The 60,948-nt window shown below is 41.2% G+C and overlaps 4 protein-coding genes and 1 long non-coding RNA gene across 6 annotated transcripts; all 5 read left to right on the plus strand.

Annotated features, from left to right (window-relative positions):
• Positions 1-8,270: 8,270 nt before the first annotated feature.
• Positions 8,271-15,304, plus strand: LOC118109691 (cytochrome P450 2B4-like). The gene is made up of 11 exons (XM_035157007.2): positions 8,271-8,509; positions 9,966-10,128; positions 10,835-10,987; positions 11,696-11,856; positions 12,422-12,490; positions 12,653-12,757; positions 13,340-13,478; positions 13,773-13,858; positions 13,965-14,066; positions 14,273-14,414; positions 14,900-15,304. The coding sequence occupies exons 1-11, from the start codon at positions 8,348-8,350 to the stop codon at positions 15,085-15,087; spliced, it is 1,470 nt and encodes a 489-aa protein (XP_035012898.2). The 5' UTR covers positions 8,271-8,347; the 3' UTR covers positions 15,088-15,304.
• Positions 15,305-16,441: 1,137 nt separating this feature from the next.
• On the plus strand, positions 16,442-24,095 carry LOC118110074 (cytochrome P450 2F2-like). Its single transcript, XM_047339997.1, has 11 exons — positions 16,442-16,870; positions 18,223-18,385; positions 18,649-18,801; positions 19,412-19,572; positions 20,083-20,151; positions 20,319-20,423; positions 20,812-20,950; positions 21,618-21,703; positions 21,972-22,073; positions 22,153-22,294; positions 22,635-24,095. The coding sequence occupies exons 1-11, from the start codon at positions 16,709-16,711 to the stop codon at positions 22,820-22,822; spliced, it is 1,470 nt and encodes a 489-aa protein (XP_047195953.1). The 5' UTR covers positions 16,442-16,708; the 3' UTR covers positions 22,823-24,095.
• Positions 24,096-26,713: 2,618 nt separating this feature from the next.
• On the plus strand, positions 26,714-32,460 carry LOC118110073 (cytochrome P450 2F2-like). 2 transcript variants are annotated; one of them, XM_047339996.1, is made up of 12 exons: positions 26,714-26,867; positions 27,010-27,149; positions 27,717-27,879; positions 28,493-28,657; positions 28,892-29,052; positions 29,923-29,991; positions 30,404-30,508; positions 30,604-30,742; positions 30,957-31,042; positions 31,141-31,242; positions 31,383-31,524; positions 31,612-32,460. In XM_047339996.1, exons 3-12 carry the CDS (start codon positions 27,795-27,797, stop codon positions 31,839-31,841), a joined length of 1,284 nt encoding a protein of 427 aa, XP_047195952.1. In that variant the 5' UTR covers positions 26,714-26,867; positions 27,010-27,149; positions 27,717-27,794; the 3' UTR covers positions 31,842-32,460. The 2 variants fall into 2 exon arrangements, with proteins under 2 accessions (XP_047195952.1, XP_035013546.1); XM_035157655.2 differs by having other exon boundaries at positions 26,714-27,149.
• A 576-nt stretch (positions 32,461-33,036) lies between these two features.
• hsf4 (heat shock transcription factor 4) lies at positions 33,037-47,706 on the plus strand. Its single transcript, XM_047339987.1, has 12 exons — positions 33,037-33,162; positions 35,794-35,902; positions 36,531-36,658; positions 37,328-37,452; positions 39,233-39,308; positions 39,871-39,938; positions 40,467-40,566; positions 40,833-40,951; positions 41,500-41,730; positions 41,872-41,989; positions 42,283-42,348; positions 47,647-47,706. The coding sequence occupies exons 1-12, from the start codon at positions 33,037-33,039 to the stop codon at positions 47,704-47,706; spliced, it is 1,326 nt and encodes a 441-aa protein (XP_047195943.1).
• A 10,725-nt stretch (positions 47,707-58,431) lies between these two features.
• LOC118109962 lies at positions 58,432-60,404 on the plus strand. The gene is made up of 3 exons (XR_004696877.2): positions 58,432-58,653; positions 58,901-59,080; positions 59,908-60,404. It is a non-coding gene; the product is annotated as an uncharacterized LOC118109962 (long non-coding RNA).
• The last annotated feature ends 544 nt before the right edge of the window (positions 60,405-60,948 follow it).

Below are 60,948 nucleotides of genomic sequence, written 5' to 3' on the forward strand. Positions count from 1 at the left end.
CTGCTGGACGGGTTACCATGGAATGTGTGGAATGGATGCTGTACGGGTCAGGGAATGACCCATTCCATTTTTAGAATAATTCTTGAATCTAAAACTGATGTTTATGAGTGTGCGCTATTTCGTGCAGATCCAAATAAAAATCTAGTACATTTAAATGTGGTTGCATAAGGGGACTGCTGGGTCTTGACTGAGGTGTGTGTGCCATTCTAGTTCCATAGGAAATCTGTGAAAATGTGAAAGAAACACCCGACCTCACAATGTGAAAGAAATTTAGTTTAGAGGAAGTTTTCTGGTAAGTTTCCGTCCTGTATTTTTTGTGTAATCTTGCGTACAAACATAACATAACCTCCGTGGTGGAGGTAATAATGGGAATAAACGTATCTTATTAACAATATAAGGGGGTTAGGTGCGCATATGTCTATTTTAAGTGTCAGTGTGTATTTGCTTATAGTGAAGCCTCATGTATGTACAAGCAGGTGACAGAAACACAGAGAATCTGTTGTTGTGACTTCAGAGCATTGTGTTACTTATCTCAGTGTCCACAGACAGCTTGTGATGGCTGCTGTATTGTTTAGCTCCGGGGGAGTAACAGGAAGATAATGAGCTGGACAGAATGATAGAAGTCAGAAAACAAAAGCGCACTCACACACACACACACACGTCTCTCTATAGTAGTGAGGACACTCATTGATATAATGCATGCCCTAGCCCCTTACCCTAACCTTAACCATCACAACTAAATGCCTAACCCTGACCTAAACCTAATACTAACCCTAAAACCAAGTCCTAACCCTCAAACAGCCCATTGAATTTGTGAGGACGTCAAAATGTCCTCACAATGATGGTATTGAACCAAAATGGGCCCTCATAACTATTAATAGACATGCGTGCACACACACACACACACACACACACACACACACACACACACACACACACACATTTAACAGGCTCAAGTGTCCCTATATGCTATGATGATGACTACAGACTATGCACACACACATGCACAGTTCCACTAAAACAGTCATAAAGTGACGCACCTCACACATGTACACATTCATGCTCCCGTTAGTAGCTGACTCAGCTGTAGGTACACATCAAGCTGCAGCTGTGAACAGGACGTCTCTTCTTAACGTGCTCTCTGAGGTTGTTCGGTCGTCCACGTGACACACACACGTTTAAATTGAAGCAACATTCAAATGCATTAGTTTGCTTTTACACAACAGAAAATCCTTCCACACAGAAATGTATATTTATAGACATATTTACATTTATTAGTCAAGGATCCTGGTTTAAATCCCTGTTCGGCCAAACTTTGCGGACTTTGCATGTCCCCCCTGTGTCTGTGGGATTTGGGAAACTCGAGCTTTCTCCCTCGGTCCAAAGACATATTGTCGACATTGAGCAAAAGCAGAGCAAACACAAAATAAAAAAGGTCATCAGCTGGACTGGGAAACTGAGTTCATCAGCGCGATGCTGAGCTGTGGAATGCCGGGATGGTCATGTTTCGGGAAAACGAAGCCTTTGACTGACCTCAGTCTCCCACATCACACCAACGTGTTGACCCCGTGACACTGATGGGAAGAGACCAGCAGTCTTTCACCTTCTTTCTCCACAATTCCCCAACACACACAACCACACACATGACCACAAACACACACAAACACACACACATGGAGATTAAAGTACACAATATGACACAATGATGAACTTTTTGCCAGAACTATTTTATTTTAGTGATATGTTTCCATTCAGCAAGCAATTGCGTGACAATTAGGTGTCTGTGAATGTGCTGCTTGTTTACATCAGCCTTGCCCATTAGGGTCATAGACTGTAAATAAACAGTGTGTCTGTATTCTTTATAAACAGTCTATGGTTGAGTTAAAGGCAGCGTCACCATTCTGTTCTTCTCATCTACTAGAAATAGGAAGTGAAAAGAAAAGAGAGTGAAATAGTAAAGTTATTGAACGACTTTCCCTGATTTTGTACAGTTTCACATTGAGGAACAAACACATAAAGGAAATCAATGTATGTGTCTGTATGAGAGAGAGAGAGAGAGAGAGAGAGAGAGAGAGAGAGAGAGAGAGAGAGAGACGAATTTAATCGTCGATGATTCGTTGGTTACGTCATAGCGTGCAGCTGAACTAAACGTCGATTTACCGGAGGTGCTGACGGAAGTAGCTGAGGAGTGAGCCATCTCGCTCCCTGAAAGTCTGCGCATGTGCAATAGCGACAAAACATGGACCAATGGCGGTGTCCGTTGCAACAGCATCGCGTAGCAGAAAGTCAAAAGTACGGGAGAACGTCACCTTTAACATAGCCCGAAAAAAAAACTACCTGCATTATTTGCAAGGCGGACCTAGCTTTCCATGGAAGCAGGACACGAGCATTTGAAGAGGAGGCACGTTGGACATCGCCTCGGTAAAGTAGCCTGTTATCCAGCTTGCTATATAAACGTATATACCTGTGCGCAGGATTCTAGAATCCATTACAAAAATATGGTTTTAAATTTTAACGAGTTTAAAAGCGTAGTGTTATCCTATTGCCTGACAAATAGGATCTTTTTTAATCACAAGTATGCAGTCCGAAGATGACTGTAGTTTCGTTTGTTGATGTTTTTATTGCTGCTACTTTCCCTGTCCTTTTGTTAACAGAAAAAATGGATACTTGATTTTTAATTTATTTTTAGTATCAGCACTTGGCCTGTTCTTGGTTCACAGGAAAAAGGGAAACTTGAATTTAAATTATTTTTTTTATATTAGCACTTTGCCTGTCCTTGGTTTTAAATGGACAAAAACTTGATTTTTCTTTGTTTTTGTATCAATAGTACCCTAATATGCAGCAAAGTTTATTAAAAGACATTTTTGAATGAAGTATCGATCTTTATTGTCTTTATTTTCAGTCATCACATGCCGCGAACAACCTCAAGCTAAATTTAAAAGCTGTTGGCTAAATAAGAGCAATTGAGAATTTGTGTCATTCATAATCCGATTAGTCGATTAATCGTTTCAATAATCGATAGATTAATCGACTATCAGAATAGTCGTTAGTTGCAGCCCTAGTTGTCATTGAACTGTGCTAATTGTACTGATTGTGTTTGCAGCTGATTGAAGCGGGACAGATGACATGGATCCATCCTTCCACAGCCAGGAGCTCACCGACCTGTGTGCCACACTTCAAAGAAGACTGGAAGCTACACTGGATCTCACAGCTACACACAACAGACGTCTGCACACTGGAGCAGACCGCCTCAGATGACCCAGAGGCGGCAAAGAGACTTGTCAAGCTTCACCTGATTAGTTTTTCACTGGCTAGGCCAGTTGTGTTTGAACAATATTTGTGCTGTATGTAAATAAAGCTTTGACTCAACATATACCTTGTTAATGTTTGTTTCCCTCTACAATATGTTAAATATATAACATCAAGCATCACATGAATGAATGTATAGTCTTCAGTAACTGCAGTGCTTCTGGTAAAGGCTTACTAATAATGAATAATATATATTAATATAGAAATTATTTGTAATAACTATATATTAATTATTATTATTATTATTATTAATATTGTGTGGGAGGGGTTTACCCACGTGTGTATTATAATGACCCAGGGTGACCAATAGCAACAGATCTACCAGCCAATCACAAGTGACTTTTCGTTTCAAAGGTCTGTGGTTTCATCCAATGGTGAAGTGAGATAAGTTCTCACCAGCGATTGCGCTGCGATTCATATGCTAATTAGATAACACCTTCGGAAAATTCGGCTTTTCGTCCAGTGTAGGGGGAGTCAGAGATCAGAGGTCTTTGCTCTCACAGCGAGTCCAGCAGCTCTCAGTGCAACACCTGCCACCATGTTCGTTTCTATTATCCTCCTGTGCGTTTGCGTTGGGTTCATCATCCTTCAACTGAAATCCCAGAGGCCCAAGAACTTCCCCCCGGGACCCCCCGCCCTGCCCGTACTGGGGAACCTCTTACATCTGAGCCTGGAGAATCCTCTGAAGGACTTTGAGAGGGTAAGTAAAACACTGAAATCAGTGACGCTGCTCTTTAATATCCCTTAACTTGTTATATTTATTGCATAGTATTACTACTTAAGTATGGAGGACGATACATGACTTAAGTATAAATGAATAAATGCATGAATAAATAAGGAAATAAATACAGAAATGAAAACAGAAATAACTACAGAAATGTATAAATAAATGTCTTAAATATATTTCCACATTTATTTATTTCTGTATTTCTGTGTCCGTATGCTAATGAGAAAGGCGGTCCTAACCTCAGTCTCATGCAGGATTGGTCACAGGAGTGTGACGATCCAGTTCAGTTCCTGATAACTAGTGATGACTGTTTATTCGTTAGAGTGAGTGTAAAGAGGAGGAGGAAACAGAAACTCCAGCTCGGTACAAACCGCCTGCAGCTTCTGCTCTGATGATGAAGCAGCGGCGCTGATCATTGAGCAGATGTGAACAGAGAAACAGCCTCAAACTCTGGAGTGAATCAAACAAACAATAAGTTTGTTTAGCCCCGAGGCCTGTGTGTGTGTGTGTGTGTATGTGTGTGTGTATGTGTGTGTGTGTGTCCTCAGTTGACCAATTCTGCCTCCTACCTCATTTACATATGGACACAGAAATACATAAATAAATAAATGTGGAAATAAAAAAATGTGGAAATAAATAAATAAATGTGAAAATAAATACAGAAGTAAATGAATCATTGTCCTAAATTTATTTCCACATTTATTTCCACATTTATTTATTTATGTATTTCTGTGTCTGTGTTTTGCCATGTTTCACACTGAACTACCTTTTGTCATTATCAGTGAAATTGAAGTTGTGTGATATATATACATGTATTTTAAACACTGACACATGTCGTCTTGTTCTGTGGCAGCTGAGGAAGAAGTATGGAGACGTCTACAGCCTCTTCCTCGGCCCCAAACCCATGGTCATCCTCAACGGGCAGAATGCGATAAAGGAGGCTCTGGTGACCAAGGGGATTGATTTTGCTGGACGACCAGATGACCTGTTCGTCAATGACTACACCCAGAGGAGAGGTAGGAAACACATGATGGTCTATGATTGAGAACGTCTGCTCCAATGAAGCTCTTCTAAAAGAAGATTCTGTCAATATCGGCTACTGTCACTTTTTATGCATGTAAAGCAAATATACATCTTGATGCCATTACTTACTTGATTCTTGTTGTTCTGGGTTTGTACCCTCAAGGTTGAATGGATAAAAGCGTCAGCTAAATGAAATGTAATGTAATTGTTACCATTATCACTGTGAATCGGAGTATACACAAGGGAAATTGTTTTACACATTGTGCTACAACATGTTGGGAAATGTTTAAAAGACAGAAACAAACACCTGAGTAAAAGTCGTGATGACCTTTTGCATTGTGAGTCTTTGAAAACTTCCCGAAATCCTTCCCATATTTAAAACACACAGCTGAAACTGGTGAAAAGAGAACAAACAAATGTGTGTTGACGTCCTATGTTTACTATCTTAGGAGATAGCAGTTGTTTGAATAGTGTAGTATTCAGTTTGCCAAAGAAAGGTGAAGGTATAGATAGTCTCATCGAATCCACACGTTAAATTCAAGCAAAAGTCTCTTCCAGAATGGGCTGCTCCACTTTTCAGCGACAATGTTCATGATTTGATTATTTGTTTGATAATTGTGCAAGATTGTAATCCTGTGCAATTATTTATCTGTTTGCTGGAGCCAGTTCTGAGCCTCTTGTTTCAAAATGAAGGGACTTTTTTTTCCTGTAGGGCCAAACCGCTGCAACACCATGTCCTCCTGGTGTTTTTTATGCTCAGCAAAATGTCATGGGCATACGCTTTCAGTTTAAAATCATAACGCACAAGATTTCCACCATAGATATCATTGCACTGATGAGTGTTTGTGCTCGTATTTGTATATAGTGGGACTTTAGTTGTATGACTATTACATATCTCTTTCTTGTGAATTAACTGCCTGATGCTTTATAGCAAAGTCATGAGCCGACCTGTGCTCTTCTCTGTGCTTCTGTCGTAGGCGTGATCCTGTCAATATCATAAACAGGTAATTTAAGTAGCTAAATGTTTTTTTTGGGGGGGGGGGGCAGTTGAGACAGAAAGCTAAATGCTGAACAGTTGATGTAGCTAGCTTAAAACTGTTATTTTATGGTGGGGCAAAAGAGTTGGCTAAACATGACGGATAAAGTTTATTTGTTAACTAAGGGTTTTCTTGGGGGGGGGGGGTTAGGGCAGTTGAAACAGTTGGCTATTGGTGGGGAAAAGAACTGTTAATCGGAGTATACACAAGGGAAACTGCTAAATATCACAGATAAACAGTTGAGATAGTTGGGGTTGGCTAAAAGTAAGTCCAAAGCAGCTCAGCTACCCAAAAATTTGATCAAACTTCTTTTTATTTATTTCTAACGTCTCAGGTCCTCGGATGTGTCTGGGAAAGGCTCTGGCTCGTATGGAGCTCTTCCTCATCTTGGTGACTCTGCTGAGGAAGTTCAAGTTTGTCTGGCCTCAGGACGCAGGAGAGCCAGACTTGACTCCGGTCTACGGGGTCACCCTGTCTCCCAAACCTTACTGCATGAATGTCCAGCTCAGGGCGACACAGTAAGAAGCTCTGCACACGGTGCAAACAGTCAATATTATTTGAGCTACCTCACGGTAGCTTTTAAATCATATCCTTGTAGCTTATCATTTTACAAAAAGAATATATCGTACATATACTTTACAAATGTATAATTACTAATTTTATGATTGTATCAAATGCATCTTTATATGTAAGTGATCGATGGGATTGATGGGCTGGAGAATAAACCGCAATATTGAGACAAAATGTTTCCTTGTTATGTCTCTTATTCATGTTGATGGATGCATTTGACACCAAATGGAAGAAAGATAAATAAAATTTGCTTTAGGGAAAAAAGTTTCAACTGAAGATTGGTTATCATCACAAAAAGACAAAATCAAACTAAACACACAACAACAAACTAGAACTAGAGCTGTGCCTGGAACCAGTTGTTCTGGCCGTCGAAACACAAAGAACTGGTTCGAGATCAGCCGCTGGCTCCGAACTGGCCCTGGATCTGCCTCGGTGTAACATGTGAGTCACAGAATGAACTCATGTGTCAGCTCCTCATTCCAAACACTAGATGGCAGACATGAATTATTTAAAAATATAAACACTCACCAGATTCATGTTCAGATTTTTTTTACATCACAAGCCTATAAATAACTTTTAAAAAAAAGATTTAATTCAACGGTTATTTTTATTAAATTAAATTAAATTAAATAAATTATTTACTCCAGAAGTTGAATATAAAGTATATTTTTGTTAAGAGATGTGTCTCTATGTGGTTTTGTACTTGTAATCACCACATTGTTAATTTCTTAAACCCATAACATTTAAACAAATCAGTCAATAACCCTATAGTCAATATTATTTATTTATTTTGAGATAGAGACTTATGGGTAACTTGTTCCATCATATCAACACTTGTGGTTCTGCAGTAGTTCAGATCAGGTATAGAAATGAAAGACAACAAATGGCTTCTTTACTCGTGAAGCTCATGATCTGGGCTCCGTTTCCTGTTTTACTTTGAAATTATTGCCCTCCGGTGTCTATTCTCTACTTCCTGTCTTTGTGTCCATCCCTATCGTTGGTTAATAATTCTCCAGTGTTTTTTACAGCCTGTTTCAAGTCACCTGAACATAACATCAGTTAATGTGAGCTTCTTGTCTGTGTCCTTTTTTACATTTTGTATTTCTGCTTGCTCCCCTGTTTGCTTGCACAGCTGTTTCTGATTCTTGGACCCCTGCGTGCCTCAGGACCGTGTGAGCCTTGTCGTTTAATAAAATAAGAATAAAAACGCTTGTGCATGATCAGGCTCGCACGCCGATCCCATTCTGGTTTCTTATTCAAGTCGTGTTCTATGAGAATTTCTCCATGGCTACACAAACAGACCCACAAACACTGTGTTGTTTCCGCTCGGCCACCTGATGCTCTGAGGTAAACTCTCTGGGATCAGTGCTTTATCAACACTGGAGTTATGTAACAGCTGGTGATAAAAGCACTAACCTTTGACTTTACCCTTACTTTGATTTCTTGCTTACTTAGCAGCTAATACAAAGAAGGGAGATTACTCATCTGACTAATAAATTGGCTCAGTGATTTATTGGTTTGGTTCCACTCGGCAGCCGCTCACAGCTCCCGTCACAACTTGGGCCTCTCGGTGTTGTTTACATTCGACTCTGCGAGGAAACAGAGGAGGGGGAGTCAGAGTTCAGAGACGATCTTTGCTCTCACAACGAGTCCTGCAGCTCTCAGTGCAACCCGTGCCACCATGTTGGTTTCTATAATCCTCATGTGGCTTTGCGTTTGGTTCATCATCCTTCAACTGAAATCCCGGAGGCCCAAGAACTTCCCCCCGGGACCCCCCGCCCTGCCCGTACTGGGGAACCTCTTACATCTGAGCCTGGAGAATCCTCTGAAGGACTTTGAGAGGGTAAGAAAAACACTGAAATCAGTGACGCTGCTCTTTAATATCCCTTAACTTCTTATATTTATTGCATATTGTGACTACTTAAGCTACTGCTTTTCATGCTGTGTTTATATAAATGCATAATAAAAAAAATAATAATAATATGCACATTTTTCCTCAAAACCGAGTTAGAAGGTGCAATAATAAAATAAATGATAACAAATCAAAGAAAAGACAGATTATGCTCAATCATACAACTAAATTGATAAAAGAACAAGAGAAAAACAGATAAAAGAACATAACGAAAACAATAAACCTCCCTGTCTGTACAGAGTTGGCACATAACCAGGAGTATAGGGGTTATATGGGGTCTGCAAGGGTCTGAAACAGTGTTTGGTTTGAGTTGTAGTATTTAACAGTACTAGACAGGGCCTTTCCTAACATTTTCCCTGATTTCCCAGGTAATGATTAATGGATATTGATTAAAAGAATCCAACATATTCAGAGAACTGATATCTATGAGTGTGGTGTGGAGATTTGGTGAAAAAAGTGTTTTCTGTAGTTCGATGTAGTTTTTACTTCCTGTCTTGGACCTGTTTCTGTGATTGTCGGCCCTGATGTGTTTCACTGTGTTCAGTCCTCCCTTCCTTCAGTCTCTGTGCTACATTCACTTTATCGTTCTGTTCACTCTGACTTGGTTTAATTCAGTCCTGTTGCCTGTTGTTTTTCTGTGTTATTGGCTTTTCTCAGTTTTTGTCTTCTGCCTGCTGGGAATTTAGGTTTCTCCCATTCACCTGTCGGCATTTAAGCCATATTTTTGTCCTTTGAATACTTAGGCAGTTTCCTTCATGACATACAGGTCAAGACTCGTGAAGGCCAAATGTTTCAGACATTCATTTTATGTATGTGCAATAAAAAGTCTCTTTTGGAACCATCTGTCGTCCTGTTCATTATTACTTTGCTAGATCTATCCGTTGTAATATTTGTATACAATTTGTTAACATTGTCATTGTGTGCTCTTTATAAATGATAGTGATCATGCACAATGTAATCATGTTAATTCCCCCTATGATTGACATTGATCATGCTGTATCCTGTACAACTGAATGAATCTTGGCCTGATGGCCTAAACTAAGGCAGTATTGCCTTCATGTCATCAGAGGATCCTGAGTTTAGGTTTAGAAACAACCTCAACCAGATGGGAAGGAAGGAGCCAAACGTATAAAGAGAAAGAACAGCTTCCCATCGGGATGCACCATGCTCTGAGCATTAAAGTGTGACATTACTATAAGAGATTTGTGTCTCGTTCCTCGTTGTCAGAGTGGGATTGCAGAATTGCCACCACAGTTTGATCTGGCTTGTCTGTGTTTTGCCATGTTCCACACTGAACTACCTTTTGTCATTATCAGTGAAATTGAAGTTGTGTGATATATATACATGTATTTTAAACACTGACACATGTCGTTTTGTTCTGTGGCAGCTGAGGAAGAAGTATGGAGACGTCTACAGCCTCTTCCTCGGCCCCAAACCCATGGTCATCCTCAACGGGCAGAATGCGATAAAGGAGGCTCTGGTGACCAAGGGGATTGATTTTGCTGGACGACCAGATGACCTGTTCGTCAATGACATCACCCAGAGGAGAGGTAGGAAACACATGATGGTCTATGATAGAGAATGTCTTCTCCAATGAAGCTCTTCTAAAAGAAGATTCTGTCAATATCGGCTACTGTCACTTTTTATGCATGAAAAGCAAATATTTGTTGTTCTGGGTTTGTACCCTCAAGGTTGAATGCACTGATTGTAAGTCGCTTTGGATAAAAGCGTCAGCTAAATGAAATGTAATGTAATTGTTACCATTATCACTGTGAATCGGAGTATACACAAGGGAAACTGTTAAACACATTGTGCTACAATATGTTGGGAAATGTTTAAAAGACAGAAACAAACACCTGAGTAAAAGTCGTGATGACCTTTTGCCGCGTGTCTTCTCAAACTCCCCAAATCCCATATTTAAAACACACAGCTGAAAATGGTGAAAAGAGAACAAACGAATGTGTGTTGACGTCCTATTTTTACTATCTTAGGAGATAGCAGTTGTTTGAATAGTGTAGTATTCAGTTTGTTATCGGCATACGTTTTCAGTTTAAAATCATAACGCAAAAGATTTCCACCATAGATATCATTGCACTGACGACTGTTTGTGCTCGTATTTGTATATAGTGGGACTTTAGTTGTATGACTATTACATATCTCTTTCTCGTGAATCCACTACTTGATGTCTCGGGTTTGAAAACACATTATAGCAAAGTCATGAGCCGACCTGTGCTCTTCTCTGTGCTTCTGTCGTAGGCGTGATCCTGGCGAACTTTGGCCCCAGCTGGAGGGATCACCGTCGCTTTGCTCTGACGACGATGAGGAATTTTGGCCTGGGGAAGAATTCAATGGTGGACAGGATCCATGGAGAGCTACAATACACTGTGGAGGCACTGGAAAAAAACATTGGTGTGTTGTCTGTAATTCTGAGTTAAAGCAACACAATGCACCTTTTATACCGAGAATAACAAGTTTGAAGGTTTATTGACTTTGAATAAAGAGAATGTTTGCTGTTACCGCTCCTCACCCTGAAGCTCTGTTCTCTCTCTATGTAACTTTGGTGAGTGGGTTCGATCTCCTGTGTGGAACTGAGTGACAGTTGCAGATTCAACTGTCAGAATCAGGTCCAGCGAGTTCAAGAGTGAAGCTGAACTGTAGATCAGTTAAAAAGACATAGAAGTCATTAAAAACCAGAGTTTATCTCCTATATTCAGCAGGAAACTTTGAAAATATCAAGAATTCTAAACCGAGTTTGGTGGATTTGTTACAGCAGCAGCTCTTCTGGTTCAGGAAGCCAGGGATCGTGGGTCATTTCCAAAGTTCAGTTGTGTTTCAGCCAGAGCGTCACTCAACACATTGATAGACTTTGCTTTTTCTCTACATGAAAACAACTTAGATCACTCGGACATGCACCCAACAGAATTAATCCCCACGTGTGGCTGCAGGGGGCGCTGTAGCTCAGTAAAAGTCCTGAGTCCTCCAGAAATATTTAAATATTATAAGTTAGATTTTGATCACACACTTTCATTTATGACTGTGCTCTTGTTTTCACCTTCCTTTTATGTCCTCACCACAATCTGCTCAATGTCTGTGTTTCTTTGTCGTCATGTCTCACAGGCAAGAGCGTGAGTCCAGGAATTCTCTTTTATAACATGGCCTCCAACATCATATGCCAGGTTCTGTTTGGAAAACGCTTCGAGTACGACGACGAGTTCATCAAAGTGATCGTTCGTTGCTTTAGAGAAAACGCCAAGATAACAAACGGACCCTGGGCGATGGTGAGTCTGAGTGCTCTCTCTCTCTCTCTCTGTGCCTAAAGATTCCCAGTCACTCAGGTCCACTAGTCCGAGGTGAAGAAGCTGTTTGGACCATAGACTGTAGATAATGATGGACAACATGACAGCCAATGGTCCCCTGGTGGCTGCAGCAGGTCATTAACCGATGGCAGCATTTATATGTGGTGTTTTTTGGCTTGATTCCTGGATAGTGAGAGGGTTTGTTTGAGGGTTTGAGGGCGAGTCCACTTTGTTCACCATTGATCTTCGAAGCCCCACTGAGTTACTGCCTTTTCTTTAACCACCTGTAGGTCTGCATCACTTCTGCAACTTGCAGCGGCTGTTGATATTTTGGTGTCTAAAGCCAAACAGCCTTCCCCAAGTCACAGGCACGAGATGGTGTTTTCTAACTAAAATAATTTTAAACTTGCAAAGAGTTATCTACAGCTGTACTTCTCCTCCCATTATAGAGAAATATCCAAGATTTAAAATCATCTGTTTCGAGTGTGGAAGCAGAATCTACACATTTGGATTCAGATTTTAACAAATGTTTGTTCTTTTTTTACAGTTGTACGACTCTTTTCCACTGATTCGTAACTTGCCGTTGCCGTTCATCAAGGCCTTCGAAAATACTAAGGTGTGTTGATTGGGCCTTGAAAATGATTATAACGCTGATGTGACCATTTAAAAAAGGGATATACACATCTATTATTCTTTTTTTCCCCTACATACACATCCATATACCGTCAGAAATCCTAATGCTGGAGTGAACATCCAACTTACATCTTATATTTATCAGGTTACTATGGAATTTGGACATTCTTTGGTGGATGAGCACAAGAAAACCAGAGTTCCTGGAGATCCACGAGACTTAGTTGACTGCTATCTGGACGAACTGGACAAGGTGTGTGTGTTCAAACTAACATGTTATATTTGATTTAAACAAATGGTTTTATATTGAATATGAAAATTTTTTGATAAGCCCTGGAACTTAAAGCAACAGTGTAACTTTTGTTAGAGCTACAGCGCCCTCTGCAGCCACATGTGGGTATTAATTCTGTTGGCTTTGTGTTTGAGCGATTAAGTTGTTTTCTTGCAGAAAATAAACAAAGCCTATTGATCCACCAAACAGGAAATATATTGCAATTTTGCTATTTGCTGCTATATTAAAGGGATAGTTCACCCAAAAATGAAAATGTACTCATTATCAACTCACCCCTATGCCGACGGAGGCGTGGGTGAAGGGTTTGAGTCCACAAAACACAAAACACCACCTCCATCGGCATAGTGGTGAGCAGATAATGGGTGCATTTTCATTTTTGGGTGAACTATCCCTTTTAAGGTAAGAAAGTTGTATAGTGTCGCTTAAACTGTTATGACACAATAACACGCGTGGCAGTGAGCTGATTCTTATCAGATTGTGTGTGTGCTCGTGTATATACATGTACTGTTGGTTTATCTTTAAAGAATCACTCTTCTTTTTTAGAGAGCCGGAGAGGATTCTCCATTTTCAGACGAGGAACTCGTTTCGGTTACTCTTGATCTTCACTTTGCTGGAACTGACACGACCTCCAACACCCTGCTCACTGGTCTCCTCTACCTCATGGCCTATCCACACATACAAGGTTTGTCCACATGTGTCAATGTGAGGATTTACTTCTGTCATCGGCTCTGTGGTTTTACCATTGTCTTTCCAGAGACATCCACTGCTGGTTTATCTGAGGTTCCCGGCAACAGTCAAAAGAAAATGGGGGATTCATTCTGTGACTTCCTGCATTTTAATCTATGTTGATGCACTACGTCCTTCAAATGTTATGTTTTAAGATATATATTCTTTTGTATATAACTTTTTACTTACTTTACGTACTTTTTTACTTGATGAAATGTTATATTTTTAACATGAAGAATTTGTCTCTCAGAGCGTTGCCAACAGGAGATAGACGAGGTGCTGGGAGGGAAGCATCCGGTCACGTTTGAGGACAGACATAACATGCCATACATGCAGGTATATGTTCAGACACATTTCTCTAGTAATGATTCATCAATAACGTCACTTCTATTTGACATATGGGTGTGGGTCAGAGGCTCTCAAAATCTTTGTTTCCATCCAGGCTATGATCCATGAAGTGCAGAGGATAGCCAACACCGTTCCACTCAGCGTCTTCCACTCAACGACCAAAGACACCGAGCTCATGGGATACTCCATTCCCAGGGTAAGTGGCCAATGGTTACGTTTTGTGGAAGGAAACCCAACTGTGATTACGTGGACTAACCAGGGCAGGGTTCACCAAAAATTGTGAATGACTTTTCTGCAAGTTTGCAAAGTTGCATGTAACTGTTGGAACCAAAAATAAAACATCGTAGAAAGTTACTATTACATTAAAGTAAATCTTACAAATATTGTCGTTAATTTCCTCAGGGTACGTTGATCATCCCTAACCTGGGCTCAGCCCTGACAGAGGAGGGACAATGGAAATTCCCTCATGAATTCAACCCAGACAACTTCCTCAACGACCAGGGAGAGTTTGTCAAACCCGAGGCCTTCCTGCCTTTCTCTGCAGGTAAACCACAAACAAGCTGCTGTGTGTTTGCCATTCTGTCACATCAATACACACTTGAAACAGCTAAAAATGTACGTTGAAACAGTTAGCTGCACGTTGAACAGTTGATTTAGTCGGATAAGAAGTGTGAACATCCTGGTTAACAATTTTATTTTGTCAGCTAAAAGTAGCCAAATGTCATAAACGGGAAATATGATTAGTCAAAAGTGTTGAGAGCAGTTGAGACAGTTAGCTAAACGTTGAGCGGATTTAGTTTGCTAAAAGGTACGGTGCGGGGAACCGTGAGCTAAATGTTGCTAACAGTTGATTCTGTTAGCTGAAAGTATGGTGGGGGCAGTTGAAGAGGTGAGACATCATAAACAGGTAATTTAAGTAGCTAAATGTTTTGGGGGGGCAGTTGAAACATAAAGCTAAATGCTGAACAGTTGATGTAGCTAGCTTAAAACTATTATTTTATGGTGTATCATTTATTTCTAACGTCTCAGGTCCTCGGATGTGTCTGGGAGAGGCTCTGGCTCGTATGGAGCTCTTCCTCATCTTGGTGACTCTGCTGAGGAAGTTCAAGTTTGTCTGGCCTCAGGACGCAGGAGAGCCAGACTTGACTCCGGTCTATGGGGTCACCCTGTCTCCCAAACCTTACTGCATGAATGTCCAGCTCAGGGCGACACAGTAAGACGCTCTGTACACAAATAATCCAGTCAATATTATCTTAGCTACCTCACATTAGCTTTTAATATCCTTGCAGCTTATATTTTACAAAAAGAACACATTGTAAATATACTTTACAAATGTATAATTACAAATTTTATGATTGTATCAAATGCATCTTTATATGTAAGTGATCGATGGGATTGATGGGCTGGAGAATAAACCGCAATATTGAGACAAAATGTTTCCTTGTTATGTCTCTTATTCATGTTGATGGATGCATTGGACAACTAATTGAAGAAAAGAGAAATAAAAATTAGCTTGAGGGAAAAAAGTTTCAACTGAAGTTTGGTTATCATCACAAAAAATGGGGCAGAATTAAGAGACAAAATCAAACTAAACACACAACAATAAACTAGAACTAGAGCTGTGCCTGGAACCAGTTGTTCTGGCCGTCGAAACACAAAGAACTGGTTCGAGATCAGCCACTGGCTCCGAACTGGCCCTGGATCTGCCTCGGTGTAACATGTGAGTCACAGAATGAACTCATGTGTCAGCTCCTCATTCCAAACACTAGATGGCAGACATGAATTATATAATATGTAAACTTTGTTCAAACACTCACCAGATTCATGTTCAGATTTTACAACCAGATGTATTTTTTACATCACAAATTACTTTCAAGAAACGGTTTAATTCAATGTACATGTTATTGTTTTGTCGGCAGATCACACAGTTGGAGGTAGATATTATTATTGAGTCAAAACCAAATACTCCAGAAGTTGAATATAAAGTACATGAATAAATAAAAATAAAAAGGCTTGTTTATCATCAGGCTTGCATACGGAAGCCTTAAACGGACATGGGATCATACATTGTATTTCCTCTGTTATCTTGTGATAACGAACCTTTGTTTACCCGAGATAACGGGATAAATAACTTGTTATCACGACATAAGTCTATATAAAGCCTATCATTACAGCAACTGTTGCGTTCAGTGTAGCAATGTCCGATGAGCAAGAGCTTGATCATCACATCAAATTTCACTCCAATCAAGATTTTTCCTCAAAATCTTATTTAAGATAAAGCATTTCTAAAGCACCAAACAAATGCAGAAATAGGCTTACCCGTATACATGAGTGTTCAAGTCATCCATCAGTTGTTGATTGACAAAATATAAATATAATGTATGATTCCATGTCTGTTTAGGGCTTCCGTCCTTGCACGCCGATCCCCCCTGGTTTATTATTCAAGTTGTGTTCTATGAGAGCTTCACCATGGCGACACAAACAGACCCTCAAACACTGTCCCCGCTCGACCTCTCTGGGATCAGTGCTTCATCAACACTGGAGTTATGTAACAGCTGGTGATAAAAGCACTTACCTTTGACTTTCCCTTACTTAGATTTCTTGCTTACTTAGCAGCTAATACTTAAGGAAGATTATTCATCTGACAAATAAATTGGCTCAGTGATTTATTGTTTTTGGCTCCACTCGGCAGCCGCTCACAGCTTACATCACAACTTAGGCTTGTTGTTGTTGTTTACATTCGACTCTGCAAGGAAACAGAGGAGGAGGAGTCAGAGTTCAGAGACGATCTGTGCGCTCACAGCGAGTCCTGCAGCTCTCAGTGCAACACCTGCCACCATGTTGGTTTCTATTATCCTCCTGTGCGTTTGCGTTTGGTTCATCATCCTTCAACTGAAATCCCGGAGGCCCAAGAACTTCCCCCCGGGACCCCCCGCCCTGCCCGTACTGGGGAACCTCTTACATCTGAGCCTGGAGAATCCTCTGAAGGACTTTGAGAGGGTAAGAAAAACACTGAAATCAGTGACGCTGCTCTTTAATATCCCTTAACTTGTTATGTTTATTGTATAGTATTACTACTTAAGTGCTTTTCCTGCTGTATCAATATGAATAAATAATAATAATAAGCTATTTTTCTATTTTGTCTCTCAAAACCAAAGTTAGAAGGTGCTTCACAAAATAAGATATTTGACCAAAGATAACAAATCATAGAAAAAACAGATTATGGTCAATAATGAAATAAAACAAAACGGATAAAAGAACCAAATGAAAACAATAAACCTCCTTGTCTGTACAGAGTTGGCACACAACCCGGAGTGTAGGAGTTTGAATGTTTACAATCAGTTCAATGCACGAATGAAGAGGATGTTTTCTGAGGGAGGGAAAGTAGGTGAGAGGGGAAACGCTCGGAGGAGACGATGCTGCTGATATTTAGTTTTGCAAAGTGGCCATTTAAACAACGTAAACAAATGTCCCACCCCATCATAAAGTAACAGCTGGGCAGAAACATGACTGAACCAAAACTAACTGCAAGGCTCTGAAACAGTGTTTGGTTTGAGTTGCAGTATATAACAGTACTAGACAGGGCCTTTCCTAACATTTTCACTGATTTTCCAGGTATCTATGTATGTGTGAGATATGGTGCAAATAGTTTCTTGTTGTACGATGTAGTTTTTACTTCCTGTCTTTGTCCTGTTTCTGTGAATGTCTGCTCGGCCCTGATGTGTTTCACTGTGTTCAGTCCTCCCTTCCTTCAGTCTCTGTGCTACATAGTTGGCCCTTTGTTCACTTTATCGTTCTGTTCAGTCTGACTTGGTTTAATTCAGTCCTGTTGCCTGGTGTTTTTCTGTGTTATTGGCTTTTCTCAGTTCTTGTCTTCTGCCTGCTGGGAATTTAAGCCACATTTTTGTCCTCTAATTACTTCACTAGAACTTCCTGTCTTAATGTGTCTCAGCATTTGGGTTCTCCGATCCTATAACCTGCCGTGCAGGCAGTTTCCTTCATGACATACAGGTCGAGACTTGTGAAAGACAAGCGTTCAGACATTCATTTTAAGTCTGTGTTGGAACCGTCTGTCGTCCTGTTTGTTATTTCTAACTTAGTCATTGTTGCTAGATTTACCTGTTGTAATGTTTTTAAACTATTTGTTAGCTTTGTTTTTGTGTGCTCTTTATAAATGTTCATGATTTGAATCTGTGATGTTTCTTTTGTTTTAAATCTTTTATTGATGCTGTCTGTGTTTTGCCATGTTCCACACCGAACTACCCTTTTTGACCAGATAACTCCACTTTAAGTTGTGTGATATATATACATGTATTTTAAACACTGACATGTGTTGTCTTGTTCTGTGGCAGCTGAGGAAAAAGTATGGAGACGTCTACAGCCTCTTCCTCGGCCCCAAACCTATGGTCATCATCAACGGGCAGAATGTGATAAAGGAGGCTCTGGTGACCAAGGGAATTGATTTTGCTGGACGACCAGATGACCTGTTCGTCAATGACGTCACCCAGAGGAGAGGTAGGAAACACATGATGGTCTATGATTGTCATTTGAGGCTCATCCCGATGTGATAGTGGATGTTAACACCAAAGAGTTTTCCAATTGAATGTGGCATCCATAAGGTCAGATTTAAAGGGACATTACTTTTCTCAGTTTATCTTGGACCCACACAGGCTGCAAAATAAAGATAGAGAAAATATTGTTAAATCAGAAGAAACTCAATTGGGGGAAAGCACATTATAGCAAAGTCATGAGCCGTCCTGTGCTCTTCTCTGTCGTAGGCGTGGTCCTGGCGAACTTTGGCGCCAGCTGGAGGGATCACCGTCGCTTCGCTTTGTCGACCATGAGGAACTTTGGTATGGGGAAGAATTCAATGGCGGACAGGATCCATGGAGAGCTACAATACATTGTGGAGGCAATGGAAAAAAACGTTGGTGTGTTGTCTGTAATTCTGTTCTGAGAGTTAAAGCATGAAGCACTGTTCTCCCTCTTTGTAACTTTGGCGAGTGGGTACTGTTACCACCTGACTCAAGGCTGGCAACAAAAAGGGAGATCACACACAGATCGACCAGTCAAAAGTAGTTTATTCAACTGAACTCAAACATCATATTTCCTAACTTGTGAGGTGTGTTAGTATGAAGGGCATCAGTGGTGTCAGAAGTGTGTGGATGAGTGAGAATATCGTGTGATGCGTGTTTGTTAGTGCAGCAAACCAAACAAAGGATCCAGGTTCAGGCTGGTGCAGCAGGCCCTGCTGAGAGAGAGAGACACTCCCAGAAGAGCAGACTTATATGCATTCTGGAAAGGCCCACCCCTATGGGCAGGTAGGTGGCAGTAGCTCCACCCACCAGCACAGAGCAAGGCACACCGGCAGGCAGAATGAGAGGGTCGTCACAGTACGATCTCCTGTGTGGAAATGAATCACAGTCGCAGCTGAACTAGATCTTCCATTTATGTCCTCACTACAATCTGTTGTCTGTGTTTCTTGCTGTGCTGTTGCTCTTGTCTTTTTTTTAACACTGACGTTTGCATCATATCTCACAGGCAAAATCGTGAATCCTGCAATTCTGGTTTACAACACGGCCTCCAACATCATATGCCAGGTTCTGTTCGGAACTCGCTTCGAGTATGACGACGAGTTCATCAAAGTGATCGTTCAGTGCTTTAGAGAAAATGCCAAGATGGCAAACGGACCCTGGGCGATGGTGAGTCTGAGTCTGAGTCTGAGTGCTCTCTCTCTCTCTCTCTCTCTCTCTCTCTCTGTGTGCCTGAAGATTCCCAGTCACTCAGGTCATGGTATTCAATGGGAATCTCCACTAGTCCGAGGTGAAGAAGCTGTTTGGACCATAGACTGTAGATAATGATGGACAACATGACAGCCAATGGTCCCCTGGTGGCTGCCTGCAGTATAGGTCTTGAACCCTGCTTTATCCATGTAAGTGGATGGGACGTGGACCAAACTAACTCCTCCTGAGAGTTTTTCTCTCTGAGATAATTTCTGAAGCCAAACCGCCTCCACCAACTCTCAGGCACGAGATGCTGTTTTCTAACTAAAATCATTTAAACTTGCAAAGAGTTATCTACAGGAGTACTTCTCCTCCCATTATACAGAAATATCCAAGATTTAAAATCCTCGTTTCGAAACGTGGAAGCAGAATCTGCACATTTGGATTCAGATTTTAAACTAATGATTGTTCATTTTTTCTTTTTTACAGATGTACGACTCTTTTCCACTGATTCGTAACTTGCCGCTGCCGTTCGTCAAGGCCTTTGAAAATTTTAAGGTGTGTTGATTGGGCCTTGAAAATATTTATAACACTGATGTGAACATTTAAAAAAAGGATATGAACATCAATCATATATTTTTTTCTCTACCTACACATTTATATACAGTCAGTGAACAATTTAAAGTGCTGAAGTGAACATACAACTTACATCTTATATTTATCAGGTTGCTGTGAAATATGTACGTCAATTCCTGGACGAGCACAAGAAAACCAGAGTTCCTGGAGATCCACGTGACTTAGTTGACTGCTATCTGGACGAACTGGACAAGGTGTGTGTCTGTGTACTTACATGTTATACTTGATTTAAACAAATGGTTTTAGATTGAATTTGATAAATTTTGGATAACGCCTGGAACTTAAAGCAACACTATGTAATTATTAGGAGAGCTACAGCGCCCTCTGCAGCCACGTGTGGGTATTAATTCTGTTGGCTCCATGTCTCCATGATTAAGTGGTTTTCTTGCAGAGAATTAACAAAGCCTATCAATTTGATGATCCACCAAAGAGGAAATATATTGCAATTTAGCTATTTGCTGCTATATTGAGGTAAGAAAGTTGCACAGTGTCACTTTAACTGTTAGCTCACAAAATGAGCTGATTCTTATCAGTCTGTGTGTTATGCTGGTTTATCTTTAAACAATCAATCTTCTTTTTTAGAGAGCCGGTGAGGATTCTCCATTTTCAGAGGAAGAACTCATTTCGAACTCCCTTGATCTTCACTTTGGTGGAACTGACACGACCTCCAACACCCTGCTCACTGCTTTCCTCTACCTCATGGCCTACCCACACGTACAAGGTTCGTCTACATGTGCCAATGTGAGGATTTACCTCTGTCATCCTGGTGTTCTCTCAGATTCTGATCTTAGCTTCATAAACTACATAACTTATGTACAATCATTTAACTCAAAGTCCTGCTGAAAAAACTCCTTCCTTCCTAGTTACTGGTCTCCCCCTAAAAAAAAAAACATACTTTAGCCGACTTGACACTTGCTTCTTGTAATATTTAGTTTTTATTTAGTCCTGAGAATGGGCTTGAACCAAAGACTGCATTTAAGATGGCTGCAAACACTTGGAGTCTTGGAGCCACGGTAGTTTTTATAGCACTAAATAACTAATTATAACCAAACTTACCAGAACATGAACACTTGAACATACACCTACCTGAAATGACAAATTCATTCATGTCATCCATCTGGACAAACACTCTGTGGCTTGGACCAAGCTGCTTTGTTTATTCTCTTGATATATATTTGCCTTCAAAAACATTGCACTCATCTGCTGCTGGTTTATCTGAGGTTCCCGGCAACAGTCAAAAGAAAATGGGTGCTTCATTCTGTGACTTCTCGCAGTTTAATTTATGTTGATGCACTACGTCCTTCAAATGTTGTGTTTTAAGATATACATTCTTTTGTATTCAATTTGATGAAATTTAAAATTTTTAACATGAAGAATTTGTCTCTCAGAGCGTTGCCAGCAGGAGATAGACGAGGTGCTGGAAGGGAAGCATTCGGTCACGTATGACGACAGACATAACATGCCATACATGCAGGTATATGTTCAGACACATTTCTCTTGTGATGATTCATCAATAACGTTCTATTTGACATATGGGTGTGGGTCAGAGGCATATTTCTTAAAGGAGGACAGAGTCTGTTAAAGGCACGTGGTGTAAGATCCACTTTGACAAAACTTAGTATGGTTTTGAAGGATATTGCTGACAGGTATCCATAGTAAACGTTTACTTACTGTGTCTGATCCTCTGTCCCAAGTCAGACAAAGCATAACAACATGATGATACAATCTTTGTTTCCATCCAGGCTATGATCCATGAAGTGCAGAGGATAGGCAACATCGTTCCACTCAGCGTCTTCCACTCAACGACCAAAGACACCGAGCTCATGGGATACTCCATTCCCAGGGTCAGTGGCATAAAACATGGTAAAAAACATGTACCATTACTTCAGTAAATGTCACAAATACTGTTGTTTATCCCCTCAGGGTACGTTGGTCATCCCTAACCTGGGCACAGCCCTGAAAGAGGAGGGACAATGGAAATTCCCTCATGAATTCAACCCAGAAAACTTCCTCAACGACAAGGGAGAGTTTTTCAAACCCGAGGCCTTCCTGCCTTTCTCTGCAGGTAAACACCAAACAAGCTGCTGTGTGTTTGCCATTCTGTCACATCAACAAACACTCGGTTAAACATTGATTTAGTGGGCTTAAAATGTAAAAACGTAGCTAAAAGTATTGAGGGGACAGTTGAAAACAGTCGGGTAAACATCATGGATAGTTTATTTAAGTTTATTGTTAACTAAAGGTATGGGGGGGAGGGGGGCAGTTGACAGTTATTCTAAATGTCATGGATAAACAATTGAAAAGTAAAGTGTTGGCTAAAATTAACTTCTTAGGGAGTTCGTGGTAGCGTGGTTTCATGACTTTCAAACTCTCCGTTTTTTATTTATTTATTTCTAACGTCTCAGGTCCTCGGATGTGTCTGGGAGAGGGTCTGGCTCGTATGGAGCTCTTCTTCACCTTGGTGACTCTGCTGAGGAAGTTCAAGTTTGTCTGGCCTCAGGACGCAGGAGAGCCAGACTTGACTCCGGTCTACGGGATCACCCTGTCTCCCAAACCTTACTGCATGAATGTCCAGCTCAGGGCGACACAGTAAGAAGCTCTGCACACAAATAATCCAGTCAATATTATCTTAGCTACCTCACATTAGCTTTTAAATCATATCCTTGTAGCTCATCATTTAAAAAAAAGAACACATCGTACATATACTTTACAAATGTATGATTGGGTTAGGGTTAGGGTTATTTGATGATTGTATCAAATGCATTTATATATGTAAGTGATCGATGGGATTGATGGGCTGGAAAATAAACGTCAATATTGAGACAAAATGTTTCCTTCTTATGTCTCTTATTCATGTTGATGGACTCTCTGATGCTCTTGTATCCCAATTTGAATACAAAGCTGCTTTCAGACATGCACTGAACTCGGTGTTCTCTCCAGAGGAGCTGCATGTGTGAACGCAAATGTCCGAGTGAGTAAGACACCGACGAAGATGTCAAGAGAGTTTGTGGTGATAAGAGTTGACATAATAGTTAATACGTCACTTCCTGCCTCTGCCCTCTTCCCCTCTCACCTGAATAATGTGGAGGAGTTGTTGCTGTTGTGAACCACGGATCAGATTAGTGTGCCCTGCACTCTTGTGGCCTGAGAAGTGCACAACACCATCTTAGAATCACCAGAACAACACTCATGTGTTTTTCTTGTTTTATGTACATGTTTATAACTTTATTCCCATAGTGCGCCACCTCTGCACGGATCAAGGAATACAAAAATCTCCTGTCAACCAGGCAGATTGAACCTTAATGAAAATAAGAGGAAAGAAAAGTTCACATACAGACACAAATCCTTAAAATGGCTTTAGTTCTGTCAGCTTCATGAAACGTATGGTCTTAACAGGAAATGTCACAAAACTACTGCTGTTCTATGAACCTATTATATAATTATAGCCTGCGTGGGTTTTCTAACTCTAACTATTTATATATTTGAGGCTAGACATGACAACGCTCTTACTTAATATGTTGTGTTATGTATAGAAATAGCAGCAGCTGGATGATCCTGCCTGGCTCATTGTCCACATGTCACTGAAAGCACAACCCAACACAACTATTCCTTTAACAATTGAATGGTACGATGACAAAGTGATCTTAAAACCCATTTTATAGACTTGCTTTCATGGGATGTTTTGTTTTTAGTGTTTTATGGTTATTTTTTATTTTCACCTTTTAATTTTCTTGGTCACTTATTTTTCTTGTCATATTACTGCTTTTATGTGTTCTAGATTTTATTTTTCTTACTTTGTTGTAAGAGCACTTTGTAAACTGTAAAAAAGTGCTATATGAATAAAGTTTAATATTATTTGTGTTTCATATTTTGTCGCTCTTTGTGGTCCTTTTCTCTCTTTGTGTATTTGTTCGGTGTCTCATCAAAGTGAACATGTAATCTGGATATTATCTTATGTTCAGTTGAATGTATTCATGTTGAATAACATCTTCAAATCCATTGAAAAACCAAATGTCACAGACGGAGACAGTGTATGACCTTAGTCACAGTGAGATTACATTTCATTTAGCTGACGCTTTTATCCGAAGCGACTTACAATAAGTGCATTCAACCATGAGTTAAGTCAGGTCGTGGGTGGGAGAGTATTTCCCTGGAAGGAAAAGTAGTTCAGTCTTGTCAAGGTTAAGTTTCAGGTGGTGTGCAGACATCCACTGAGAGATGTCAGTCAGACAGGCAGAGATTCGTGCTGCTACCTGTGTTTCAGACTAGGGAAAAGAGAGGATTAGTTGGGTGTCATCAGCATAGCTATGGTAGGAAAAGCCATGTGAGTGAATGACAGAGCCGAGAGAGTTGGTGTACAGAGAGAAGAGGAGGGGACCCAGGACGGAACCTTGAGGGACCCCAGTAGTGAGAGGACAAGGTTCAGACACAGATCCTCTCCAAGTTACCCGATAAGTGCAGCCGTTGAGGTAGGATGAGAGCAGGGAGAGAGCAGAGCCTGAGACACCCAGGTCCTGAAGGGAGGAAGTAAGGATCTGGTGGTTCACTGTGTCAAATGCAGCAGAGAGGTCTAGAAAGATGAGGACAGAGGAGAGAGAGGCTGCTCTAGCAGTGTGAAGTTGCTCAGAGACAGCAAGGAGGGCAGTCTCAGTCGAGTGGCCTGCCTTGAAACCAGACTGGTGAGGGTCAAGAAGGTTATTGTGGTTAAGATAGGAGGAGAGTTGATTAAAGATTTTTGGAAACAAAGGGAAGAAGAGAGACAGGTCTGTAGTTATTTACATCAGACGGGTCGAGGGTGGGTTTCTTCAGGAGAGGATTTACTCTTGCCTCCTTCAGAGAGTTAGGGAAACAGCCAATTGACAGGGAAGTGTTGATAAGATGGGTGAGAAAAGGAAGAAGGTCAGGAGCGATAGACTGGAGAATGTGAGATGGGATGGGGTCAAGGGGGCAGGTGGTCGGGCGGGCGGAGGTTACCAAGGTAAGAACTTGATTGGGAGACAGGGGGGTGAAAGAAGAAAGCGAAGGGGATGAAGATGAAGTTGATGGAAGTGTAGTTATAGAAGGAGGATTAGAAAATGAGGAGCGTATGTCATCTATCTTTTTTGTAAAGTAGTTGACAAAGTGGCTTGGTAGAAGGGAGGAAGGAGGAGGGGGACTGGGGGGGTCAAGGAGGTTGGAAAAGATGGAGAAGAGTTTTTTGGGGTTAGAAAATGAGGATTGAATTGTAGTTTGGTAAAAAGTGCTTTTGGCTGTGGAAATAGAGGCAGAGAAAGAGGAGAGAAGAGACTGATAAGTGAGCAGGTCATCCGGGTGTTTAGATTTCCGCCATTTCCTTTCTGATGCTCGCATAGTGGCTCTGTCGGCACGCACCGAGTCACACAACCACGGAGCCGGGGAGGACTTGGGGACCTGTCGTGACGTAAGAGGAGAGAGAGAGAGAGTCAAGAGAGGAGGACAAAGTAGAAAGGAGAATGTCTGTGGCAGAGTTAGGATGCATGAGTGAGAAGGAGTCAGTGGAAGGGAGGGCTGATGAAACAGAGGAGGCTAGAGAGGAGGGAGAGAGGGAACGAATGTTGCGACGGACAGGTACAGAGTCTGTTGATGTGGTAGGGTTGTCAGTTTGAGAGAGTGGGAGAGATAAAGAAGTGGTCGGAGACATGAAGTGGGGTTACAGTGAGGTTAGATGTTGAACAGTTTCTGGTGAAAATATAGTCAAGTTGGTTACCGGCTTTGTGAGTAGGAGGGGAAGGACTGAGTGAGAGAGCAAAAGAAGACAGTAAAAGGACAGATGACTTCTCTGTCTGGATGTTGAAGTCACCCAGAAGGATAAGCGGCGGCCCATTTTCTGGGAAGTTTGACAGGAGGACGTCTAATTCCTCCAAGAAATCTCCCAAAGAACCTGGTGGACGGTAGAGAACAACAATAGTTAATTGTACCGGATGAGTAACTGTCACAGCATGAAATTCAAAAGACGTTGGGGTAAAAAGCGGAAGCGGGTAGAGAGAAAAACTCCATTTGCGGGAGATGAGTAAACCTGAACCACCACCCCTACCAGTGGGTCTGGGTGTGTGGGTGAAAGAGAAGGCAGAGGAGAGAGCAGCTGGGGTGGATGTGTTGTCCGGTGTGATCCAAGTCTCAGTGAGAGCAAGGAAGTCAAGCGATTGCTGTGTAGCAAAGCCAGAGATGAAGTCTGTCTTGCGGGTAGCTGACTGGCAGTTCCATAGGCCCCCTGTGACAAGATGTTGGGTATGTGTGGAACGGGTGGGATAGATAAGAGAGGAAATGTATACGCAGCTTTATACGCAGCTTTATACGCAGCTTTATACGCAGCCTCCAACGAAAGACTCCTTTGTCTTTATCCTCCGAGTCTTCATACGATGAGTCTTCGCTGACGCGTCAAACAATTCCTGCTTTTTAAACCAGAGTTGATGATGGTTGGCTACAGCTGTGCTGACCACACCCCCTGCTCATGAGTCAATCAGGCACCAGGTGGTAATGGCCCACTAATAGATACTCAGCAGAGTTCAACACAAGAGAAACCTGTCACTTGGTTTGGTTCCAGGATGTTTTTAAATTCTTCGGTGCCGTGAACCTGATTTCAAATCTTCTGACATTTAGGTAAAATCAGCCATTAACAGGTGATTGACCTCATGCAACATTTGTGCAGACCACATGACCGTTCAAAGGTCGTGTGGGTTTGTGATATAAGAGGCAGAATCAAACAGAGAGAGTAAATCAATCAGAATCCCAACCTCATCATGTTTACCTCTGTGGCTTTAGTCCTCCTGGTCCTTGTGCTCGTCCTGCTCCTCTTGCAGAGCCACAGGGCTAAAGGTTTCCCTCCGGGACCCCGAGCCATTCCCGTCTTTGGAAACCTGCTGCAGCTCAACCTGGAGAGTCCCATTGCAGATCTGGAGAGGGTAACGTTAAAATAAACCATGTTTATTGTATTTATAAACTGAATTCTTGGCCTGAAATCTGAATGCATGCTGGTGCTCAGTTTTCTTTTTCAGTCTTCTCTGCTCAGGTCTTTCTTGCAAAATATGCTTTGCTCTTTAGGAGATTAACTAGATAAATGAAGTAGAAAAATGTGAGATTTAACAACCTGCATATAATTAAATTAACAACGAATTGCAAGTGTGTTGTTTGTGCGGCTGAGTTGGATTATAGATTTTTTTTTTTACTTGTTTTCTGATAACATTTAACAGCCTTTGTTTTAAACCAGGCCATTCAAAGGGCTTTACATAAAATATAAAAAGCATCGTGACAATTTTTAGAAGCAACATAAGACAATACAAAGTGAAAAATAAACACATTAAATCAGAAATAAAAGACAACGAGACTTGTGTCCGTCACATTAACTTACATTTTTACTGTAACAATGTATGCAACCTTTTTAGAACAGATAATTATAACTAATAAATGGATTATTGCACTGAATAAAAGTCATGTGAACTTTCTCTCTGTCTCTGTCTCTGTCTCTGCAGCTGGCCAAACGCTATGGAAACATCTACAGCATTTTCATTGGTTCCAGGCCATGGGTGGTAATCAACGGGCTCCAGGCCATGAAGGAAGCTTTGGTCAACAAAGCTATCGACTTCTCAGGCCGACCACAAGACCTCATGGTCAATCATGCCGTTAGAATGAAAGGTACATGTGACTTCGTTGCTGCTCCCTCCCTCTTTTAATATATTTAATATCATTAAATCAACCAGCAGGAATAAACAGTATAGAGGGTTTATTTTACATATTTAAGAAGCCTGTATAATCTGGATTCTAGTTTCATAAATCAGCTTATTTTCCAGTTTCTAACAAGGACAACAACATGATTAAATTCATGATAAACTTAATATAATAAAACATCTTTGCTGCCCATATACAGTCAATTACTGTGGTTTTCCTTGATCATTCCTGGTGTTGGTTCTTTGACTGCAACTCTTCCAACCAGATTTCTCGATCAGGTAAAACCTTCTTCTACCTGACGATCTTGTGTAGGGAACTAAAAGGCCGGAGATAGTAAATATCCGACAGGTACTATAAAGAGGAGAGACGAGAAGAAATCAATACTTGAACAGTGCAGAGATGATAAAACAGGAGTGATCAGTTCTGTGCAGGTCGGAGTCAATGAATAGATTTCTGGTTCAGGCAGATTTAATGAGGCTGCTGTGATAATCCAGATATAAAGGTTTGTAGGATGGTAAAACATGATTGAACCAGCTTTGGGTTGTGATGCTCCAAACCAGTTAACTGCTTGTGTTTGCAGATCACGCTCCAGGAGTGATCCTGGCAGATTACAGCCAGAGCTGGAGGGAGCAGCGACGCTTTGGCCTGATGACCCTGAGAAACTTTGGTCTGGGCAAGCAGTCCATGGAGCAGAGGATTCTGGCAGAGATACGTCACATCATAAAGGTTCTGGAGGAGAATATTGGTACGTGTACTTTCCGAATAGGACACAGGGATTGTCTGTTATCTGGTTAAACATTTATAGTCAGCATAAAAACAAGATCTGACAAAGGACCTTTTGAAATCCTGGAGATTAAAACCAGAATATCAGTATATTTTTTTTATCCTTTTCTCATTTCATTGTTTAACTTTAGATCATTAGTTGCTCCTCCTTCGTCAAGGTCACGTACAAACATCATTGTCCGTGTGGTTTCTCAAGGTAAGACCATGAATCCTCAGATGCTGTTCCACAACGCAGCCTCCAACATCATCTGCCAGGTTCTGTTTGCCAAACAGTTCGACTACGCCGACGACTTTATGAAGTATTTTGTCAGTGTTTTTCAAAAGACGTCCAAAATAATCAACGGGCGCTGGGGTATGGTGAGTAAGATTTATCACAACAAAGTCACTCAATGACCTATCGTGTGGACCAAAGGTCTGTGCAATAATAAAGAACAAAACCACAAAGAGAAGAAATAAAATAATACAATAGTAGTGGTAGTAGTGCTAAAACTTGAAGGAAATGTAGAATAAATGTCACATGTATATTTAAGAAAATAAACTAAAAACCGTAGATCATGAATACTGAAGCATGAAAATAAGTGGATTTGGAGATTACTTCTGTCCCAGTAATACCTCGTCTCTTTCATATTTGTTATCATGGCCTTTCTGAATGCTCTAAGCAAATCCTTATTCCTCAGCTTTCCTTCTATTGAAGACAGAAAAATTCTGTAAACCTCCAACTTGACCAACTCATCAATGTCAGAATCTGAATTTGAATTTAGAATAAAGAAAAGCTGTATAATATATATTTAATTTAACTTTAGTAGGGACATGTAATACATGAGGACAGTTGGTTACTAAATTTATTTATATTTTAGGAATCAATTCATCATCAAATTTCTACCTCGAGCTGAAATGTTCACAGGATTCATTTGTGAGTTCAATACAACTCAAGTCTACACTTATACAATTAGAAGTAGCTGTATATCTACGCTCTTAAGTTCTCTATTAACAAAATGTCTAATCGTCTAAACCTACTCGCCTTTTATATGTTCACACATTGACGGTCAGTCCGACATATTAAAGTGCCACGACCCTAACTTGTGTTAAAACTGTTGTTTACTGTGTTGGAAAGTTTATCTGAAGTTTTCCCCTGCAGTGCAAACCTCCGGGTCACAGTCAGTGTTTCTGCTTCATGTGACCTGCAGCTCGGTTTTGTGAGGATATCTTTTTCTTTTTCACATGCAGATTTACGACTCTATTCCCATGGTGCGCTACCTGCCGCTGCCCTTCCAGAAAGCTTTCAAGTTGTTCAAGGTACGTGGGTTAGGGTTAGGGCTGACCCCTAACCTTTCACTTTATAAATAAAGGCGCTCACCAAAGTCATTGTGAAGTTTCATGCCATCACACTGACTAAAGCATTAAGTAAGAAGCCAGGAACTAAGAAGATGTTAAGAGACATAAAGGTACATGTGACGCTGGATGATCCTGCCTGACTCATTGTCCACATGTAACTAAAAGCACAACTCGACTATTCCTTTAACAATTGAACGGTACGATGACAAAGTGATTAGAAATTCCCCCCCAAACAGCAAAACTTCACAAGGCTGCTGACGATGTTATTTTGATAGTGAATGAAGCAGAGTGGGAAGTCGCCACCGGGGGGCAGCAAACCTCAGAGCCAAGGTAAATCTGAACATGTTTCAACAGAACCTTTTCTTTTTTCCAGGGTGCACAAGAGAGACATTTACAGATGTTGACTGAGAACAAAAAGACTTGGGTTCCCGGGAAACCGCGACATTTCATAGACTGCTACCTGGATGAACTGAAAAAGGTGTGTGTCTCTCTATTTTAACTTGAGGCCAGCATCTGCCTGCATGTTATTGATGGAAGACTTTACGTTCTTCCCTCTCTTCCTGTGTTTTGAAGAGAGGAGACGACGGCTCGTCATTTTCCGAAGACCAGCTCGTTGCGTTCCTCTTGGATCTTCACTTCGCTGGAACTGACACGACGGCCAACACCCTGCTCACTGCCATCCTGTACCTCATGAACTACCCACACACACAGGGTATTTATTAGGTGACGTTAGCATTAGCTCCGTAGACTGTATATAAAAGATGGACGACATGACCGATCCCTAGAAGTGAAGCCAATAAAGCCCCCTGGTGGCTGGCTGTGGCAGTGAAGATAATAAACCCCACCTCATGTAGCACATAAACCTGCATAGTTCTTTTCTTTCCGTCTTCTCCTCCCTTCACCTCTGACGTCTCTGTCTCCGTCAGAGCGCTGTCAGCAGGAAATAGACAAAGTCTTGGATGGGAAGGATCAGGTCACTTATGAGGACAGACACCAGATGCCCTATGTGCAGGTATAAAGCTTAATGGCTCAATTACACCTCTATGTTTTCATCTGATTTTCAATATATCACAAACCTGTTCAGTGACATGTTCTGTCTTTGTCACGCAGGCCGTCATTCATGAGACCCAGAGGAGGGCTGACACGGTTCCTCTCGCTGTTTTCCACAAGACCACTAAAGACACAGAGCTAATGGGTTACTCTTTACCCAAGGTGAGTTAAATATGTCTTGAGACAATCAAATTATAGAGAAACCCAACAGTTCCCACAACGAGCAGCACTTTGGCGACTGTGGAGATGTGGGCGGACTTCCCGCCTCGGCCGGTTGGGGTAATATACTTTTTGCTCTTCAGGGAACCACCGTCATCCCGAACCTGTCCTCAGTGCTGTTCGAGGAGGGACAGTGGAAATCCCCCCATGAATTTAACCCTGAAAACTTCCTCAACGACCAGGGGGAGTTTTTTAAACCAGAGGCCTTCATGCCTTTCTCTATAGGTGAGTGACATCAGTATTATTTTCACAGACGCACAGACTTGACATGGATGGAGACTGACACAGTTTGTGTTGTGGGTTTTGTGACAGGTCCTCGGGTGTGTCTCGGAGAGGGTCTGGCTCGTATGGAACTGTTTCTCATTGTGGTGACTCTGCTGAGGACGTTTACGTTCGTCTGGCCCGAGGACGGAGGAGAGCCAGACTTCACGCCCGTGTTTGGGACGACTCAGACGCCTAAACCGTATCGCATGAAGGTCCAACTCAGAGGAACCGACACAACAACTCAAACCGGACTTCATCCTAATAATGTGACTTACTGAAGTTCTATGCAATTCTGAATAATGTGAGAAAATTAACTGTAAACCTTTCTTTTGAGTGTATGATCTCAATTACTTCAAAATACATATGTATAGCAAGAGTATTTGTGGAGCACATTTCAACAGCAAGGCAATTCAATGTTCTTTTCATAAGTTGTAAGAGGCGGCATGATGAATTGTAAAAGCAACATGAGAGAATACAAAACATACTTTTAAAATGGCAATTGAGAAATTAAATGTTTAATGTTTTGTATTTTCATAAGTAAAAACAAATAAATAAATGAATACATAATAATTGTCATTCAAAGTTAAAATGATCCACATCTGCTCTCAACTGCCAATTGTTTGTGAATAATATTGTGTTTGTGATGTTCATACTATTGAGGGGTCACACCCCCAAGTGTCCAAAATATGAACAAACAAGCAAAACACACACACACACACTAATAAGGACCATCTACTATGAGGTCAATGTTTATGCTGTAAAAGGTCAACAAAATAGAACACACACACACACACACACACACACACCTACACACCTAGCTCTTGCTTCAGTGAGTCTCCTGTCCGTCATCTGGTGTTGTTGTTGTGGTGTTAATACACAAATAAAACGTCACTTTAAGACATGTATGATCTTTTCTACATACAAGCACACTGAACCCTGCACTGGTCATTGGAAGCAGCAGCCCTTTGATGGTTGCACACTGGTGAGTTATCAAAGCCTTTGTGTTACATTGTTTTACTGGGCGGTCTCTTTCGATTGTGAGCGGGAGGCCGGGGAGCGAAGGGGGAGCAGGGGTGTCAGGGTCGGGCTTGAATGGCGTACGTGTGCTGACATGGACCTTCTGTGATGACAGTCAGCTGGACGAGTGGTGTGGCCGCGCAGAGAGAGGAGAGCAACGACGAACTAACGGAGAGATCACAGGAGGATTTATAAAAAAACGGACCAAGTCAGCGAAGGAAAAAAAAAAACACAAGAAATTAAAGACAAAGAGGAGATTGTGTCATCGAGGACAAACAGAGACTGAGATGGAATCCAAGAGACAAAGACAAACTTGGGATTATCAGTAACACATCATCAGAAGTGGAGTTTATCATGGAGTAGTCTGGGATTTGGCACACACACACGCACACACACGCACGCACACACACGTTTGGTTTCCTGTTGTAAACATCTTGGCAGTGGACAGGTGTCAGTATGCAGGAGTCTCCAGGGGCCATGGGTGTAGACGGCAGCTACGCCAGCAACGTTCCGGCTTTTCTCACCAAACTGTGGACGCTGGTGGAGGATCCGGACACCAACCACCTGATCTGCTGGAGCGCTGTGAGTCACAACACACTGTGCACACACCGAACAAGTAGTCATGAGGGTTACGTTTCCACCAGGGTGTTCCAACAACATCATAAAATGTAAAAGTCCTCTGAACCGTCAGTCACAGTAACACACTCTCTGGATTCCCTCATCATTTTTGTACCAATAATGTAACAAACAAATCAAAAAGTAACTGTGACTCGACACAGTCGTCCTTTTTAAAAGAAACAGTTTTGTATCTTTAAAAATAAAAAGAAGATTTTCCATATATCCATGACACGAGGAAGAAAGCTGTGGTGAAAATGACACGTTTTCTCTGGGCTCATTAGATCAAAAATATATAAACGGCAAACTTTATGAGGATAAGAGACTTAAACAAATACAAATAATAATGGATTCGAACCTAAAAGATAATATAAGTATTGTAATTAATACAATTATATTGAAATAATATGATTTGGAGACACTAAAGACCGTTTTACTCCTGAGGAACCTGTTTCAAAACAAGGCCACAGATGGATTCAGGCTGATTGATTGATTGATTAATTGATTAATTGAGGCTCTCACAGAAAGAGGAACCCTAATACTTCAGTGTCTTCAATCTATTTGCATTTACCTTAATTTAAATTGATGGTTGCAGGATCTTTAAGTAATTCCACAGTCCGACAGGAGATGATCTATAGTTCACTAACCAGGGTGTCACTGTTTTCATTTAGATTAATAACTAGCTGCCTTTCTGGAAGGAGTTTAACTAGAGACTCTAACATCTGAGGACCACAGGTCGGCTTTAGTGCAGATGGAGGATGTGCAGAACAGAAGTGGCCTGATTCTTTCCTCATGTAAAAATACCAAAACAATAATGTAAAAATACTTGTATATACAGTATATAAACCTCTATTAAGCTTCAAGTGGAGGGTTTATAGAATAATAATGGATTCATTAACAATTCATCGTCCGTCCGTCATAACGCTTCAGAATGTGTCTATGAACCCAACGTTTTGCTTTTCATGTTGTGTGAGGGATCCATTAAAATCATGTGCGTCCTCTGTTGAAGTACAAAGCTGATGATGTTATTGTAGTTTCCTTTTGACCTTTGACCCCGGACACTCAGCTGACAGTAGAATGTGAAGGTGAGGCAGCATTAGTAAAGTGTGAGAGGACACACTGCCTCTCTGCTCCGGTTTGAAAAGAAGCAAACACAAAACAGCAGCTGTCCGATCCCACGAGTTCAGCATCAGCCGTCGCATCGTCACTAAACACGCACGAGTAAAAACATCTTATTACAAATTGTCATAAAGTTAAGTTATACATTTAGCACCAGTGTTATTTTAGATATAATTAAAAAATGCATTTACAAGCTTTGTCAGAGCAAAACAGAGCGGCGGAGGTTGACCGGGCGAGAGAGCATGACTCATCACTCAGGGAGAGAGAGAGAGAGAGAGAGAGTTTGATTGGCTGACTGAGCTGATATATCTGCTGATGAAAAGATGTGACACCGTGTGGGAAACATAAATCACCACCTTACAAACATCCTGTCATCACTCACGTCACATGACTTCACCTACAGTTGTGTTGACTCATCAAAATGAAGAAATGATCAGCGACTCAGCTTTGGTTAAATTTCAAAGTCAAACTAAATTGTATTTTTTCTTGAATCCTCTGATATTAGTGAAACATCAGAGACGTTTTTCTGTCTTTAGAATCCAAGAAGTGCACAAATCATCTTTAATCTGATGTTCAACAGTCCAATAATCCCTTTTATATTGACATGAACACTATAATCACCGTCATCAATGTGAATTAATAACATCGCAGATCTGATTTTGGGATGTGAGTCAACTTAATTTTGGGGATTTGATGTTTCCATAGAAGAAGCTGTTTATCATGTGTGTATAGATCCTTTACATCAGTGCAGAACTATCTTCTTATTTTAACCTGGAGATCTTCACTTTGACTGTCGTCTTTACATTTTATATCTCTGACCATATTTAGTTTTTAATCAAAGTTACATAGAAGTGATCGTGAACGAGGTGTAACTCAGCTACTGAAGCACATTTGGTGTTTTTAAAAAGAAATTCATGGCTTTTCCAGGTGTGTGAATAACAAGGAATCCTACTTGATTCAGAGGAGGTGATTTAGTGAGAAGGTCTCTTTCTTCACTTCTGTACCAACCAGCCCCCGAATACTCCCAGAAGTTTAATTATATATTTAAACTCAAAGTGTAGCTGGGTGACTTCATTTTGGTTTCATTTTGAAATAAGGTAGCTTGACTTTAAATACCTCTAAATATGTTTTACACAATAGGTTTCCACACAGTTTTCTGCACCATTTCTATGATAAAAGACATGAAACATCTTTTTATTTGTTTTTGTGCTGTAGCGCAATTTAAAAAAAGGAAAATGTGGTGGTTCATTTGATATTTGGTTGATGTTCAGAATGATTACATCGACCAGTTTGTGTTTCGGTCGAGGACTGAGCTTTACTTAACAAAAAAAACAGACAATTGAAGTTACTATTTTGACCGTAAATGTAAATTTGATTAAAGAAAGATCATTTAACCGTGTCCAGCATTTAAATTCTGCTCTGTGCAGTGAGACATGATGGAAACTAACTCTCCACCTGTGTCTCTGTTCTCTGTTTCAGACCGGGACCAGTTTCCATGTGTTTGATCAGGGACGTTTTGCCAAAGAAGTTCTGCCAAAATACTTTAAACACAATAACATGGCGAGCTTCGTTCGACAGCTCAACATGTGTGAGTACATACACTCTCTTCTCCTCTTCTCTCCTCTTCTCTCCTCTTCTCCTCTCTTCTCCTCTCCTCTTCTTCTCTCTCTCCTCTTCTCCTCTCCTCTCCTCCCTCTCTTCTCCTCTTCTCTCTTCTCCTCTCTTCTCCTCTTCTCTTCTCCTCTTCTCTCCTCTCCTCTCTTCTCTTCTCCTCTCTTCTCCTCTCTTCTCTTCTCTTCTCTTCTCTTCTCTTCTCTCTTCTCTCTTCTCTTCTCTTCTCTTCTCTTCTCTTCTCTTCTCTTCTCCTCTTCTCTTCTCCTCTTCTCTTCTCTTCTCCTCTCTTCTCCTCTTCTCTCTTCTCTCCTCTCTTCTCTCTCTCTCCTCTCTTCTCCTCTTCTCTTCTCTTTCTCTTCTCCTCTTCTCTTCTCCTCTTCTCCTCTCTTCTCCTCTTCTCTTCTTCTCCTCTCTCTTCTCCTCTCCTCTTCTCCTCTCTTCTCCTCTTCTCCTCTTCTCCTCTCTTCTCCTCTTCTCTTCTCCTCTTCTCTCTCCCTCTCTTCTCCTCTCTTCTCCTCTTCTCCTCTCTTCTCCTCTTCTCTTCTCCTCTTCTCCACTCCTCTTCTCTTGTCTTTGTTACAAACCGTATTCTTTATTCCTAGATGGTTTCCGTAAGGTGGTGAACATTGAGCAGAGCGGTCTGGTGAAGCCAGAGAGAGACGACACAGAGTTCCAACATCTGTACTTCCTCCAGGGACACGAACACATGCTGGAACACATCAAGAGGAAGGTCTGGACACACACACACACACACACACACACACACACACACACACACACACACACACACACACACACACACACACACACACACACACACACACACACACACACACACACACACACACACACACACACACACACACACATTGGGGCAGTGTCTTAACTTGAATGCAGTGCTCATGTAACGTGAGCATGTAAAAATAACAATCAAAGCCATTAGGCTGACATGGTTGAAAAGTAAAAGCCAAAAGGATTCAGTTGCACAGATGTTCGACACAAACCTGAAACACAAAACCAAGTAAATTGTTTTTATTAAGTCTGCAATCACTTTTACAAAGTTTACAATAGGAACTGTACATTTTTATAATGGACACTCTGTGCTGGATGAAATGAGAATAGATTATCAGATTTATTATAATTTATCCTGATGGGAGCGTGAATGCCCCGGATGTTTTAAATTTCATGGCAATCAATTCAGGGGTTGTCAAGCGATTCAAAGTCATTAGGATTCATCCTCTGGGGACCATCAATGTCTGTGAAGTGGACAGACCTTAGAGCCACGGTGCTAGTTTGGCTTCTGACGTCTCTGTTCACAAACACAGAAGTGGAAATATAAGGTTGTACATGTGCTTTAAGAGAATAATTTACCCAATCAGGCTGTTCTTTGTGTCTGCAGGTTTCCATAGTGAAGAGTGAGGAGACCAAGGTCCGTCAGGAGGACCTGAGTAAACTGCTGTATGAGGTCCAGCTCCTCAGGACGCAACAGGACAACATGGAGTGTCAGATGCAGGACATGAAACAGTGAGTCAGTGTTTTCTGCTCTGGCCACAAAAACAGCACACAGATGGACAAAGCCATTTTTAGGCTCAGGGAAATACCAAACAGTCGGTGCAGTCCCTGCTGTGGTTAATGGTTAAATGAGAGAGTGGTAGTGGCCCCTCAGGGAATCAAACATGTGAGATGTGGTAATGACACAAGCACAGTCAAGGTTTAATTTACAGCAGGATCATTTTTAATAAGATGTTTTAGTCTGTCACAGTGGAAAAGCTGTTTGGATGTTAATCTTTACTGGTTTGAATTCTCGGCTTAACTGGAAAAACACGATCCAGGTGCTCAAGTCACAGTTGTTTCAGTAAAGTGGTTCATCGATCATCTGAACAGGATCATTAACGTTAACTGTTTAATTCTCCGATGTGAAACAGGACTGGATTAACAAGCAGGAGACTGAAGATCCTCAGAGGCTTTACTGTACATTATTATAACGGTGAATATATCTGAATAACATTGACTGACACAGGTCCAAGGTTAGAACATAATCTAAAAGCTGTGTTTGGTCGAGGGGCCAAAATGTTTCAGGAGTCTGATTATTCAACTGAATTTTATTTTTACTTTTTTAAATTGTAATCCTGTTTAACAGTAAGTCACTGCAGTATTTTGGTCTCTAAACCTTTACTATTATTACTGAATCCTATGAAACTGCAGCCTTATTTTAACACAACAGGAAATCCTCTTATCTTCATGTTTTTAATACGATTTAAAAAGAAACACATTAAACCCCGAACAACAACAAACTGCCTTTAAACGCCACATTTGTCTTTTAGCTTCTTTAGAAAAAAACAAAGTCCTGATGCGTTGCTGCTCCGGGAGAAATGGACCCGTGCGTTATTCCTCTTTTCTAAGTTGGAACAAATCAACCCGGTGGATGAACTGACTTTTTCTCTAGAAGCTATTGTTGCTGAAAATAGCTGCAGTGTGTCCATTGTGTGATGGAGCTGCTTTGTGCTCAGCATTGTTTGCTAATGAGAGGAGAGAATGTTCACCTGCTCACCACACACACACACACACACACACACACACACATGACATTCTTAGAAAGCATGAACACATGTGTGCACGTGCTCATGCAGGTATAAACAATGGTCAGAGAAAATTTTCCACCGCAGGCACTGTCTTTTTTTATTTTATCGTTGGAATTAAAAATGGATGAAAGTCTGAATCTGAAACCATCTCACATCTGATAGAGTTAGAATAGTGATGGTTGCATCCTGGATGTTGTAAACTCAGCTCGATGGCTCGTCCACCTACCAGCTGTTTGCAGAACTTGTTAATTTAAAACTACAAACTGACCTTTCATAGATTTATACACCTCAATCTGCCTGAAGGGAAATGTGACGAGGGTCTAACTTTAAACCAGAGGGAATAATACCAACACCTGTTTGGTTTTATTCTGGATTCGCCTCCTAAAGTGAAAACATCTTCAAGGGGAGCAAAGTGTGATGCCTGCCCTCGTGTCAGTTGGGTCTAGAGGCTTCGGGCCCGATCTCACGTCCAGTGTAAAGTGGCGCAGTGTGTTTCACAACTTGTCGTGTTGTGTTATTACCGAATGCACCTTTGCCCGTATGAGCACCCATGAGCATGTTGGTTTCAGGAGAAGTCGTCAGGAGCATTTTTTGTTGCAACGTTACCTCGAGACGATGGAAATCTACTTTTACAACGACTTAAAAACACTATTGAACATTGGTTTTATTTTATATCTTTGTCCTTCTGCTCTCATCCGCCTGTGTCGTCTCCTTGTTTGCAGACAGAACGAGGTTCTGTGGAGAGAGGTGGTGTCACTGAGGCAGAACCACACGCAGCAACAGAAAGTCATGAACAAGGTCAGTGTGTGTGTGTGTGTGTGTGTGTGTGTGTGTGTGCGTGTGTGTGTGTGTGTGTGTGTGTGTGTGTGTGTGTTTGTGTGTGTGTGTGGAGGGTCTCATGCACTGTTGGAAGCAAACAACTGTAAATGCATATATGTGCATCTACTCTGAATGATTAACAGAATAATATTTCTGTACTATTACCTCTGAACTACTTTTACATCTACTTAGATATCCACAGTCCCCCTCAGAAGTGGCTGGATAGTATTTTTATTTTCGTCGTGAGATCTTGATGCTTGGTTTCAGGTGTTCTGATATTTCCAGTTGTACTTTCTCCATTTTACAACTGTAGTAGATGGAGATTCCATGTTAGGTTCAAATATCAAACACATTCGATGACATGATACCAGGTGGATGCAGTATTTTTCCTTTTCCTGCTTTTATGTTTCAAGCAGATAATAATTTGAAATTGTGTGTCTACTTTCAGTGTGTACTTACTGTATGTGTGTGTGTGTGTCTGTGTGTATATGAGACAGAGCGAAGATGCTGACTCATGCTGTGCTTTCTCTCTCCCTGCCAGCTGATTCAGTTTCTGTTCAGCCAGATGCAATCCAACACACCCAGTACTGTGGGCCTAAAAAGAAAGCTGTGAGTACACACATATACTCACGCGCACACACACACACACACACACACACACACACACACACACACACACACACACACACACACATTGGAGCAATCAACAAAGTGAGACAAACAGGGCCACAGTGGGGCAGAGGGAAGGGCTGGCTCAGCTGACAAACTGAACAATCTAACGCAACGAGCGCTATGAATGGAGACAAGTGCTGAATCAGACACACACACACACACACACACACACACACACACACACACACACACACACACACATACATACACACAAACACACGCACGCTGACACACAGGGAAGGCAGAGCAGAGTGCGTGACCCTGCTGCGGCCTGTGTGTGTAAAATGCTGGTTCAGCTTTGTGAACAAGGCCGACATGAGAAAGGAACGACACACTGGAGCGCCACCAAAGTGCTGAAGAAATTTGAACAACCAACAATCTGTGTTTAGCGTCTCTTGACTCTTAAAAACCCACAATCACCATGTTGTCGTCCACTCACTGATTGAGGACCGATGTTGTCCCCAGGCCCCTGATGCTGGACGATGGTTCTCCGAGCCCTCCGGCCTCCAAGTTCAACCACAGTCACCCGATGGAGCCCATTCACGAGCCCTTCTACATTCAGTCGGTGAGAAATAACACAAGTTACACACACGGAGGGAATCACATTGTTCAGCAGCTCAAGACAGTTCAGCTGAAAACTGATATAGTGATTATTATTTAGAATTAAAACTAATTTAACATCCTCCTGCAGTGAGTCCTCATAGCTGTGAGGTTATATCAACACTAGAGGGAAGCAGTGTGCAGCGACAGGTTCAGGGCCTCATGTGTATGAACGTACACACAACGTTATTAAAAAAACTGAATCACAGTCTTCCTCCTCTTCATCCTCAGCCATCCAGTGACACGGCTTCCTGCTCCACTAGTGGTCTGACAGGAGGACCAATCATATCAGACGTTACTGACATGTCTCAGGCCAGCATGGCGCTGCAGATTCAACCCGATGAGACGAGGTGGGTGATGCAGAGTCACATTAATATTTCCCATCATCAAAAGTATTTTGTCCAAGATATTGTGACATTTAAAGTGCTGAGTTAACCCCGCCTACCTAGTTATAAATTAATTTAGTAATGTAGAAAAACAGATTTAAATGGAGGAAAGTAGAAACACATTGATGTAGAAATGAATAAATATGGGAATGTAAAAATACTGAAAAAGTATGTGTAGAATTACAGAAATAAATAAATGTAGAAATATGGAAATAAATAAATGTGCAAATGTCGAAATATGGGGAAAAAATGCAGAATTAAAAAAATAAATGTAGGTATACAGAAATAAATAATTCACTTTAGAAATAAATAAAAAGTAAATACATGTATAAATGTATCAGTAGCCCAATTCATTACCAAACTGTATGTATTTTATTCATGTATTCAAGTATTTATTTTGGCATTTACTTATTTATTTGTTTTTGATCGAAGTTGTTCATTTATGTATTCTTAACTTTGTCAGTTTCGCTCCTCCACACTTTAGTCTCACAGTGTTTGACTCCATTAAACAGGGAGAAGTGCATGATGCTCATCAAAGAGGAGCCTGTGAGTCCCGGAGTGAGAGGAGGAGGGAAAGGAGGCGGTGTGGGTGGAGGAGAGGCCGTGGCCTTGACCTCCACCTGTGAGGTGTGTTCCTCAGAACCTCCCGTCCTCCCTGTGGCAATGGTCCAGTCTGTTCTGGAGGGGAGGGGCTCCGCGGCCTCTGTGGTGGAGAGGAGGGGTAAGAGGCCGGTTCTGGACAGGTAAGGTGAACGCACACCAACTTTCACATGTTTGAAGGATCTGTGTGTGTGTTTATGAATTATATACAACTCTGTGTGTCTGTGTGTGTGTGTGTCTTGGTCTGTGTGTGTGTGTGTGTGTGTGTGTGTGTGTGTGTGCAGGGTGGAGGTTTCAGATGCAGTGGAGAACGTGGACATGAGCCTGGAGGAGCTGCAGCAGCTGCTGCTCAGGAGCCACCAGCAGAGCTCTGTGGAAGCTGGGACCAGCGCTGTGATGGACGTCAGTAAACCTGCACACACACACACACACACACACACACACACACACACACACACACACACACACACACACACACACACACACACACACACACACACACACACACACACACACACACACACACACACACACACACACATAGAAACACTCTGACAGGCGGCAGGTTGCCCTCAAGTAACTGATATTTAAAATTTCCAACCGGTACTTTTATCTGCCTTTCTTTATACACAGCAGACATTTAAGTGATCTATTATTTAACACTGACCTGAATCGTCTCCCCTGTGCCTCTGCAGCCCTTCAGTTTAAACCTACCTCTCACCGAGTGGAACTTCACAGAGATGGAGTCCAACCTCAAATCAGTAAGTCACAAAGTTTCTGCTATGTATCTGGGTGCTTTTGGCTCAGGAGGTAGAGCGGGTTGTCCACAAAGTAGTAGGATGGTGGTTCGATCCCTGTCTCTTTCATTCTGCAAAGCTGTATCATCCCTGGGCGAGATACTAAATCCCAAATTGCTCCTGATGCCTTCACCGCAGTGTGTGATTGATGTATGATAGGAGAAAGTGCTGCGCTTATAGATGCAATGTGTCTATGTGTATGTGTGTGTGTGTGTGTGTGTGTGTGTGTGTGTGTGTGTGTGTGTGTGTGTGAAAGGGTGAAACATAACTGTTCAGTAAAAGTGGTGATCATAATTTATTTAAAATAAAAGCGCGATGTAAAAGATAATTTCCCAAACCATTTAATGAAGATAACAACGGAGCAGAACGATGACTTCACACTAAACCACCTCCACCTTTAATCTTAATGCAATTTTCCCTGTTTCTTTACTGATTAATAATTAACGAGAGCAAGAACATTAAGGACTAAACAAAGGGCGGACGACCTCCTCGTGTGGAGACCCATTAACAGAATAGATGGTCAAAACATCAGACTCAGGGATTTGGTTTACCTCTTAAAAAGATGAGTCTTCTGGATGTTGAGAGACCTCTTGTTGAAAACTACTTTCTTTCAACTTGCACTAACTGAACTTTTGGCCACCCGGGGGCACTGCAACACAGCACATATTATTATCATATATACGGTTGTTATGGTGAATGTGAGCCATCAAACAATCATCGTTCTGTCCACTTGTTGAGTTTAAATCTAATATTTTCCCGCTTTTTTGCTTTGTTTTTGGTCTCCACCCACTCTTGTAAGAAAATATCTGGTTCTTTAGCAGCTAAATGCTCAGTTGTGTTCACTAGCTAGTTTTGTCTGTTGGCTGTTTGGTGCTGGGGGTTACCCGAGCTGACACTGATAAGAGCTTTGATACTCAACTGAAAACAGTGAAGCTGTGGCCATAGCAACTGAAGCTGAAACACTTAGATCATTCTCTGTGGGTTCATCACTGTGAGCAACGCCGTTCACGTTACACATAATTATTTCATCAAGCATCAAAATAAAAAAATATACTATACTCAAATCTCAACCCTTTGACACATGTGTCATCTGCTGTTGCACAGAAGTGATGTGTTGGATGAATGGGGGGGGGGATCTCCCTGCATTGCACCTTTAGTCTTTGCATTTAGAATGAACAGCTTGAAAAACACATGGGGCTGCGTTGGTGTGCAGGCACCGTCTGAGTCACACGTCCACAAGTCCCAGTCACCAAACTCCACAGCTTCCATCAGACAGCGATCCAGTATTTTTAGTAACATTGGTCATCATCCAGAAATGTGTTTGAACAGGATGTTGGTGGAACTGTCCTCATCGAGACATCTGCTGCTTTAAAGGAGGTAAATGAAGCTGCTCTGTTTTCTGATGCAGAGTCAACGTTAAGGCACAAAGACACATGTCTGATTAACATGGATGCTGTAGTTAACTCTTCTGCAGAGTGGAAACACACCACCAGGTGGAGGTTTTCTACCAAACTGAACAGAGTCAGTTGTGCTTGTGGATGACGATCACGTTCTCCGATGTCACTCATAGATTCAGGATCCAGAACTGGGTCACAGCTAAAAAAAAAAACACATCTGCCCTCCGACCCCCTGTTCACAGTCTGTACCTGCAGAGCCCATAAGTAACACTCTGTGCAGGCAAATGAATCAATAGCGTCATTGAAGTCCAATTTTCTATCCACCTTGCACCCGAGAGACAGGATGATGAGGCTGCTCTTGATATATTGTGGGGCTCTAATAGTTTATCATGCACTTCACCCCATGAAAAGCTCTCTCACCCCCAGCTAATAGTTTACGGTACCTCTCTGAAAATACTTTGCCATCTGCTGCATCGTGTTAAACAGCTTTCGGAGACGTTAGACGGGAAATTGGTTCCGTGAGTTAATGACTCACACTGTGAATTTGTGTTTGTCCTCATCGTTGACCCTGAATATCAGAAAGTAACTGTCTCTTGAAAACGTCATGGACGACATGGACGTGTTTTCTACTCCTGAAAGACGGCCAGCACGTTTTCTTTTCCTCCCGTTGTAGCCGTTGTGTCGAGGTCACGAGTCACGAGTCACGAGTCAGTCTCAGCTGTCAATCATGATGTTTCTCATCGTTTTTATGCCATCAAATAATTAATTAAAACCAAACTTACCAGAAACGTGTACTTTGACTTTTTAGTTTGGTCCAAACCCCTTCTGCTAACATGGAGGAGGTGAGGTTTATGAGCTATACTGCAGTAAGACACTAGGGGGCGATCATGAGTTTGGCTTCACGTCTTTATTTACAGTTTATGGTCACAAAAGTGTTTTCACAGAGAGTCCCATGTTTAAAAGCCCCAGTGGTGGCACCAGGAGAAATACAGTGTTTTCTGAATGAGGATTATTTCTGTCCCTGGTGCTCTGCAGAACTTTCAGCAAAACAGTGAAAGACAGAGAGTCGTCTTCCCTTGTTTCACACGTTTGGCTCCAAGAAGAGAAGAATAAAAGTTTTAAACTGTTAAGTTCAACTTCAAAGTCCAAACTCCTGAAGACGTGCAATCAATCCTTCTGCAATATAGCTCAACTCAGGTCTCATTGACAGTCAGACGCATCTTTAATGTAGACCACACTAGCTCTGCTCATTGCATTTTATATATATCATTTTTTTTAATTCCCCAATAGGAATGATTTGGATAACTCGACCACATGTTGGAAATGTAAAAAGTTACTTATTTCTCTGAAAACGATTCAATATTCCCCCCATATGCTGGGATACCAGGCTGAACTGAACATATAAAACAACATGTTTTATTACGTGTTTTCGTTCAGATGAATCAAATGATGAAAATGTGTTAGTTACAAAGTTTTCACAGGAGCTGGTATTGATCGATTTTCTTACATTTTGAGTACAGCTGCTTCCCCCTGCTTCCATTATTCATGTTGAGCTGCACTGATCATCTCCTGGCTCCAGCTGCATGACTCACACACACACACACACACACACACACACACACACACGCACACACACACACACACACACACACACACACGCACGCACGCACACACGCACGCACGCACGACACACACACACACACACACACACACACACACACACACACGCACACGCACGCACGCACGCACACACACACACACATACGCACACACGCACGCACATACGCACGCTACGCACACGTACACACACACACACACACACACACACAGAAGACTGGGGTATTGATCTTCCCGTCTAACTTTTGCTGTGTTTTTCCCCAAAGTGACAAACGTGTCCCTAAAGAGCCGTGAAGATGTTCTCATGGAGACTTTTGACTAACTAATGACTTTCATGATGTTATTTAATTCAATATTATCATGAGTCATAAGCCTTTAGATGGGGAAACTTTACTGTTGATGTGTTGTAAAAAATCTCTGTTGAAGCATTAATAGTCAAAATGTTATTGAAGCTTGTGAGTTTCTCACTAATTAGCCATTAAGTCTGTAATTATGAAGAAGAGCGTTTCAGGGGACTTTGGGGGCCCCAGGCAAAATGGACCTGGGCCAATGCTTGATTTTGTGAAGCCACTAACAAATTATGTTTACAATAATTAATCAATATGTACATTAAAACAAGTAGTTGATAAATTCAGGGCCTTCCCAGCAGGTCAGAGATACGATGATGCGGTGCAGTGATTTATATTCAAGCAAGCAAATTCATAAATGTCATTATTAATTTATCATTATATTTATTCTCTTTATTCAAACTTCCATTTAAGAAATAAATGATGATTGTCCCTCGTTTATAATCCTGTTGCATATCCTAAAATTAGCTATTTAAAATACACCCTGATGATTCATTATGGTGGAACAGGATTCTCAGTATATATCACAACCTGCGCAGATGTAATGAACAGTTCTTTGCAGCTGAGCTCTGGAAATAACAAAATCCTTTTAAGGCCTTATTCTCCTGTAAGTGCTTCTATATAAAACTGGATCGTTATACGTCAACAGCTCCTGTGAGAGAGAGAGAGAGAGTTATCATCATCCATCATCCAGAGTCCTCGCTCTAAAAAGCATACTCATTGTAAAACCGTATTTAAAATAGAGTTTGTGTCTTTTTTTTTTTTTTTGTGTGTGCAGCTGACAGTTAGCACCATCCTCCCTCTAATTAGAGAGCGCTGCAGGTTTTTTCCACGTCCTGTCACAGCCCTTTTCTGCCTCACGCTCTGGTAATTTATAAAACTCTCCGTGCCGTTTATACCCCGAAGACGTTGTGCAAGAAGCCTCCGCACGACTCCGAGATCTCTAGTTGTTCACGAGGGAAAATCTATTTTTTATTAGTCGAGAAATGATTTTGCCTTCCAGTGCTGAGGCTTCTCTTTCTCTGCTGGTTCATTCACACCGTGTCTGTCACTGTCTTCTCTTCTCTCAGGGCCAGCAGACAACTTACAACCTTCCTTCACTACATTATTTTGTTTGACTCTTTATTTGTTTGTGTGTGTGTGTGTGTGTGTGTGTGTGTGTGTGTGTGTGTGTGTGTGTGTGTGTGTGTGTGTGTGTGTGTGTGTGCGTGCGCTCACCTCTACCCTATTCACCACTGCTGCTTCCTTTCCTTCCATCTGTGCTGCGCAGCTCAGCAGAAGCACTTTCATATGAGGATGTGGTGGCCGTGACGGAAAGTGGAAGTTAGGGTTAAACTTCCTGTTGAAGCCGTGCTCCTTTCATTCAGCTCCAGGGACATCATCTAGGAGACGGCCTCTCCAACCCGAGGAGCTGAGCTTGTGTGACCTGTGGCATTTACACTGTAATGAGATATGATAACGTATGAGGCTGGCTCCATGCAGCGCTGAGGGAATCTCACACCAGTTCAGCACATTTTACTTTAGTTATACCTGCATGTAATAAATTATACATCATGTCACTACATTAAGGAGAATTGGAAACACAACTAAAAAGCTTCAGAGTTAAAAGTGACACTGTAACATTTTGCCTAACTTAATAACACTTTGTTATCGGGCTGTTTTCTCTTTGTCTTTTAAAAGTCAGACTTCTGGGTTTTCACTGTGATATTTTTACTTCCTCTTTATTCTACTCACAACTTCTGCAGGAAACCATGAAGCAGTTGTCCTGACATAGTGTTGTGTTGTTCTTCATACACATGTATTTGTTGTATTCACGTATACTATGGACTGTATTGTATGTTATATATTGTTTTATGACATGAAGAGTAATGTGTTTAATGTGTGTTTATGTTCTCCTTCAGTACATGTTTCAGAATCAGGAGGCGGAGGCTTTTCCAGCTGCAGGCTGTGAGGAACAGTGATGGAAGGTAAGAGTCCTGTGACTTTATCTGTTATATATATATAAGACATTATATATTTTTGTTTATGTCCCCGAATCCCATGAAAAGACCAGAACCTGCAATGTCTTATTGTGTCTTTAAATACTTTCCATCTGTCTGCAGCATCCAGCCACAAGAAGCATTGTTTCCTACTGAAAATACACATTTCTAATGATGTTAATCATAAAACATTTGTTAAACTCAAACTCAAAAAGTTTCTGGAGACTCTTTAAAGATGGGGATCAAGCTGATAAGTTCTTATGTCAGCCGGCATTGGCTGTTGAAAACAAAAGAATCCCATGTCAGACTTTACAGCTACACATGAGGAGCTAACTGCGTTTTCCTAGAAAACTGAGCTCAGTCAAACTACTTTTCCCCGAAACTGTTCTTTATCAAATAATCATTTTATTGCCATGGTGACATGCAGGTGCTTTTTATTGAGCAGCTGTAATGTGGGCACGTGGCAGATCTACCATTTATATATTGTAATAGTCAGAACATTACAGGGTATTTTATTTACTTGATGTCTGTCTGACAAACATTGACTGAGAATAATTGGTTCCTGTAACGGCGGCTGACTGCAGGGACTCAGACAGGAAACCAGGTGAAGGTGAAGAGTTGCAGGTGATTAATGAATCTGTTGTTTCCTTGTTTCTCTCCTCAGGCCACAGACGCTGCTGTTTCCCTCGTGGTTCCACTCTGCAGGAGTTTGATCCCGCGGCCCTTCCCAGGCTCTGTCCCACACTTGGCTTTATTTGCATTCTTACATCCACATACATACAACAGATCTCTGCAGGTAATGTGGATGATTTTAGTTTTTAAAGAACTGATAAAACCTTATAGTTCCTGGTTAGCTGAGAGCTATCGATCAGCTACTGGCTCCGTGGGAATCAACACTACCAGCATCAGCAAAGACGCTGGTCTGAGTATTAAACACATATCCCCCCCCCCCCCAAAAAAAAACTAGTGTGTTATGACATATGATTCTATCTAGACTCCAGTATTCAGCCAGCTGGATGCAGACCGTGCATTCGTGGCTCCAGCACTTTAGTCTTTGTGTGAGAGGGAGTTCCTGCTTGTGGAAGTGATTTTTCTTCTTCCTCTACATAATCTACTATGTAATATTTTTTCATATTTTATGCTTATTACAAAAAACATTTTTTATTGAGGGGCAAACTTTAGTAAAAAAAAAAATATATATAAAAAAGTCACTGGTGGACAACGTAGAATATATTACAAGTTATGTAAATATTGTCAGTCTGTGTAAAGGTGTAGGAAATTTACGTGCTCCTCATATGATTAATGCATTTCAGACGATGATAAATGTGTCGAGACGGACGAGAGGTGCGTTAACCTTTGTGATATCAGGGGTTCTTCTATAGAGACAAATTTAATCCTGCAAGGAACCTTTGATTTTTGAGATTTTTACACATTTAAAGACCCATCTAATCTCTGCACATGTCTGACATGTAGCCAGAGACTTAGTTCCTTCTCTTCTGTCCATTTACATGTGAAGTTTGAAGTGTGAAGAAAGACTTCTCATCGACAAAAGCATGAACACCGCTGCATTTTTGCACAACCTGTATCACTAGATATATTTAGTTATATAGAAAACAGGTCAGTTACTTTTTGTCTGTAGATGACTAACACTCTGTGGCTCTAGACATGTGTGTCTAAAAGAGATACCGGCCACAGCGGCAGGATTTTTCCAAATACTCAGAAACAAGACGTTCACCAGGAGGTGTCTGAATGTTACTGCTGCTGTCATCTGGAAACAAAGACCACAAGTCGAGACTGAGGAACTTTAACGATAAACAGTCGAGACAACGAGACGCTGGTTTTCATACTTGTCCGGGAGCCAGTCTTTAAAAAGATTTCATCATGGTTCACTATGTTTTATTCAATGTATGGTGGGGTGGTTACTTGAGAATTTAATCTGATGTAAGACTTTGAATACCTGCTTGAAGAAATGCATATGAATTCTCTTGATTATGAAAAATCCTTAATGATTATGCCATTGGATGTAAAATATTAATCCTCAGCGCTGGTTGCAGGCAACACTTAAACTGTTGAATATAGAGTTGAATTGTGCAATAATGTACAGAACTGTGAGAACTCACAAAATTGCAATACATGGATGACCATAGGAATGTAGGAAACAACAACTGTGAGTGGTGGACAGGAACACAGTGAGACGCACTGCCGGAGGAGAATGTTAGCCTGCGAATATAAAAGCCCAAATTGTATTTAAAGTCCAGGGGAGGCAACATAATCCGTAAATAAAGATGGACGACACATCTCTACTTCCTGTGCAGAAATGAAGCCAAAATATACCAGATATGGGTGCGGCCATCTTGCCCTGGTGATGTCATTTGGAGGCAGAGTCTGTGCCGTAGTCAGCGTGGGGTGGGGCCTCAGTATCGAGACTCGCTCGACCAATAGCGAGTCAGTCTCACCTGTCAATCATGGCAAACTTATTGGATAAATTAACACTTTTAACATCATTGTGATAAGAACTAGATAAAGGGACAGAAACCATCTTTGGAAATAATTTATTTGCCATGAAGACTTTTTATTATCCACGTCCTACGATGCAGCAGCCACTAGAGGGCGATCCAGATGTTTTGGCTTCACTTTTGGGAAGCTGTCATGGCGTCCATCTTTACATATGGGAGGCACATAGCTAAGGTGGGGCCCAGCTACTGCTAAATGCTAACTTTGTAGGATCTTGAAAGCTCTTGCACAACTGACTGGAAACCTCATCAGGGCCACATGCTGCTGCTAGCAGGGCTAAAATTCATTTAGCAATTTGCATTAGCTTCTAGCTCTAGGCTAATCAATGCATTTTTTAGATAAAGTCGGCCTACACTTGATTCTGTCGTGAACTACTAAATACTAAAACTACAACAACTATAACTCTTGAATTAATAATACTTGCTGAATGAGTAATGCTGTAACTGTGCATCTAGATTTGGTACAGTGTGATTCAGCAAAAGTTAGAAAAAGAAATTCCTCAGACATGATCACAATTGAGTTTTTCTTGTCCTACGAAAAGGACAAATAGTCCAATACGTCCGGTTAGAGATGCACTTGAAGCATTTTAAAGAAAGTGTTCATATTGATTTACCTAAACATTATGCTTCAGTTAAAAAGCCAACGGAAACTGCCCCCTGCAGGTTAACATTTTCCCGGCAGACCCTCCATCTGTGCACGTGCATGCTTTGAGGAGAAGGGAGGAAAAGCAAGCTGTGGTGTGTAACAAGTGAAATTGCACTAAAAAATCACACATGTATGATAATTGCGAGTATACGGTACATTTTAGACATAGCATTTATTCTTGTTCCTCATGATAATATGAGTGTTAATGATTTTTTTTTTCCAAGGAGTGATAAATACACACATTCAGTTGCCGTTGTGTTCTTAACTTATTCTGTTTTTACCCATTTTAATCATTTGCACTGGAAATAAACGGATGTGTGTTCAAATGACATTTATGCTTGTCAGGATTGCAAATAGAAGTATTTTTGTGAGTGAAACGATCTCTGGCATCCCAAAAGCACCTCTGCACTACGAGGGGACAACACCAGTCAGTGCTGAGCATCAACTGACAACACGCAGCTGCTGTCAGTGACGACACACAGACAGAGGAGCTTAGTGCCGAGCTGCTTTTGGAAGTGGGCCACAACCTGCTGAACATGTGAATTGTTTTACGTGGATTTTTGCAAAGACTAAAGTGTATTGTAACACAGACCCAAAGGAACTGAACATGTATTCCACCTGTGTATGAAATATTTAAGTTGTTCAAACAAATAAAAATGGAAGAAAGAAAGACTGAGAGACTCTTTCTTTTAATTGGTGCGTGGATTTCTATGCATTTGCTTTCCGTGACTTCTGAATCCTCGTTAGTTTAACTCCTGTCTGAACACAGCACTCGTCCAGGTTGGCAACATGATGAAGTAATATGTATGTTTAGAGAACAAAAAACTAAATGAACACTCGAGCAAACATCTACTGTAAATGACAGAAACCATGTTTATGGAAAAGTGATTTATTGTGTACGTCACTCACATGCTGCCCGCTCAGTATCTTGCCTAAGGACACATCGTACGGCCAATCCTCTGGATGGTGGACGACCCGCTCTACCCCCTGAGCCACTGTGTCACAGGGACATCATGAAGAGCTGCTTCACACGGCGGTCGTGTTCTGACCTGGGCCTGTGCCCATGCACAGTGCTGGTTGTACTCCCACTAAAGTGACATGATTCAAAATCAATTCCATCTAGGTACGTCCGTCACATTCTCTTTGCTTGTTTAGTTTTCCTTCTCCATTTTTCCCCCCTAATGTAAAAAACCCTATTTTGATCAGTTGTATTCAAACACATGTTTTATCTTCTCTGGGCCTCTGAGGACAAACAAAGAGGCTGAGGTGGACTCGTCTGTAATAACCAACACACAGCGTCAAACACGTGGCTTCGAAATAAATTGCTTTTCATTTGGAAATGCAAATGTTCCTTTGTCCTCTACATGTCACACATAAACAACCCTGTAGAAACGGCCTGTCCTCTTTACAGAGCTTCCTTTCAACGCTGCCATCGGGACATTGAAGAGATATTTTTAGAAACAGTCATTTGTGTGTGAAAATGATTTTGGCAAACACTGAATTTCAAGGATAGAAGCTATGTTTGGTTTTTTTGGGGACGTGACACAATTCTATCTTAATCTACCTTAGTGTTATTTCATGTTGTCAACATGTAAGCAGACATATGGAGTTTCAGGTTATCACCTGCCTGCAGATCAACGTGATTATCTGAGGTCAGGTCCGTTGCTGTTTCTCTGTTGCACCTGTAACCACAACCGACATTTGTGGTAAAGTTTACTGACACATCTTCATCACACTTCTTCATCACCTCATCACAGTGAGAGGTCGACTAAAACAGGATTTTAAGCTGCTATGAAGCTGCTCTTGATATATTTACACCATAGTATTTTTTATTATCTTTTTTTATTTAATTTAATTGTGTCTTCTTCTATGGTTTCGGTGCATCTATCAACTGCAGTTGTTTTTTAATGTGATTTTTAAATAAACTTGACTCTTTTAACATATAAACACAATAAATTGAATAGTAACAATAATCGGGACAAAAATATAATTCTGTATATAAACATTTCAATGATAATTTATATTAATATCATTAAATAATTTTATGGACAATTTCAAGTCTCTCTCTCCCTCCGGAGACAGAAATATATTAAGCCTAATAATGAACATCTCTGTGTTTTAATTGCATTTGGATTAATGAGTTATAACATATTCAAACTAATGAACTAAACATGATGCATATTTGTCAAACCTGAATAAAACAAGTTAGATCAAAACCCAATGTGTTGTTCAAATAACCTTGTTTCTGCAAAATAAACCATTTTCACTCTAAAAGTTTGATTAATCCTCATATAAAAATGTGTGATGGAGCCAATAATCATTCAATTTGTAAAATATATTTATATTTTATAAATAAAGCGGATACTTATATTTATATTTATATCACTTTACCACAATACCAGCACATCACCAGTGTATAGTCATGCATTAATCTTTGTTGTGCCACAGTACCATCTGCTGGTGCTGTCACTGTGAATTCATATTAGAAATGTGTCTAATACTGTAACAGGTCATGACAGTGCAGACATGTAAATACTGGTGCAGGTAATTTTAGAACAATCGCTTCTTTACACTAGATATGAGATGAAAGGGTTTCGAACGTGTCAACCAGCAACATCACAGAAGCTTGTTCTGACGTTTCGAAGTCGACACTGACTTTAGAATCCTACACACTAGTGATCCACACTCACACTGACACAGGAAGCACAGCTTCTATAAATACCATCATCTCTCTTCTCAGCTCCGTGTGTCTCGTCGACTCCTCTTCTCGTGGCTCCGCGGCGCTTGAAGCCGCTCCGCTCTCCAGTTACGCCTCTGATGGAGCAGATATTCCATTTGTGAAGCCTCCAAATTCGATTTCCTGCCTTTTAAACCGGCCATCAACCTGAGAGTGTCAGTGGTGGAATCGCTGTCTGAAACAATGAGGTCAGAGAACATGTCTCTGGTTACTGATCGGAGTTACAGTCAGAGTATGAAGTATGAAGCTGTCTCCCACATCCAGACTGAATATCGCTGACAAATGTGTATTTGTTGCCTCGATTAATGTTTTTTTCAATTTACTCTCCAAATTATTGAATTACCTGTCAGTGTTAATGTTACAAATACACAGCCTGATGGAAGTATTACGATCTATTCATGAAACCAAACTGTGATTTCAATGTGATGCTGCGCCGTCATCATCAGGTGCAGTTTGAAATGCATGTGGGGTTAAGATTTGGGCTGGGCTCTAAAGAACCCCTCGTCCAAAACACATGGAAAAGTGAGACACACAGAAACACAGATACTGTATTTCTGGATTCCTTAGCATTGGATTAGTCATTAGTTACAACATCATTAACTTTATCAGCTTTCTTTATTGCTGCTGTTGAAGTTTATAACTTTCCTCTATCATTTCCTCGTGCTCTCACTGGAGGCTTCACACAACAAATCCTTTGTGTTTACCAGCACCTGAAGAGTCGATTTCACATTGGACTTAGGTCAGGACATGTTGAAGAAGTGTGAGCTGGATGATGGTTTGATCCGTGGACTGTATGTTACTGTGGCCTCACTCAAACACATCATGGGAAAACACAACTGCAAAAAGCCACACAACGGAAACACAACCGTAATGGAATTGACAACGGAGGTGAGCTGTTACCTCTGACACCATCTTTCCCCCCAATTTAGTGAGTTGGTAAACTATCCAAAAAAACAAATTAATTTCCATAAGCATTGAAGTAGTTGAAACAGCACAGTCTGTGCTCGGAGCCAATAACAGTGTTGGACTTAAAAAGAAAATTCTATTGGTTAGAAAGAAGAACGTGAGAAGGTGTGAGGGAGGAGGATTCACACGCTGTTCAACCATCTGATAAGGATTCATTTGAAGTCTGCTGGCCTTTAAGACTGTCTCTCTCCTCCTCCTCCTCCTGTTTCTATTCTCATCATCATCCACTGCACTTGTTGGGATTATTTCTCAGCCATGTCTCTGTCTCTCGTGTAGCTCAGGATTTAACAGACAACTGCTGTCTGAAAAATCACATCAAATCACAACTTGTGTCATTGGGCTTCACAACATCCTCTGTCAGGAAAATACATCTGTTTAACAGGGGGAATAAAAAACATAGTGACCTCAGAGAAAAGCCACATGTGAGGGACAGAAGTGCAACAGAGTGTAACTGAGCACACGATAAAAATAACAATATTTACAACATTCATGAGAAAAGGCAGTTTCTGATATTTACAAAGAGGCGTATCAATGTTTAAAGTATTTATACCAAAGAAAAGCAGCAATGATCATTGTACTGATGGCAGTATTCCCAATGAGAGTAGTATATGTGAGTATTGTACATCTAGACAAGCAGAATGGTCATGCTGCTCAAACAATGTATGATATACCAATGATATAATGCAGCGGTCACTAGACCATGTTCAGGTATATGAAGGATAAATAAAAGTCTGCAACCATTTTCCCACCATTCAGATAAACGGCTGCATCACTGAGTAGCGGTGTGACCAAAGGAAATCACCTGATTGTAAACATCAGAGCATTCTTTAGTTTAAGATTTCATGCCCCTGCTTCAAGTCGCCTCATCCAAATCTGAGAAGAATGAAGAAGCATGATGGTCTCTGGGAGTTTTCGCGCTCTGTCATGAATGCAGCAGTGTTTTTTCCTGACCTCTGGATCAGCTCTAACGCCTCGGGACCCAATTCTTCTTCCACAGGCCACAGGCCGGGCTCACATAGGAACTCACGGGCATGTGTCTTCTTTGCTGCTTGAATGTGACGGCGCCGATTCCTCTGGAGGCATCATCAGCAGGATCGCTCTTCCTGGGTTCATATCTCCACCGAGACAAAACTGTGTTGTCACGAATCAATAGATCTCTGCAGGCTGCACGACACCGAGAGGTTTGTTTTTGGTAATTTCCAGCAAACTTTCGCTATCATTCCAGAAGACTGAGGGTTTACTGCCAAGTGAAAACCAATCAAAACAAACTAATTAACGGCGAAACTGGAAAATGCAGACTCCACTTTCAAATAAAGAGAAAGTTACACTAAGTATGAGACAACGAAGTCGAAACGATGCACATGATTGTTAAATTGTTAATTGTTAATGATCCTCGGGCCTGCATCAGATTCTTTTTCCAAAGGAAACTCTCCTAGCGGCCGTCAGTGGTGAACTTTAAGGGACCTCCAGCATTTTGTTCACCGTCACCATCAGTGCTGCAGCCACCAGCTACAGTCAAGGATTAACGCAAAATTATTATAAAACTATTGCAGACAAGTGGGCCTTTAATCAAGGTTTGAGACTGGGCCATTTTTCTTTAGAGACCATGGATCAAGATGTAGTTTCTTGAGTAAAGGTTAAAGAGTCTTTCAAATGAGTGAATTAATCACTGATGCACCAAAATGCAACCATCAAAGGGAGAAATGCTTCTTCTTTGTAGTGCACACACACACACGCTGCTGTTTCACCATCCTCCCCGTCGAACCGTTTAGATTTTTGAGTTTGAGTGTTATCATGTGGTTTTCCTATGATGAGTTGGATTCGCCGCTGTGACAGAGACGGTAGTGTGTGTTGGACTAATCTGGAAAATGGCCGAGGAATCAAAGGGGGAGAGGAACTATTGTGCAATGACGTGTTTGTGGTTGCGCGGAACGACAAACTGACTTTTATGATTATCTGCACGTAAATCAATGAGTCGAAATGGAACCTGTCTTATTGTGAAGATCAAGCTCCGGGTTTTCATCCAGTTGTGAATCTGAAGCTGCTGATAGACAACAAGACTCCTGCTTCAGCATCTAATACAGGTTTCTAATCTGAATCTGCACTGGACTGCACTTCTGCCTCTTCTAGATCATTTTGTCTGTTTGTCTATAACTCCCACGTCTCTCTCTTCTGTTTTAATTCTTCCTGCGCTTCATGTCTGCAGCTTTGAAGCTTTGGTCATTGAAGCTGCTCTCTGTGCCTGTGTATTAATGTGAAAGGATAAAGGGGATGATTCATTGGCCCTAACTGACCAAACTGTATTTACATCACATCCACTTTTGCATTTTTTACTCTCACTTTTCTCATTCGAGGTTTAAGGGCAGAGTCACGCCTCGTTAAGCCCTATGAGGCAAATTGTGATTTGTGAATGGGGAGAGGAGAACCAGCTGAGGTAGAGGATGAGTCCTAATACTAAGAGTTTCTTTATCTTCCATTGTCCCTTTTATAATTTTTACTGTTTCAGTGGTGTTGATGAAAGACATAATACAACTTTAAAATAAAGCTTACAATAAGGTTGTATCATTCAGCTGTTTAAATAGATTTTATATAAAGATGGAGGACTTCCTCCCCACGCTCCCAAAAGTGAAGCCAAAGCATCTCAATCACCACCTGCTGGCTGGCTGCTGTATAGGTCATCAATCCTGTCTCCTCCGTATTGGTGGATGGGACATGGACAAAATTAGGAAGTTTATGTTAAATAAAGAGCTGAGTTCCGTTTTGATTGGTTATTTGATGCTGTAAAATGGGTTGAAACATCATAAATGACAATTTAGACTGACTCATGATTGGTCAAGCAAGCGTATTGGCAGGATCCATATCCCCCTGATCACAAAATGCACAAGATGGTGGATATTTTGGCTTCATTTCTGTAAAGTGGGATGAAGTGGAGACTCGTCGTCCATCTTTATCTACGGTCGTTAGTTTCAATATTATAATTCACTTGATTTATATACAGTAATCTACTGTTATTGTGATGCTCTGTGTTTCCAGCCCCTCCTTCCCAGCTGCCAGTGATGTATTGACCATCACACTCTGTGTTCCAGCACATCTGTGAGCAGCTGGACCGTCAAAAAATCCATAAAGTTTTTGCGGGCGCCCTCTATGCACCTGTGATTCTGGACTGGGCTCACCGACCCGACCCGAACTCCCATTTGTTTTCCTTCTTGCCGCCACATCCATCTCTTCTTCTCCCATCCTCTCCACCCACCCTCTTTCTCCTCTTCTTCTCGTCCTCCCCACTTAAACACTTTCACTCTATTTAATCTTCCCCTCTCACTCTCTTTCTTCTCCTGCTCCTTTCACTGTGCTCACTTCATTCTGCAAATCTTCCTCTTCCTCTTCCCCACTCACTACACAATCTCTTTTACACCCTCTCCTGTGATTCTGCCTCTTCTTCATCCTTTCATCCCTCCTCCTCTACACCTCCGTCCCTCCCTCCATACTGCTGCATTATTCAGACTGAGTGCTATTTGGAAAGGCTTGTGTTGTCCCTGAGTACCTCTCCTCTCGTCACGCTCCACGGAGCATCACTCTGGAGTTTAACCCCTGCTTGGAAAACTATAGATATACATACACAAAAACACACAAACATGCATGAGCTCACACCGTTGCTCCTGCACACCCAGGTGAATGAGAAGTACTTGCTATGTCATGTCGCACATGCTCCCTTTGTCTTTCTCTTCCGTCCCCCAAATATCAGCCAGGGGTCCTCAGAGATCACTTAAGCAGCAGCTGCAGGCAGATGCCGGACCAGACTACACCAGAACAAGATGTCTTTTATTTATAACTACCAGCGGCACCGAGATGAAGCACTTCAGCTGCAGGCGCCACAGTTTTACAACACAGAGCAGGGACAAGGTTCTGCACCCATGAAAAAAACGGGGTTAAAAGAAGAAACATCCCTGCATATTTAATCACTTAAAAAAGACAGCGAGGACTGAAATGGAAATACAAAGAGTCACTGGACGGTCCTGCAACGTTAGTGATGTGTAAAAGTAACGGAGGAGGTGGAAAAGATGAGAGAGGTGAGATGTAAGAAGATTAAAAAACGAGCAACTGGGTGTGTTAAACATGTTTCACTGTTAAAAGCAGAATGTAAAGTGCAGAAAATGGTTTAAATGAACAATAGATGATGATGAAATTTAGATGAGGATCATATACAAACTCCCAGCTGATGTGGGACGGACGGATTATCATCTGTGCTGCTTCTTCCTACGTTTACAGTTTGAAGTGAAATTCTCCAGTGGTTTGACAGTTGTCTCCTTCATTCAGTTTCCTCCTCTTCCAGCAAACGTGGCCTCTGTGACGTCTCGACTCTCCGTCTCTTCTGACAGCGAAGATTTTCTTCAAATCTTTCATCTCTGCCCAACAGCTGTGCAGACGATCTAACGGGAGCACGAACGAAAGACGTGAGCTGTGACTGTTCCTGGAAAAGAAATGGCCGGGTTTAGTGTGAGTGGAAGCGGCGATGATGTGACTGGGGCATCAGGGTTGAAACACTTCTGCATTTTTCATGCAAAATATCTTTTTATAGTCGTGGCCATGTTTTTTTTTCCAAGCAGTGAAGTAGCGTTAAGACCAAGATACAGAATCAGTGATGTTTTACAAAACATCTTAAAGGGCACAACCCCCAAAAAAACTTATCGCTCATATCATAACAATGCATTTCACGGTGTGGAGTTTAAACAACACACGTTTTCCTCAACTTCAATGGGAAATAAATCTGGATGATGAACTGGAAGAGATTAAAAACAGTCAGTGCCTTTTAAAGGAACGTTGCAGTATGAATCACTGACAGCCACAGTCATTGTCAAACAGGAGCCACAGCACAGGTCAAATGTCAGTTTCATTTTGTTTGTAGCAGTGGGAGTATCTTTCATGTCCACAAACAATATTATACGACAGATCTAATCCTTGAGCTCATAGCAACTGATAAAAATAAATGAAAAATTCACGCACAAGCCCCATTTTTATAAACTATCACTTCACGCCAATAAAAGAGAGATAAAAAAAAAAGAGACTATTGTCATGAGAATTTATAGTAAAAAGCAACTTTTAATTTTAAACCCCAAGAAGCTTGTTTAGCAACTAAAACTATTATTTTCAAAAAGGTTATTTCTGTATGCAGGGATGATTTCAAAGGCTTCTCACGGAGCAGCAAAGTAGGCACAGGTCAGTGGAAAGTTCTCAGCACCTATGGAATAAATCTTTGTGTGGAAGACGTATCTCAAAAAACTGTTCATCTTATCGGCTTCACATTTTGCATGTTTATTGTTAAGGACCCACTGAAGTGCAGACGACCACTGCTTTGCCCGTGACCTCATCAACGTAGGGGACCTTGTTGATCATGGCAACGGCGTCATTCAAGACAACGACCACTGATTCTCCAGTTCAGGTTCTGCCTCCTGAGGTCGAGCTTCACTGAACTTTGAATGAACAGGTGAACAGCTCTTTGTGCAGCAGTGGTGGTGCAGCTCCAGCTTTCTGCAGATGGTCTTTATTTTTACAGTTTCAGAAAGAAAGCTGCAACCAGCATTACAACAGGAAACCGAACAGCCCATTCAAACAGACTGGAATGGACACTACACTAGTAAATTCAAGGGGCTGAGCATCAGTTTCATTTGACTGTGGTATACCCCAAGGATCTGTGTTTGGTACCCTGCTCTTCTTTACACGCATCTCTCTCCACATTTCCTGTCTTGTACTTGATCACAGCTGTAGTTGATCCCGAACTGTTCTTCTTTACATCACTTGACGTTATGTTTGTTTTTCTTAAAAATGTGTGGCTCATTAAAATCTTCTTGGAAAATGAAATGAATAATCTCTTGTTTTCAGTCTCGGTCGTATTCTCATAATTGTGGCTGTTCGAGATTGAAGAACGAGATTGAAAATCACACATTATTCTTACAAACAAACAGCATCTGTGCATCCAGATAAACTGTAGAGTTGCAGGATGTTGCAGTGACTCAAGGCTGTAATCAAGTCCTTGTATTAATTAAGAATGTAATCAAACTTCAAACCTCTTGAATAAATGTCTCTCTGACTCTATTCTGCTGATGACAGAGAGCTGATACAAGAAAATGGAGACAGCACCTGCCAAGGTTTGGGGGAAAGACAGCATGTTGTGTCACACAGTTATTATGGAAGTGTAGTTTTCTCCTGGACCACTGCTCCATCGTACACTGAGCTATTCCTGTCTGTCTAATTTCATTAAGATCATTCATGTCCTTCAGAGGAGCTGAGCTTTTCCATCTGAACAGTGTTCTGTGTTTGACTCGGTTTTTTACTCCAATTTAACCACATGCTCCCAGGTCTTTTTA

The sequence above is a fragment of the Hippoglossus stenolepis genome, chromosome 5, assembly GCF_022539355.2.
Source record: "Hippoglossus stenolepis isolate QCI-W04-F060 chromosome 5, HSTE1.2, whole genome shotgun sequence".
NCBI lineage: Eukaryota > Metazoa > Chordata > Actinopteri > Pleuronectiformes > Pleuronectidae > Hippoglossus > Hippoglossus stenolepis.

Coding starts and splice junctions, on each gene's coding strand:
- LOC118109691 (XM_035157007.2), top strand. CDS start 8,348: ATGTTGGTTTCTATAATCCTCATGTGGCTTTGCGTTTGGTTCATCATC. Junction 10,129..10,834: donor TGACATCACCCAGAGGAGAG/GTAGGAAACACA, acceptor CTTCTGTCGTAG/GCGTGATCCTGGCGAACTTT. Junction 14,415..14,899: donor CTTCCTGCCTTTCTCTGCAG/GTAAACCACAAA, acceptor CTAACGTCTCAG/GTCCTCGGATGTGTCTGGGA.
- LOC118110074 (XM_047339997.1), top strand. CDS start 16,709: ATGTTGGTTTCTATTATCCTCCTGTGCGTTTGCGTTTGGTTCATCATC. Junction 18,802..19,411: donor GGCAATGGAAAAAAACGTTG/GTGTGTTGTCTG, acceptor CATATCTCACAG/GCAAAATCGTGAATCCTGCA. Junction 22,295..22,634: donor CTTCCTGCCTTTCTCTGCAG/GTAAACACCAAA, acceptor CTAACGTCTCAG/GTCCTCGGATGTGTCTGGGA.
- LOC118110073 (XM_035157655.2), top strand. CDS start 26,988: ATGTTTACCTCTGTGGCTTTAGTCCTCCTGGTCCTTGTGCTCGTCCTG. Junction 28,658..28,891: donor GGTTCTGGAGGAGAATATTG/GTACGTGTACTT, acceptor TGGTTTCTCAAG/GTAAGACCATGAATCCTCAG. Junction 31,243..31,382: donor TGGGTTACTCTTTACCCAAG/GTGAGTTAAATA, acceptor TTTGCTCTTCAG/GGAACCACCGTCATCCCGAA.
- hsf4 (XM_047339987.1), top strand. CDS start 33,037: ATGCAGGAGTCTCCAGGGGCCATGGGTGTAGACGGCAGCTACGCCAGC. Junction 36,659..37,327: donor TGGAACACATCAAGAGGAAG/GTCTGGACACAC, acceptor TTGTGTCTGCAG/GTTTCCATAGTGAAGAGTGA. Junction 39,939..40,466: donor GTGGGCCTAAAAAGAAAGCT/GTGAGTACACAC, acceptor TGTTGTCCCCAG/GCCCCTGATGCTGGACGATG.